The following is a 72,089-nucleotide window of genomic DNA, read 5'->3' on the forward strand; positions in this document are numbered from 1 at the left end:
TTCAGACCAGAAGGTGCATCCTTGCGCCTTCTACTCGCGTCGCTTCCTCCCCGCCGAGAGGAACTACGACACCGGCAATCGGGAGCTGCTGGCGGTCGTGGCTGCGCTGGAAGAGTGGCGTCATTGGCTAGAGGGTGCCGAGGAGCCTTTTACCATCTGGACGGACCACAAGAACCTGACGTTCATCCGCGCTTCCAGGCGCCTCAACGGTCGGCAGGCGAGATGGGCCAGTTTCCTCAGTCGGTTCGACTTCTCGCTGACCTTCCGCCCCGGTTCCCGCAACACGAAGGCCGACTCCCTGTCCCGGATGCACTCCAAGGGGGCTCCACCCTCTGAGGACCCTTCTCCCATCCTCCCGGAGGCCCGAGTGGTTGGAGCCATCACCTTGGGCATCGAGGGTGTGGTGAGGCGTGCCCTGCGCTTCCATCGTGCTCCAAGCAACGTCCCTAGGAATCGTCTCTTTGTCCCCGACTCTGTCCGGTCCCAGGTACTGCTGTGGGGCCATACCAGCCGGTTCGCCTGCCACACAGGCGTCCATCGCACGTTCTCCTTCCTGGCTCGTCGTTTCTGGTGGCCCACCATGCGGAACGACGTCAAGGAGTTCGTATTGGCCTGCACGGTCTGTGCCCGCAGCAAGGCCTCTCACCAGGCACCCTCCGGGCTCTTGCAGCCACTTCCCATTCCGAGCCGTCCATGGTCACATGTGGCGCTCGACTTCGTCACTGGTCTACCCTCCTCCCAGGGGAACACCTGCCTTCTGACCGTGGTGGATCGATTCAGCAAGGGGGTCCACCTCGTGGCCCTCTCCAAGCTTCCCTCAGCGGCCGAGACGGCGGACCTCCTGACGCACCATGTGTTCCGCCTTCATGGCTTTCCCCAGGACATCGTCTCTGACCGGGGGCCCCAGTTCACCTCCCAGGTATGGCGGGCTTTTTGCAAAGGGTTGGGGGCAACGGTCAGTCTCTCCTCTGGCTATCATCCCCAGACAAACGGGCAGACGGAGAGGATGAACCAGAGCGTAGAGTCAGCTCTTCGGTGTGTGGCAGCCGAGAGACCGGCATCCTGGAGCCGTTTCCTTCCCTGGGTTGAATACTCCATCAATTCAATGGTCAGTTCCGCCACCGGCCTCTCCCCTTTTGAGGTCTCCCTGGGCTACCAGCCCCCTCTTTTCCCCGCACAGGAGACGGAAGTGGCAGTTCCCTCCGTGCAGGTCCACCTCGACCGCTGCCGACGAGTTTGGGAGATCACCAGGACCGCGCTGCTCCGAACATCTGAGCGCGCCTGTCGTGGTGCCGACCGGCGCCGGGTTCCTGCGCCGACTTACCGCCCTGGGCAGAGGGTGTGGCTCTCCGCGAAGGACCTCCCGTTATGGTCCTCGGCCAAGAAGCTCAACCCCCGCTTCGTCGGGCCTTTCGAGGTCCTAAAGGCACTCAGTCCGGCGGCCCTGCGCCTGAAGCTTCCTGCATCCATGCACATCCACCCCGTGTTCCATGTCTCCCGGGTTAAGCCCGTCTCCCTCAGTCCCCTTATGCCTCCAGCTCCTGATCCGCCGCCTCCCGTGTTGGTGGATGGTCACCCCCAGTGGCAGGTCCGCCGGTTGATGGGCGTTCGTCGGCGGGGCCGGGGGTTCCAATACCTGGTGGACTGGGAGGGTTACGGCCCTGAGGAGCGTAGCTGGGTCTCCCGGCAGCTCATCGTGGATCCCGGCTTGATCACCGACTTCCATCGAGCCCATCCTGACGAACCGGGTCGGCCTGGTCGCCGGGTGGCTCCCGTGGAGGGGGGGGTACTGTGAGGTTCCTGTCCTTGCTCTCTCACTCGTTCTGTTCCTTTAACCACCCTCGCTCTGTTTTCATTTGTTTTTCTGTTAATTATTTCAATTCCCTCATTCACACGCTTCTCCCCAGTGACGTCTTCAGAGACGTCGCTGATTGGTTCTCTCAGGACCGCACGCTTTTCAATCACATTCCCCAGCTGTCACTGCTTTTCAATCAATCGATCCCTTATTATTTATACCCCGTTTCTCCACTCTAAGTTTGTTGGATCGTCTTGATTTTTCTCTGGTTGCATTTCCCCGTGTTGCTGCTGCTGCTGCTTTTGCTCCTTGTGCTATCTCCAGGAATTTCCAAGAGGCCTTCCCTTGGACACCTGTTCCCGTGGCGCGCCCTCGCTCCGCTGTTTGTTCCAGCACCATTACGCATTACGTCTGGGTGAGTTTTTATTGACTGTCTTGATCTATTCCGTTTTTCGTGTGTAACTATTACACTGAAGACTACCACCTTTTGTCAGACAGTCACTCACCCAGCTTTTCTATTTTTGCTTGTTCCCTTATGGGATAATATTTTTGGGACCTTCCATCTCCCTCTGCTCGGTTGCTCACACCGAAGATATTATTTCACTATTGGATTGTTTTGGACTTCACAAACTGTGTGTATATTACACGAAGAGATTCACTGGGACTGTGTTTGGATTTTTGCTAACGGTGTGTACATTACACGAAGATATTCACTGGGACTGTGTTTGGAGTTTTGCTCACTGTGTGTATTACACGAAGAGATTCACTTGGGCTGTTTTGGAATTGTGCTCACTGTGTTTAAATTACACGAAGAATTGTTCACCCTGTTCTCCTGCTCGTTCAAACTGCACTGTGTTGACTCGTTCCCTCTCTCCCTCTCTCGGTCTCGCAACACATCTGAGATTCTGCCGAGAGAATTCTGCAGAGCGGTTCAGACGTCAACACCTGCTATCCCCAAGACTACCATCACGGGAGAAGCTGCAGAGCAGCAGAACTTTGCCCCTTGTCCTATGTACCTGTCTTGTTGACTTGCCTTTCCTGTTCTCTTTATATTTAGTATCAAATAAACAAGCCCTCGTATTTGGCAACTCTGAATTCCTACTCTCTTGTGTCGTGCGTTTGGGGTCGGTATCAAACCATAACAGTGTGGCAGTGAAAGGGTTAAATACACAAGAATCTGTCCCGCGGCGTGAGTGGACCCACTGTCTGTGAGTGACTCTGCTTTGGTCCAATCACATTCCCCATCCACAGTCTGCGAATCAGAGGCAGAGTAGGGCGGGTCTTCACAGCACGTCATGTGACATATGCGCCAATCGTGTGACAGCGGTGCTCCGTCATTACAGCCTCGTCTGCACAGAGAATTCCACCCCAAAACGCTCGTCTAAACGCAAAATTAAAAGTGAAACCGCAAGACGACTTTTGCGGTTTCTGTTCACAAAACGCTCGTCTAAACGTAGCCTAAATTGTAACCCCCCTCTCTATAACAGAATTTTTGGATGTTACCCGGGAGTGAATTCTTTCGTGCTTTAAACATGATTTGTGCAGTCTTAAATTCAGCCATGGTCCCCGAGTTTCATGGCATGTGATTTAAAAAGTAGTGTGTTTGTGTGTTCCAGATATCCTACCTTATTGATAATCAAATCAAAATCAAATGTATTTGTAAGGCCCAACAACACACGTTAATGTCCCCATGGGCCAGGTAAAGGTATACTTTTGCTATACACTATACGGGGTTGGTTGATGTAATAAAGTTATTCAATAAAGTTATGTTTTTTGCCGTTTGATATTAGAGACAGTAGTCTACCCATATTATTATAAGTTAAAGTCTTGTTTTTGGCATTTTTTTGGGTTAATAGCGTTGATGTTATTTTTGGTTTAAGGATGATAATATTTTGAAGTCATTATGAAGTGATAATTAATTATCAAAGGGGGGAGTGTCGTGGAATATATTATCATGTCATTAGACAGCTTGACTGGTGCACTTTGACCAGCTATATAATGTGCTCAGATATGGCAGACACTACTGTCCCTTTTAATCTTCTTCTCTGCTAGCAAGACTGTTTAACATTCCAGTTAGGAACATCACCGCCTAGCCAAGGCTGGTTCTCCTTCGGGCAGACTTTGTTCTATCTATCTGGGTGTCTAGGGGACGTCATTTCAATTGTGTATTTAACATACGTGTGAACAGCGCTCTGGGTCAGTCTATGGCCAGACGCTACTGTATTAACATGTTGTCTCTGACTGTAAACTGTCCTTTCATTGTGACCACAGTGAAATAAACTTTCCTATATAATAATGACTCAGAATCATTAATGTAAACGGCTCATCGTTTGTCCCTTTAATATTTCCCATTACAATGACATACAGGTGCGGTTAGGTGGTGTAGCGGAGATTGCGTTCGTCACCAACCCCGGAGCCCAGCTCACAGCTCCGGGGTTGTCACCAGCTTGGCTGGCCGTTCACACTAATACAATTGGCTGTATTAGAGGGTGGGAGAAGCTGGCGGGGTGGGTCCGGGTCGTTGTAAACAGCGACTCCTACAGTTCGGTCGGGGCGCCTGCTAAGCACGGATAGGACCTGAGTGGGATAGTGTGATCCTTCCACACGCTACGCCCTCTCGGGGAGGATCCGCGCTGCCAGGTGAAAAGAAGCGGTTGATTGGCTGGACGTGTGTCGGAGGAAGCACGTGATAGCCTCCACTCTCCAAGATGATCTGACTGTGGGGGGTAAGTGCGCAGCGACCAGGAAGGGGATTGGGAATTGGCATACGACTAACATTGGGATGGGAGAAAAATCAGAGGAAAATGGAGAAAAAAAAAGAAAAAAAACAATGACATACTGTGGGCTACAGGTATTTAGTACTGTTACATTTGTGACATATTCAAATATACAGTACTGTTACCCAACAATTCTCTCAGAAGATCTCATTGTGCATCTTTGAACAGTACTGAACAGTACTGAACAGATAGACTAAACAACATAGACTGAAGCCTGCATTTCTCAACCAAGGTGCCTTGCCTACCGTTTTGCTGTGAAAAGAGACAATACAGACCCTCTCCCGTTGGAATGAATGAATGAATGAAAACTTTATTTAACAGATTGCAGAATGGGTACAATACAGTACGGCTCAATACATACAATTGTTAAGGGGATGCAGACCTGAGAAAGACGTTTGTCTTGTTTCCATCAGGGTCCCCCATTTTCAATTCATATAGACATTTATGACATACACAACATACATGACATTTATGGCATAGGGACATATAGGTATTTAGTACTGATACATTTGTGACATAACGGTATTCAAATATACAGTACTGTTACCCCTAGATCCTGACAGAGTATATACATATGATGGGGAGGGGACTGTACATTAGGAGGGGGTGGGTGGGTGGGAGGGAAATATACATACGGCGGGGAGGGAATATATACATGCGGTGGTGAGGAGACTGTCTATTAGGAGGTGGTGGGGGTTTTGGGCATTTACGGTGGCCAGTTTCGAATTGCAGCCTCCCGTAGGTGCTCTTTAAGAGCGGTTTTGAATGTGGGCAGGGATTCACATTCCTTTACAGCTTTGGGTAGGGCGTTCCACATTGTTGTGGCATAATTGCGAAACGTGTTTAGTCCCTTGTTTGAGCCGAATCTGGGTTTAACATGATTTGTTGCGCTTCCTCTGGTGTAGTGGTTGTGGTATTCACTGACCTTTGGGAAGTATTTTGACATGTACATGGGCACCCCGGTCGTATAGTGTATCTTGTAGACCAGGCCCATTGCAAGTTGCTGTACTCTGTCGTCTACTCTAAAGGCGCTCCCATAGTCCAGCAGACTGTACACAGAGCAGACTCCGCGGACGTTGAGCTTTGATCTCAGCGGACAGCAGACCCACAGGTGCGACGCTCCTATTTTCTGAGGCGCGGACATCCGCGCCGCTGACTTGGTGTCACACAAAACGCTGCTTGGCGTTTTGGTTGACATCGAACTGCATTTAATGTGACGCCGCGCGAGCGATTGGTGGCGCGAGGAGAGAGATGAGCCCGTGAAGCGTGCTCTCTCTCTCTCTCTCTCTCTCTCTCTCTCTCTCTCTCTCTCTGTCTCTCTCTCTCTCTCTCTCTCCCTCTCCCTCTCTCTCTCTCCCGCTGATAATGTTCCCTCTGATCTGCCAGTACAGTAGAACAGACAGAATTGTGGGAAATGTAGTAAAACTGGAGCGAGAAATGTAGGAAATAGACCGCGGACGTCCGCTGAGATCTGCTGGACTATGAAAGCTCAAAGAGCCGCGCGGACATCCGCGGAGTCTGCTCTGTGTACAGTCTGCTGGACTATGGGAGCGCCTTAAGCCATCCTAGGTTGGCAAAGTGGGCAGGGGTGAGGTGGGTTCTGGGGTTCAGGTCAAGTAGTAGTCTGACCAGTTTGTTTTGTGATGTTTGTAATTTTGTTTTAAGCGCCTTTGAGGTGCTTTGGTACCATGAGGTGCACGCATAGTCATAGTACCCTTGAATGAGTGCTCCTGCCAGAGTCTTCAGGGTATTCTTGTTTACCAGAGAGGAGATCCGGTACAAGAATCTAGTTCGTTGGTTGACTTTTTTTTATTACATTGGATGCCATTTTGTCACAGGAAAGATTTGCCTCTAGGATGGAACCCAGGTAGGTAATTTCGTCTTTCCTTGTGACAATATTGTCACCCACTGTAACTGAGAATCCGTCGGTCTTGCTGAGTTTGTTATTTGAACCGAAGAGAATGGACTCTGTTTTGCCCATGTGTAATGATAGTTTGTTATCAGCGAGCCATATGCAGATTTTGCCTAGTTCCGTGCTGAGGGTTTTTTCAACCTGCAATTTGTTCTTGTCAGAGACCAGCAGGGCTGAGTCGTCCGCAAACAGGAACAAGTTGCAGTCACAGGCTGACGACATGTCATTTGCATAAATTAGGAAGAGTAGCGGTCCTAGTATGCTTCCTTGTGGAACACCACAGCTCACTGTGAGGGGGGGGGATAGAGTACCGTTTACCTCTACCATCTGTTCTCTCCCCTCCAGGTAGGATTGCATCCAGCTCACTGATAAGCTATCAAAACCAATTGCTTTTAGCTTGTCCATTAGAATGGAGTGATTGACAGTGTCGAAGGCCTTTTGTAGGTCCAGCATGACCATGCCGCAGTATTTGCCCGCGTCCACCTCTTGTTTGATGTGGTCGTTCAAATAGAGGAGGCATGTGTCAGTGGAGTGGGACGTTCTGAAGCCAGATTGGAATTCGTAGATTAGATTTTTTTCCGCCAAGTACTTTTCGACCTGTTCATAGACTATTTTCTCCATGACTTTCGAGATGGAGGTAAGAATAGAAACAGGGCGGTAGTTGCCTGGGTCTAATTTGCTGCCCTTTTTGTGTAGAGGGGTCACTCTCGCAATTTTGAAGTCCTTGGGGACGTGCCCCTGTTTTATAGAGAGGTTTATTATGTGTGTGATGACTGGGGTGATGGCGGCTGCTGCGTCTCTGAGGGTGATGCCTGGACACAGGCATCACCCACACTTTCACAATTTCCCCGCACGGAATTGTCTAGTTTTTTAGTATTCTTTTTTTCAATTTATGTTCGAAATAAATAAACGCATTCATTCAAGATATCTGGCCTCGCACGGATCTCACAGCTGTGTCCGCACAGTGCAATACTCCAATTCACCATTGGCAATTCAGCTAAATACCTGTATGTCATGTATGTCCCCATGCCATAAATGTCATGTATGTTGTGTATGTCATAAATGTCACTATGAATTGAAAATGGGGGACCCTGATGTAAACAAGACAAACGTCTTTCTCTGGTCTGCTATCCTTAACAATTGTGTGTATTGAGCCGTACTGTATTGTACCCATTCTGCAATCTGTCAAATAAAGTTTTCATTCATCCATCCATCCATTCATTCATTCATCCATCCATTCATTCATTCATTCATTCATTCATTCATTCATTCATTCATTCATTCATTCATTCATTCATGGCTGGGTGGGTGGCGCCGCTGGCTCTGCGGCTCTGCAGCTGCATACTATTGGGCTTTGAGGCCAGCAGCAGCGATCACACAGCATGTAAACAACAAAAAGCCCGTACACTCCGAATTATTGTCATAGTCAATCGACCCCCCCCCCCCCCCCGTGGAGGAACATGAGGTTAAAATATTAGACGTGTGGTCAACAACTCGGTTAGCAACATGTCTATGGAAGATCCATTTTTCGTCGTCAAAGGGTAAGGAATGGGAATCCCGTACTACTAGGCTAACGTTTGCGTGCAACATGATAGCCGCTTGTTAGCTCGTTAGCTGGCAAGATAACGAACGTAGCGTTGCCAGAGCAGTTTAAAGAACAAAAGGGATTTAGTGTAAGCCTATGTGGTCCTAGTTGGACAACCTAGCATAGCCGTGTCCCCCACAATAATGTGTGTTATGCCTGCCTCACACTGTTGACATTGATTGAAGCCTTGGCTTAGCTTACTGACTGTAACGTTACCATTTAGAGTTGGTATACATTACACATCAACTGAAACTCACCACAGTCCCAGGAATTATATTTTTAAATGTTTACATTTTAAATAAATAATGTATGTTAAGTACTCATTTAGATTGATATTTCCTATAACCTAACGTGATCTGGTATGTCATAAATGTATAGATGTAGCAGTACTGTCTGTATGTCATGTATGTCATATTTACGATGAATTGAAAATGGGGGACCCTGATGTAAACAAGACGAAAGTCTTTCTCTGGTCTGCATCCCCTTAACAATTGTATGTATTGAGCTGTACTGTACTGTACCCATTCTGCAATCTGTTAATAAAGTTTTCAATCAATCAATTCAAAACGTCACACCCACAGATCTGATAAGGAATATCAGTGTAGTAACGTGAACCTTAGAAGAGTTGTCTAGCTTGTTATACAGTATTTACCATTCTAGTAAGCATTCCTAGATTTGGTATATATTCCTTTGAAACCAGTCGTCTGACCCGAGTGCCCAATGTGTGATTGTGTATAATGTCCACAGAGAGGTCCAGAAGGCTGTGAACACAGCCCAGGGTCTGCACCAGAGATGGAGCGAGCTGCTGCAAGACCCCAGCGGTGCTTCCAAGGAGGAGGTCGACTGGACCACTAATGAACTGAGGAACAGTTTGCGCTCCATAGAATGGGACTTGGAAGACCTCGATGAAACCATCAATATCCTTTCCCACAACTTATACCAACCTATTTTTAATAAAAAAAAATTGGAATGAAGCACACATGTTTAAAGTGCAGGGATTCACTGATACAGAGCAGGGCTCTTATATATAGTGTTGTTGTTTTTTCCATTTGTTTTTATTTTTTGTTTTCAATTCAGTTTTCTAGTTGCAGTTAGTTTCCAGAGTGTGGTTTGCTTGTTTTAGTTTAGTTTGTATTGTTTACAAATAGTGCGTTTATATTAGTTTCGGTATTCATTTTCTTGGTGGTATTTGTCAGGAGCAAGATGTAAGAAGTTCAGAATAGGTATTGTGTAACACAAACACATCACTCTGTGAAGGCAATTGACTCACAGTCATTAGACATCTCAGTCTCAATTAACATTATGCACCAATGACTCCTCATGCTTGCTGTGTTGACAAATTTGACCAAATTGACAAAGACAAAAACTAGACTAAAACATTTAGTTTTTTTTACATACCTAGGTTCAGTTTTATAAAAAAAATTGTTAAATATAATACGCTTGATACAGAGTACTGATGCATTACTTTGAGCCATTTATTTTAATGAATAATACACTTGGTCTTAGTTTGGGGTCATTTTTGTATAAGGGTGATTTAACAGAATACTATATAGATATAACATCCTGTGTTTGTAAAGAAAACATTTAAGAAAATCAATTAATTATGTTATACTACCGGATTATCATATTTGGGGAAATTATCTGACACTATTGAAGTGCACCTTAAACTACAATGTGTGCATCATTGTGAATCATGGTGAAGAATATTTCTTAACCCTCATGCTCAAGTATTGTTGAGTCGAACCCAAAGAAGTTCAACCTGGATCCTGTGGAGTTGTCCAAAAGGAAAGCCTTTATCACGAGCACCAGGCAAACTGTTAAGGTAGGTTGAAGAATGTAGCCTATATATAAATGTTATGAAGAGAGAGATTCAAGATTCAAGAGGTTTAATCGTCATACATAACATACACAAGACATATAGTGAAATGAAGGTGGCCATGCCCTATATTGTGCAAAAATACAATATAATAATAGAATAAAATAGAATACATTTACATACATTTAGTCGTTTAGCTGACGCTTTTATCCAAAGCGACTTACAAGTTCTGTACGACAAGTCATCAGGAAGGGCACAACTCTATCAGCTGAGTAACAATGTTCATCAAAGTGTTGAGTGCTACAGTGTAGGTTAGTTTATTAGGATAAGTGCATGACAGTAAGGTTAGTTAGGGTTAGATATGTAAACAAATTTCTTTAAAAAAAAAGAAAATCAGATAATGGTTGAAGAAGTGCGTCTTTAGTCGACTGCGAAAGATTGGACGGGTTTCGGCTGTCCTAACTGGGGTGGGTAGTTCATTCCACCATTGTGGGGCAAGGACTGAGAATAGGCGACTTCTCTTTGATGACCCTCCCGGAGCTTAGATAGGAGTAGGTCTGAGGCGGCCAGAAGATGCAGAGCTGCGTAGGGGTCTTGAGGGTGTGTACTAGAGACCATTGACCGGAGGTAGGCGGGAGCGGTTCCCTTTGCCGCATGCCCGGTATGCTAGGTCGAGGGCCTTGAAGCGGATTCGTGCAGCAATGGGGAGCCAGTGCAGGTCCCTAAGAAGTGGGGTAACATGGGCCGACTTCGGTAGGTTTGAGATCAGGCGGGCCGCTGCGTTCTGAAGGAGTTGAAGAGGCTTGGTGGCAGTGGCCGGGAGGCCAGCGAGCAGTCCGTTGCAGTAGTCGAGGCGGGAGATGACTGTTGATTGGACGAGGAGTTTGGTGGCTTCTTTTGTCAGGAAGGGGCGGATCCTTCTGACGTTGCTCAAGAGGAATCTGCATGTTCTGGTTGTCGCTGCGATGTGAGCAGAGAAGTTCAACTGGTTGTCGAGGACAACACCAAGGTTCTTGACGGTCGGGGACGCGGTCACAGCTGTATTCTCGACTGTGATGGAAAGGTCGGTCAGGGGGGAGGATTTGGCCGGCAGGTGGAGCAATTCTGTTTTGCTTAGGTTCAGTGGTTGGTCGTCATCCAGGCGGAGATGTCGGACAGACAGGCCGAGATCCGCTCAGAGACGTGGATTTCTGAGGGAGGGAAGGAGAGGAAGAGTTGAGTATCGTCGGCATAACAATGATACGAGAAGCCATGAGAATAGATAATAAAATAGACATGATAAAAAGTAAAGATACAATACAATGCTAAGCTTACGAATTAAAAGGTAATGGGTCCTATGTACACTACTATACAATATCCTATACAATATACAGTTATACTATGTATACTAAACTATCATAGCTATACTAACTATACTATACAGAACATACAGTTGTGTTTTTTTTAGGGATGCTCGATATTGGCTTTTTTACCGATACCGATATTGTCCAACTCTTAATTTCCGATACCGATATCAACCGATACCGATATATGCAGGGTTTCCCCCCCCCAAAAAACGGAATAATTTCAGGTAATTAACATTACATATCTCTTGTTGTGCAATTAACACAACATTATGCATACTTTTTAAATAAAATCAGAATTTGTTCTTGCTTGCCTGGGTAAATAAAGGTTATAGAAATGTTAAGAAATCTTCTTTTAAACCGATACCGATATTTTCCGATATCACATTTATCGGACATCCCTAGTTTTCTTTCCCTTTAAAGTGACCTTTTCGTTTGTGTTTAAAGTGACCTGTAGTGTGTTTGTGTGTAGGAGAGTGCAGGATGTGTGTGTGTAATAATAATAATGCAGGACCTGTCGCAGAGGTCTTTATTTGGCATGCAATTATCCTCAATGTTAGCGGTTAGAACACACGGTTAGCACACACACACACGCATGCATTGTTTTTGTAGGATCGCCGATGCGATTCTCCTCTGCGCTTAACCCATCCCGTCGTCCTTCCCCCCCATGTGTTCATGTGTGCCTGTGTGTGGAGGGATCAGTGTTCAGTGTTCTGATGCCTTGGGGGAAGAAGCTGAGTCTGAGTCTCTCTGTTCTTGCTGCATGTATGAGGGGGGGGTCATTGTAACCCCATGTTCATCGATATTTCAGAAGTTCAGATGCTTACATTCTCTAAATTGTAGCTATTTTATTTGTAAACAAAGGTATTAAGATAGCTAACAACTTTAGTAATATTCTGTGAATAGTGTTACTCTTACTATTTGTGATAATTACATTTAGCAGAAGTACGTGTCACAGTTTGTCACATGGTCCATATCTGATTTTTTAATGGGACTCTTCAATTACATTTGTCCTAGTAATTAGCCATACTTAGCAGGTAGATCCCATAGACCATGTTTATTCTTTGTGTTTAGATTTGTTGTCGTCGTAGAAAAAGCGATGCCATACCGATGCGATGCAATAAACAAAGGGGCGGGTCATACATTTCAGTCAGCAGTGACTCAGTGAAAGGTCACGCGTTCATGTGTCACCATGAGTTGTGTCCATGATGTCATTGTTGTGTTCTACCTTCTCTTGTCTTCCTCTTAAGGAAATGAAAGAGCAGATGTCCAGTCCAATGGCCATGGCCATGTCAGACAGGAAAAACAGACAGGTACGCTACCTTGTGATGCGTTGAAACAGAACATTTTCTGCAAATGCCTTCAGTCTGAAGTATGATCAAAAGCAGTGGTTGCCATTCCTTCCTCCCCAGAGCCATCCTAAGTTAACACACTTAATATAATGTATGCTCTTACCCTGCTTATACCATGGCCATGTGGTGTTTAAATCTTTCAAACACACCCTGTTTGTCATTTCGGCCCACAGAAGTCAGTGAAAGCAATATTTAATGATTCACGCTTTATTTATTCTATTAGAGATGATGTCCAAAAAGATAATACGCTATTTATTTGGTCACATCTTCTTATTTTTTAACCCTGTTAAAAACCCTGTTTTTTAATCTTATTTTACACCCCCTCCCCCATGTGATAGTTGTTACCAGCCTGAACAAGATATGGGACATTCGAATCAGCTGTTCAACCAACAAAATTTGCTTAACATTTGAACATAGACACCACCTAGAATCGGTTCTGAAAATTAAACTGTGTCAAGAACTAATAATGGAATTTCCTCAACAAATGTGTGCTGTAACCCTGGATCATTGAACCTATGGAAAAAGTGAATGCTGTCTCCACCTTCTTATTTGCTCCAGGCCCTTTTGGGGGACGGCGGGTCTCAAGGTCCGATCTGGCAACCCGGGCCCGATAAATACATGCGGCTGGACCGCGAACTACAGACCGCCAACTCCCAGTTCCTCGAGGAGCAGCAAACTCAACAGCAGGTAGCTGACTTCATGACAACCATGTTTTCTTTTAGACAGTATATGAGCCAGATGGGTTGAATACAGCCAACGGGCGAGGTTTAACACTTTTTTCTGTAGTAATACTACGCTTTCACACTCTGGGTGGTTTCCGCTTCCATCAAACTCTGTACCATTCTACCTTCCTGTGAAAACCATGGGACTGATACTCTAGGCTGTGGTCAGATTAGAAATACCTCAGATTCGTAATCCCTCCCCTCGTTTGATTTGATTGGTCCTTCGACAAGAAGGTGACATTGGCGTAGGTGCGCTCCGTGGCTAAAGTTTAAACCTGTTTTTTGAATAGGTTAAAAAAGTGAAAACGTGATCAAAGCCTTAGTCATTTTGTTTACTTGGTGCACATGGTTTCTTGTTTGGGTTATCTTTTTGAGTCACGGAAACACCCAGAAACCATTAGTAATAGCTGGGTGTCGACCTGAAAGCAAGTCTGTTATTTCTAATCCTTTGACGTTTTGGAGACACAAACGTTTTCTTTAAACACTTGACATATTCAGTTTGATAAATATGAGAGTTTCAGTGGATGGTATTGACGTGTGTGTGTGTGTGTGTGTGTGTGTGTGTGTGTGTGTGTGTGTGTGTGTGTGTGTGTGTGTGTGTGTGTGTGTGTGTGTGTGTGTGTGTGTGTGTGTGTGTGTGTGTGTGTGTGTGTGTGTGTGTGTGTGTGTGTGTGTGTGTGTGTGTGTGTGTGTGTGTGTGTGTGTGTGTGTGTGTGTGTGTGTGTGTGTGTGTGTGTGTGTGTGTGTTAGCTGATAGTGGGGCAGCAGGACGACCAGCTGGAGCTGGTGTCGGGCTCTATCGGGGTGCTGAAGAACATGTCTGAGAGGATCGGCATGGAGCTGGATGAGCAGTCTGTGTAGGTTCCTCTCCACACCTCCATTTAAATGCTAGCGTTTTTAATAACTATCGTAATGTTTCAGAATTAAATTATTCTTCTTTTTTGCAAAGTTATCATTTTATTTAATTTCAAACCTTTATTTAAACTCGAAAGGCAACTGAGGTTTCCCTCATTTACAGTTACGTCCAGTGTACATACAGAAATAAGCAAAAATCACACAGCATATAAAATCATAACAATAAGACAACAAGACGAGGCAAAAAGCAAGGATAACAAATCAATTAAAACACATACAACTTGACAAAGGTTGGGGATCAAGGTTGTAAACTCTGCAACAGAGCAGAGAATCTCAAGCTTTAAGAACTGTTAAGGACATTCCATGAGCTAGAGGGGCAAAATGCAGATTTACCCTGTTCCAAGCAAACATGGGGGACCATAAGGACCAGCTAGTCACTAGAACAGGTTTCATAGGTTCCAAAATTCCATTCCAATAATGATGTAGTATAAGGAGGTAGCTTACCAATAAGGGCCTTAAAAATGAACAAATACCAATGCATTTAAAATAAATGTGGGTACATTCTAGCCTTGACTAAGAGAGAGTAACATGTTTTGTAAGGAGCTACCAATTTGTTAGCACGACCAGGAGATTTGGGTAGGTTTCTTTAGATGAGATCAAATGTATTGTCATTATACAGCACAAGAAGTTTGGCATCCAACCAGATTGCAATAGTAATATACAATGTACAGGTGATTAAACTGGGTATACAATATATACATTTTTACTACTATGGTGTAGTGCTAATCAGATGTATGTACAGAGTTGTAATATTAATATGTACAGTGATGTGATATAGGTATAAAGACAGTATGGTAGTAGTCCTACTGGCCAGCAGCGTAACTAGTAAGGGTAGGTAAGGGATATGGGTAATGTACAGATATAGTATCTACAGATTTGTAAAAGGATTATGTGCAGGTATGTACAGACACAGATGTGGATATATATATATATATACACACTGTAAGAATAAATATATATACATGCGTTATATACAGCATTATTGTACATTATTGTACATTGTACATTATTGTACATACACACTGTAAGAATAAATATATATCCATACTGTATATATATGCAGTAAATATATAAATGTATATATGCTGTATGTACAGCACTGTTGTACATGCTATCATACAGAGTATATGGGTAGACTATAGTATGAGGTGTGTAGTTATTATGATTACTATGATTACAGTGTAGGCCAGTTGTAGACAGTGAAAGCTGTAGGTAGGTATAAATTGAGTATAGGCTCAGAGTCGTACAATATGGGTAACTGAGCCGAGGGTGATGACCATTCTTTCTTTTAGAGTTTCCTTGGAACACGTCACACATGGTTTCACAGAGTGCAGTCATTGGCTGGTCTTACTTGACTTCAATCAGACGCTTCTCCTGTCTTTCAGGATGCTGGATGACTTCACCCACGAGATAGACAACACTCACTCCAGACTGGACAACGTGATGAAGAAGCTAGCTAAGGTCTCCCACATGACCAGTGGTGAGTTCTCTGAGCGTGGTTTTATTTATTCGTTTTAAAGCAAAGTCCTCTATCCACTTCCCTTTCCCTGAATTGATTAGATTCCGATTCAATATCGATTTGGTGGGGATTCTTCAGTTACGATACCAATTCTGCTCGGATATGAAAGAGATTCTCAGAGACTTTTTATTATAGCTGTAACTGAGGGGTTACAAAACCCTGACTGTATTAAAGATTGTGATAGATTAAACCACTGCTAGTTATGTACTTTAATTACTGGCCAGACAGTACATCAAATATAGATGGTGAACACTCACAAGAACACGGCATTGACAATGAAATAGTATTTGAGGGTATTTTATTATTATGCAACATTAGGTTACAGAATGAGAATTAGGGTCGCGCTTGTATGGCGAAGAATATGCGTAAAGTCAGTCAGTAGCATGAGTCACTGGGAATAGCAAGAATCCTACGATGGGTCTAAGCTGACGCCACCTGGTGTCTAATAGCAACTATAGAAGGCAACGCTGGTACCGCCTGGAGACACTGGGTTCCCTCCGGGTGTAAGGCCTAGAGGGTAGAGGAATGTTCGGATACTCAGTCTGATTCAATGAAGAATAAAGAGACTCCACGTACAGGAGTCGGTCCTTGTAAATCCCACGATCAGCAGCAAAGCAATAGTTGTAATCCAAATGCTCGATAGCACTGATGACAGCTAGCCAGCCTCTGTCCACGAGGCCAGCCCGAGTTGTAATCCTCACGAGGTTGAATCCCAAACGATAGTGGAAATCAACGAGGCTCTTCTCAGGGTAACACGTTCCAAATCAATATAATCCAACCAGTAATGGTTCTGCAATCGCCGACGCTGGTGCTCCTGTGCACATACAATAAATGAACGACTATTTACTTCACATTAAATTAGGTCGAACTTGACGTTACTGCATTAAGCTCTGACACTTGACTATTCTATTCGCACATGGCTCTCAACGCTCTGTTAGACGCACTGCTGCTCATTTCACTGTTACCGAACTTGTCACACTGCTGCTATGCGCACCTGCGCCGATATATATACTTAAGTGGCTTTCTAGTTCCAAAACCTAACCACTTGCCCGGAATCAATACACTGCCAAGGGCATGTCCTGACTTGCCCCAAACTCGCCTCTTGCACCTGTCTGAGTGCGAGACTGCCTGGCGCCGCCGTCAGGGGGCATTATCCTTAGGGAAAGTGAATATTACTATGATTTACACGCAGGTAAAGGGATATTCCGTGTATATATAAATAATATACAATGTATATAAAACAATAAAGGTAGATTCTCAGTTTTAATCTGGCCCTTCACAACAATAGCGTAATAGTTTGTTATAGTGTAATAGTTTGTAATCGTGTAATAGTGTCATAGTGTAATAGTTTCTAATAGTGTTATAGTGTAATAGCTTGTTATAGTGTAATAGTTTGTTATAGTGTAATAGTGTTATTTTGTAATAGTTTGTTATAGTGTAATAGTTTGGTATAGTGTAATACTTTGTAATAGTGTTATAGTCTAATAGTTTGTTATAGTGTAATAGTGTTATAGTGTAATAGTGTTATAGTGTAATAGTTTGTAATAGGGTTATATTGTAATAGTTTAGTTTGTTATAGTGTAATACTTTGTAATAGTGTAAGTTTGTTATGGTGTAATAGTATTATAGTGTAATAGTGTTATAGTTTGTAATATTATAGTGTAATAGTGTTATAGTTTGTAATAGTGTTATAGTATAGTGTAATAGTTTGTAATAGATATCGGCCAATAATATCGGACATCCCTAATTATTATCATTCTCAAGCATACACGTCGCGCGTCTACTGTGCCAAAGTCAAGAGAGCACATTCATCTGGGCACTAGAAAGGTGCGCTCAGTAGAGCACAGATGTCCGCCATGGCCGCAGCCACACATGTCTTCTCTCTCTCTATCTATCTATCTATCTACCTCTCTCTCTCTCTCTCTTTCTCTCTCTCTTTCTCTCTCTCTCTCTCTCTCTCTCTCTCTCTCTCTGATTGATTGATTGAAAACTTTATTAACAGATTGCAGAATGGGTACAATACAGTACAGCTCAATACACACGATTGTTAAGGGGATGCAGACCAGAGAAAGACTTTCGTCTTGTTTACATCAGGGTCCCCCATTTTCAATTCATCAGGACATATATGACATACATGACATACAGATAGACAGTACTGCTACATCTATACATTTATGACATACCAGATTTGCAAATACAGTACTGTTTGTGATACAAAAAGAGTCCAGAAAAGGGAGTATATACATTTGACGTAGAAACTGTACATTGGAGGAGGTGGGGGGGGGGGGGGGGGGGGGGGGGGGTTGGGTAGGAGGGGTTGGGGGGGGGGGGGAAACAATGTACAACTGTACAAGCAAAGCTGTACATTGGAATATTGACAACCATACTAGGTAATTTACTGTACATTGGAGGGGGTACTTTTATATAAAATGCTTACTGTAGCCACTACAGTAACATCATTAAGTCTGCTATAAGCTATTCTCCCTCATGTGTGCAGATCTTTATGCAGTTTTAAAGCACATTGGCTTTGTTCTGAATGCACTTTGTAGTTATCCTACAGAGAAAAGAAAATGCACTTGACTTGGAATTAATGTACTGTATGCATTCAGAAGTGCTGAATAAATGTTTTATGGACTCATAATAGTGATTCTTTATTATTTAAGTTAAGTTTAGCCATAATCATATATTTTTCCATAATCATAATGTTCCACAACATTGGTAAAAAAAAATCTATTCTATGAATCATTTTCGGCCTTTCGGCATTCGGTTTTCGGCCAACTGTTTCTTATTTTCGGTATCGGTTTCGGCCAAGAATTTCCCATTCGGTGCATCCCTAGTTCGCAGGTGTTTGCCTGACCGCAGCAGCTTGAACAGGCTGTTGTTGGGGTGGTGAGGGTCTTTCATTATTCTGCAGGCTCTGGATTTGCACCTCTTGTTATATAGGACCTGCAGGGGTGGTAGTGCAATACCCGTAGTACGCTCGGCTGAGCGTACCACTCTCTGTAGGGCCTTCTTGTCCTGTGCCGTGCTGTTTCCATACCAGGCAGTGATGTTTCCAGTCAGGATGCTCTCTACAGCTCCGGAGTAGAAGGACTGGAGTATCGTCCCCGATACTCTGAACTTCCTTAATTGTCTCAGGTGGTAGAAGCGCTGCTTCGCCTTTTTTACGACTGAGTCTATGTGTGTTGTCCATGTCAGATCCATTGAGATGTGGACCCCCAGGTACTTGAAGCTGCTCACCCTGTCCACGGTAGCCCCGTTTATCCTCAGTGGTGTGTGTGTCCCCTGCTGTTTTCTCCTAAAATCCACGATCAGCTCCTTGGTTTTACCAATGTTCAGGAGCAGGCTGTTGTCCTGGCACCAGCGTTCCAGTACCTCAACCTCCTCCCGGTAGGCCTTCTCGTCGTTGTTAGAGATCAGCCCCACCACCACTGTGTCGTCCGCAAACTTCACTATGGAGTTGGAGCTGAACTTGGCCACACAGTCATGTGTGTATAGTGAGTACAGCAGGGGGCTCAGGACACAGCCCTGGGGGGACCCGATACTCAGGGTGATGGTGTTGGAGGTCTGACCCCCCACCCTGGTTGATTCTGGACATGAATCACACGAATGCCAGGCTGCTCAGCCAATAGACAATTATTTGTATTAGTGTGAACGTATACTTTTATCCAGTGCTTTAGTAAGGTGCACGTAAAGGGCGCAGTGATAAGCCATGAATATATATAGCTGTCACATCTCTCCTGTCCGTCATGCAGCGTGTTCAGACACACTCGAGAGGGAGACAGCCGGGGCTGTTAATAATAATAATTATTATTATTGGAAAGAAATCGCACTTCGAATATACATTTTTACAATCGAATGTATGTTTTTATTTTTTACAATTCGATTATTAATTTGAATATAGAATATTCGTTGACAGCCTTAGTTCAGACCAAGCGTGGCTGCAGCTACACTGAAGCTGAGGCGCCTGTGAAGTGTTGAGTGCCGTTGTCATTAATTAGTACGATTGTTATGAGATTACTAGTAGAAGAGAAATCCTACTAAATGTTATGCGATTACAATCATAAAATATTCGCCATAACATGAATCATGTTTAACATAAAATCTAACCAGGTAATTTTTTTTTCTTGCGATGAAATTATTTTACAATCAAAAGCTCCATCAATGCAACCTGCTCGCTTAATTCGTTGGCAATAATATGATATTTGAACAGAATTTTTGTTGAAAGGTGCAGGGATCCGTCTGTTTCTCTTTCGACAGAAACATTATTTTCTGTGTCGTGAGTTGTTAGCGCCTCACCGCGTCATTAGAGCATGAGGTGAGCGCAGTTCAGCTTACATCTGAAGCCGCTGTCGCCCGTCTGCTGTCCGTCACGCCGCAATCTGCTGTCCGTCACGCCGCAATCTGCTGTCCGTCACGCCGCAATCTGCTGTCCGTCACGCGCTACAAGGAGCCGACTCCCATTGAAAATGAATGAATTCCTGTTGCTTTGTCGCCTGTAGTGTGAACACACAGTGATAGTGTTGTGGAATTTTCTTTCAAGGCCGTTTGTTGACACCTCCCCATCCCCCCTGTATCCCCTTTGTCCTCTCCCCTCACCTGGTCGCGTCAATACTTTTACCAACAGATTTCCAGTTCTGCGATCTGATTGGCCACTGACGTTTCTGGTCGTGTGACATGTGCGGCCAATCGTGTGACGCCTGTTTCTTTCACCGGTTAAGGTTAGGCACTCTTTCGAAGTTGGTTAAGGTTAGAGTTTGTCTTAGAGCAGGGCGATAGAACACCAGCCCTGATTCCAAACTCTAACCTTAACCAACTTCGAAAGAGTCGCCTAAGCTTAACCAGTGATAAACTAGGCGTTAGGTAGTTTGCATGCCGTTCGAGGCAGAAATGGGCAAAGACACAGGCGTCACGCGATTGGGCGCACATGTCACATGACCAGAAACGTCAGTGGCCAATCGGATCACACCAGAAACGTCAGTGGCCAATCAGATCGCAGAACGCGAATGCAGAACTGGAAATCCGTTGGTAAAAAAATAGACGCCACCTGGTCACCCCTCCCCCGCCCCCTTTTCTCCCAGATAGCTTGAAAGACAAACCCACAGAATGAGGGGGGTGCCAGAGGAAGTAAAATCCTCTACTGAACTCCTAACCTACATTGTTGTGAAGGGCCAGATTAAACCGAATATATATATTTATTTATATATATATATTTAATTGTATTTGTATATTCTCTAATATTCCCTGATATCCCTTGTATATTCCTTGTACAATATGCATTGAATATCCATTCTAGCCTACTGAACATCCCATAATAGTCTCCATTCTACTATTGGTCGAGACCTTGGTGCCAGGCTGCCATACCCCTCAGACCCAGTTCAAACGTACCGCTCGACATGTACGAACAAGTCCTAGTTCCGCGTAGGAATTTGGCTACCGCACCACTAATGGGACTATTTGTTCATAGTGCGTATATATACTGCGCTACTAAAGTAGGACTTTCTTTTCAGTCCAGTTTCTTACCCTCCAATAGAGTCACAGACGTAAAGCCTCCCCGCGACGCCACGTGTGGGAGTAAGGCCAAGTTCGCCTACCATCGGTATTGAGACATCGTGTATATTAATATTTGAATAGTCATATTTGGCACTATATCGTCGAGTTGGACGTAGTCTATTAAGCTAATAATAGTCTGTTAATATATAGTGCTTCGTGCGGTGAGAATACTACCGTAGTCAGTACCCCATCGTTTCGGGCAGAGAACTGGCTGCTTACCCAGGGTGGTTGACCCTATGTGAAGCTGCACCCGAGGAGCCCCAGAGCCGACGAGCGAGTGGACCTGTATACCGGATTATTCTACCGACGACAGCCCGCCTTCCCAGGCACGGATTATGCTTTGGATACTTTGATTATTCCATGGATAAAGACCCCCGACACTGCCGTGTGTTGGAACCCCCCCCCCTGGAGAGGACGCAAGGTGAGGAGACGCTCTGCAAGACGAGGTCTCTTCACGTCTCTCCCCCGTGGACCGGAGAGAGCCGGCCCACAAAGAGTCCACCTGCTTTCATCTGTGGTCCAAGGATCGCCGGCGCATTGAACGGCACTACAGTGGGTTCACCTGGGATACCCTTGGCCGGACGAGGCAGCTGGATTCTACCCCCCCCCCCCTCCTACTCCTGTCGGCTTACAAGCGACCGGATTAACCCCCCTCTAGTGTATCCAGCCTATAATCATTAAAGTATCATTGCTGTTATTCCTTAACTATTCCAGGTCGTATATTTACCACCTGCGCTTTCAGAGATTGGACATTCTCTATTGATATACCGACGAATACTCCTTGCCATAAAAGTGCATACTATTTCAATTCATAAATGTAATTAAGTGATTAAGTGCTTATTCTACACACCATCGCTGTGTAGGAAATAAAGACCTGTTTCTAATTCGTACATTTGTGTTGGATCCGTTTCATCTACGTGAGAGTGTTCATGATAATATATTTATGCCGTGTACTGGGTGGCCGAATATTAAGTACAAAGGTAGTGGTAGTAAGTATCATATCTAGTAATACAGTCAGGGAATTGTACCCCTCAGTTACAATTGGTCCTTCGAACCGGATGGTAATTAGTGTAATATTAATATAGTGTTATTAATATTGAAATGGCCTATGATGAACACTCCACGAAACGATCCTCCTAACCAACGCCCGCAGCGCGAACGACGGCTCCCTCAGTACTTAGAGGCTTACGCTGTCAGTCAACAACCTAGTCTTCTACTAACAGTAAACGCGGTAAAACTAGAAAGTAAAAGTATGTCTAACCCCAACGCCCAGACTACCCCGACCATAGAGGCCCCTACGGGCTCTAATGTAACTGACCAAGTTCACGGTGGGGACCAGTGGGAACCAGACATGACTTCACACCCCGCCAGTACTGAAGAAGTAGTCCCCGATGAGTCCCGGGAGGAATACAACGCTACCGAGAGAGAACTCGGCACGGAAGAAGACGGGGAGAGCACCGTGGAGATAGAGCTCCAAGGCTCCGCAAGGAGTACCCCGAGGGAAGGCTCCCCTATACAACCGCCTTCTCCCAGCGAGGCAGAGAGGACCCTACAGCAGGCCTTCCTCATCAGCCTGAACGCCGCTGCTGAACGCGACCGACTGCAGATCCAGCAGCGGAGCGAAGAAGAGCATATACGTCTAGAAATAAGACGCATTCAGATGGAAGAGAATGTGGCCCGAGACCGAGCAGACAGCCAGCGAGCAGCTGCTGGTGCTCTACGGGACGCAGAGCGCGACAGACAGCAAGCGCAACTAATAGAACAGCTGATCAGACGGACAACACCCTCTCCCTCCGCCAGAGGCTCCAGGAACTCGTCTAGACACACCTCCAGGGCGGCATCCCCTAGCCGAGTAAACAACCCTGAACTTGACCAACAGACGAGGTCTATACCCCCCACAGACCACCTCCCCCCACGGTCCAAGCGAGACCTAGCAACCGGGAAGGAGCAGCATATCCTGTGGAGAGGCTAAACCAGAGACTACAAGCACTGGATGACCTAACTGAAGACGAAGAGGAAGAGGAGGAGAACCACGCCCGAAGACAGCACAGTACTCTACCGGACCAGGAGGTCCGGTACAGCCCAGGCTATACTCCCGCGGAGCTGCGCTACAGACCCCCGACTCTATACACGGGTGAGCACGACGCACGACCCGCACCGAGGAACAGCACCTGGACAAGCGGGCCATGGTACACTGCCGGTACCAGCCCATACCAAGGAGCGGGAGGAGACTCGCCTAGGAGGCCTCTCCCCCAACGCTCGCCGATGTATCCACAGTCAGCGTCATACATTGGCACGCCTATGGTACCCGACTTCACCCAAGAGAACCGGGCCCAGTATACAGAACTCCGCATGTGTCTGGAGACCATGTTGGTGGATGTATTGGATGAACGCCACAAATACGCCATCCTACTGCAGCACTTAAAGGTGCCCCGCGCACATAATATAGCGCTCGCCTACGCGACTTCCACCACCCCATACACAGCAGCGCTGGTAGCATTGGACCAGAGGTATGGGCGCATATGGGATTACGTGATCCAGGAGATCCGACACATCGACCGCTTACCCCCAGCAATAGACAATCGAGCACTGGACGACCTGTCCATCAGAGTGCAGTCCCTGGTAGGGATGTTGGGAGCGCAAAGAGAGAAGGGGAAGTATGAACTTTACGCCAACTCAAATGTGGAAAGGATTCTGGAGAAGCTGCCGCCCGCTCGTCAGGAGCGCTTTAGGCGGCAGAGGGACCACAGAGACCCGAATGGCCCCGAACCGAACCTCCTCGATCTAGCAGACTTCCTGGCGAGAGAAGTCAGCAGCCTACGGCTAGATACATTCGGACGGAGCACCCCTGGCTCCAGAGAAGGAACCAGACGACTAAATGATGGAAGAAGATCGGTGACTGTGATGCACCAATCGGAGTCAGTACCGAGCAGCAGGAGCCACAGTACCCCCTCCAGAACGGAGAAGTGGAAGATAGTGTGCCCCTACTGTGAGAAAGAACACTGGATAGCGCAATGTGACTCCTTCCCCAAGCTGAACGCGGAGGAAGCAGGTCAATGGATAAAGTCCAACAAGCGCTGTTTTCGCTGTGCGCGCTCACACATGGCAGCCGAATGCCGCTTAAAGAAAAGGTGCACCAAGTGCGATGGAGCCCATCTGGACATACTTCACGACAGTAACAGACGGCGCCCTTCACCTGCACCATCCAGCCGCAAAGCGAGCGTCATGTACATCGATCCCGCCAGCAGCAGTGGAGCCCGAGTACTCCTAAAAGTAGTGCGTGTGACACTAAGCTACCAGAATAAAGTCCTGGACACTTACGCCGTCCTCGATGACGGGTCAGAGAAGACCCTGCTGCTCGCCTCCGCTGCGGCCCAGCTAGGGCTGCGGGGAAGCGAAACCCAAATGACAATTCGGACAATAAGACGAGATTTGAAGACGATAAAGGGCGAGAATGTCTCATTCTCTATCGCAGCAAGCGGCCAGCCTGAGCGACGGTACCAGATTGCAGACGCTTTCACCAGCCAAGAGATAGGACTGTCGCGGTACACATACCCCGTCGCCAAGCTGATGGAGAAATATGCACATCTGCGCAAGTTACCGATCCCGCTCATAGACAATGCTATGCCGACCCTGTTGATAGGCTCCGACCATGCAGACCTCATTGTCCCGATAGACCGGGTTCATACCGGACCCCGAGGCTGTCCTGCAGCAGTCGAGACCCGTTTGGGATGGACTCTCCAAGGCCCGCTCGCCAAATCTCTCAACCGAAGTACAGCCACTAGATGTCTCCACTCCCGAGTCAAAGAGGGAGAAACCGCACTCCTGCAACACGTAGAGCGGCTATGGAGCTTGGAACAAATGCCCTTTAAGAACGGAAAGAAAGACATTCGCTCTAAAGATGACATTTACGCAATTCACCTCCTCGAGACAGGGACCAAGAGAGTCCCGGTCAACGGCGTGTTGAGATACGCCACGCCACTCCTGCGGCGAGAAGGAATGCCCACTTTCCACGCCAAGACAGACGCCACAGAACGGTACCTGCTGAACACGGAGCGGCGCTTAGCCAAGAACCCCGCCCAAGAGAGTGTATACCGCGCTGAGATTGAGAAGCTCATCACAGCGGGACACGTCACAAAGATGGACATTAAAGAGGCTGACCAGACCACTGAATCGTGGTACGTGCCCCACCACAAGGTCCATCACAACGGTAAAGACCGCATAGTATTTAACTGCAGCTACCAGATCGGATCCCAAAATCTGAATAAAGAGTTACTGCCCGGTCCCACACTCGGCCCCTCCCTACTCGGCGTTCTACTCCGCTTCCGCCAGGAAAAGGTGGCCATCAGCGGGGACATTAAAGGAATGTTCCTGCAGGTGAGATTAGTAGAGGCGGACAAGCCCCTGTTACGGTTCCTATGGAGAGAGAAGCCAGGAGATGAGCACCCAGCCATCTACCAATGGGAAGTCCTCCCCTTCGGAACGACGTGCAGCCCCTGCTGTGCGACATTTGCACTACAGAAACATGTAGCAGAGGACCCAGCAGCGGACGAAGAGGTCCGACACAGCGTAAAGAACAGCTTCTACGTAGACAACTGTCTACAAAGCCTTTCAACCCAGGAAGAAGCCGAGGCTCTCCTGATTAAACTCCGCGCCTCATTGATCAAAGGCGGCTTTGATCTCAGGCAGTGGGCCAGCAGCGATCCGCAAGTACTGCGCAGCCTCTCCTCCGAGGACAAGGCAGCCAGCAGCGAGACCTGGATGGCTACAATCCCGGGAGAAGCCCAGGAGATGACCCTGGGATTGGTGTGGCGATTCAAAACAGATTCGCTTCACTACAGACACAAGCCCCTGACTACGGAGCAGGGAAGGCCGGCGGCGGCGCCGACCACCAGACGGAGTGTGTACACAACACTCGCCCGACAATATGACCCGCTAGGATGTATTCTACCGTACACCACCAGGGCAAAAATGATTGTACGAGCATTGTGGGACAAGGACCAGGGCTGGGACGACCCCATTCCCGCACACCTTGCATCCACCTGGAGAGAGTGGGAGATGGAGCTCCACTCACTCCCAGGCGTTAATATGCGCCGAAGCTACTTCCCACCCACGGTGAGGCCAGAGACATGTAAAATGGACTTACACGTCTTCAGTGACGCCTCAGAGGTCGCATACGGATCAGTAGCCTACTTGCGGGCCCAAGACCAGGGGGGAGAGATCTACACAGCATTTGTCCTCGTCCGCTCGAGAATAGCCCCACGCAAGCAACAATCTATCCCACGTCTAGAGCTCTGCGCAGCCCTAGCCGGAGCGCACCTAGCCACGCTCATCCAACGTGAGCTCACCATACCGGTGTCTAGAACAATCCTGTGGTCAGATTCCACGACGGTACTCGCCTGGATCAAATCGGACTCATGCAAGTACAAAGTCTTCGTGGGAGTCAGAGTCACCGAGATTCAAGACTTAACCGAAGAGTTAACCGGAGAAACAGAGTGGTGCTACGTTGATACAAAACAGAACCCAGCTGACGTCATCACCCGGGGGATGCCCCTGGATGACCTCACCCGTCGCAATGTCTACAGTGACGGCCCCGCATTCCTAAGACTCCCGGAAGGACAGTGGCCCATGCCTATCCCGAGGGAAGCAAGTCCAGAGGAGGTGGAAATTAAGAAGTCTGTGTTCTGTGGATTGAGCACCGTAGCCTCCACCGACCCTAACATAAACGATTGCACGTCCATAGAGAGTGCACAACAAAGAACATTCCTGCGGTACCACCCGGAGTGCAAGTCCCCCGCTGATATGTCAGCAGCTAACTACGAGGAAGCAGAATTGCTTCTACTGCAGCGAGCCCAGAGAGACTCGTTCCCCGATGAATTGGCCTGTCTACAGGGAGGAAAGCCCGTCCCATCCGACAGCAGATTAATTCACCTGGCCCCCGAGAGCGACGCTCATACCCTCATCAGAGTGGGTGGTCGCCTACGCAGAGCCCCCAATCTACCGGATGACATTAAATACCCGATCGTATTGAACAGCCGACACAAGGTCACAGAGCTGATTATAAAGAAATACGATGAGGATGTACATCACGCAGGAGCAGAGACAGTCCTCACGGAGATTGAGGGAGTACTTAACTCGAAGCCCCTCGGATATGTCTCCAGTGATGTGGCGGATATCGACCCAGTTACCCCCAACACACTCCTGATGGGGCGGCTAGATCCTGCATTACCACAGACAATGTACCGGCCTGAAGAAGCGAACGGCCGACGAATGTGGAGGTACAGCCAAGTATTAGCCGACAAGTTTTGGAACAGTTTCCTACTGCACTACCTACCGTCTCTACAGACCCGCCAGAAGTGGGTAAAGGAGTGAGACAATTTGACAGAAGGAACAGTCGTCATGATTATTGATCAATCACTGCCCAGAGCTATGTGGCCGGCCGGCCGCGTAAGCAAAGTGATCACCGGTGCCGATGGCAAGGTCCGAGCAGCTGAAGTGCTCGTCCAGGGTCGCACTTACACCCGTCCCGTGGCAAGGCTCATAGAACTGCCTCGACTCCCAGACACAATCGATGATGACCATGACCCTACAACCCTATGACTTTGTGAAGTTGACTGACCCCTACAGCAAACCCTTATGTGTAAATAGACAACGCGATTAATCTGTCTCTGTTTAACTGATTAGGTCTGGGACCTATTCAGGGGGTGGCTGTTGTGAAGGGCCAGATTAAACCGAATATATATATTTATTTATATATATATATTTAATTGTATTTGTATATTCTCTAATATTCCCTGATATCCCTTGTATATTCCTTGTACAATATGCATTGAATATCCATTCTAGCCTACTGAACATCCCATAATAGTCTCCATTCTACTATTGGTCGAGACCTTGGTGCCAGGCTGCCATACCCCTCAGACCCAGTTCAAACGTACCGCTCGACATGTACGAACAAGTCCTAGTTCCGCGTAGGAATTTGGCTACCGCACCACTAATGGGACTATTTGTTCATAGTGCGTATATATACTGCGCTACTAAAGTAGGACTTTCTTTTCAGTCCAGTTTCTTACCCTCCAATAGAGTCACAGACGTAAAGCCTCCCCGCAACGCCACGTGTGGGAGTAAGGCCAAGTTCGCCTACCATCGGTATTGAGACATCGTGTATATTAATATTTGAATAGTCATATTTGGCACTATATCGTCGAGTTGGACGTAGTCTATTAAGCTAATAATAGTCTGTTAATATATAGTGCTTCGTGCGGTGAGAATACTACCGTAGTCAGTACCCCATCGTTTCGGGCAGAGAACTGGCTGCTTACCCAGGGTGGTTGACCCTATGTGAAGCTGCACCCGAGGAGCCCCAGAGCCGACGAGCGAGTGGACCTGTATACCGGATTATTCTACCGACGACAGCCCGCCTTCCCAGGCACGGATTATGCTTTGGATACTTTGATTATTCCATGGATAAAGACCCCCGACACTGCCGTGTGTTGGAACCCCCCCCCCTGGAGAGGACGCAAGGTGAGGAGACGCTCTGCAAGACGAGGTCTCTTCACGTCTCTCCCCCGTGGACCGGAGAGAGCCGGCCCACAAAGAGTCCACCTGCTTTCATCTGTGGTCCAAGGATCGCCGGCGCATTGAACGGCACTACAGTGGGTTCACCTGGGATACCCTTGGCCGGACGAGGCAGCTGGATTCTACCCCCCCCCCCCTCCTACTCCTGTCGGCTTACAAGCGACCGGATTAACCCCCCTCTAGTGTATCCAGCCTATAATCATTAAAGTATCATTGCTGTTATTCCTTAACTATTCCAGGTCGTATATTTACCACCTGCGCTTTCAGAGATTGGACATTCTCTATTGATATACCGACGAATACTCCTTGCCATAAAAGTGCATACTATTTCAATTCATAAATGTAATTAAGTGATTAAGTGCTTATTCTACACACCATCGCTGTGTAGGAAATAAAGACCTGTTTCTAATTCGTACATTTGTGTTGGATCCGTTTCATCTACGTGAGAGTGTTCATGATAATATATTTATGCCGTGTACTGGGTGGCCGAATATTAAGTACAAAGGTAGTGGTAGTAAGTATCATATCTAGTAATACAGTCAGGGAATTGTACCCCTCAGTTACAATTGGTCCTTCGAACCGGATGGTAATTAGTGTAATATTAATATAGTGTTATTAATATTGAAATGGCCTATGATGAACACTCCACGAAACGATCCTCCTAACCAACGCCCGCAGCGCGAACGACGGCTCCCTCAGTACTTAGAGGCTTACGCTGTCAGTCAACAACCTAGTCTTCTACTAACAGTAAACGCGGTAAAACTAGAAAGTAAAAGTATGTCTAACCCCAACGCCCAGACTACCCCGACCATAGAGGCCCCTACGGGCTCTAATGTAACTGACCAAGTTCACGGTGGGGACCAGTGGGAACCAGACATGACTTCACACCCCGCCAGTACTGAAGAAGTAGTCCCCGATGAGTCCCGGGAGGAATACAACGCTACCGAGAGAGAACTCGGCACGGAAGAAGACGGGGAGAGCACCGTGGAGATAGAGCTCCAAGGCTCCGCAAGGAGTACCCCGAGGGAAGGCTCCCCTATACAACCGCCTTCTCCCAGCGAGGCAGAGAGGACCCTACAGCAGGCCTTCCTCATCAGCCTGAACGCCGCTGCTGAACGCGACCGACTGCAGATCCAGCAGCGGAGCGAAGAAGAGCATATACGTCTAGAAATAAGACTCATTCAGATGGAAGAGAATGTGGCCCGAGACCGAGCAGACAGCCAGCGAGCAGCTGCTGGTGCTCTACGGGACGCAGAGCGCGACAGACAGCAAGCGCAACTAATAGAACAGCTGATCAGACGGACAACACCCTCTCCCTCCGCCAGAGGCTCCAGGAACTCGTCTAGACACACCTCCAGGGCGGCATCCCCTAGCCGAGTAAACAACCCTGAACTTGACCAACAGACGAGGTCTATACCCCCCACAGACCACCTCCCCCCACGGTCCAAGCGAGACCTAGCAACCGGGAAGGAGCAGCATATCCTGTGGAGAGGCTAAACCAGAGACTACAAGCACTGGATGACCTAACTGAAGACGAAGAGGAAGAGGAGGAGAACCACGCCCGAAGACAGCACAGTACTCTACCGGACCAGGAGGTCCGGTACAGCCCAGGCTATACTCCCGCGGAGCTGCGCTACAGACCCCCGACTCTATACACGGGTGAGCACGACGCACGACCCGCACCGAGGAACAGCACCTGGACAAGCGGGCCATGGTACACTGCCGGTACCAGCCCATACCAAGGAGCGGGAGGAGACTCGCCTAGGAGGCCTCTCCCCCAACGCTCGCCGATGTATCCACAGTCAGCGTCATACATTGGCACGCCTATGGTACCCGACTTCACCCAAGAGAACCGGGCCCAGTATACAGAACTCCGCATGTGTCTGGAGACCATGTTGGTGGATGTATTGGATGAACGCCACAAATACGCCATCCTACTGCAGCACTTAAAGGTGCCCCGCGCACATAATATAGCGCTCGCCTACGCGACTTCCACCACCCCATACACAGCAGCGCTGGTAGCATTGGACCAGAGGTATGGGCGCATATGGGATTACGTGATCCAGGAGATCCGACACATCGACCGCTTACCCCCAGCAATAGACAATCGAGCACTGGACGACCTGTCCATCAGAGTGCAGTCCCTGGTAGGGATGTTGGGAGCGCAAAGAGAGAAGGGGAAGTATGAACTTTACGCCAACTCAAATGTGGAAAGGATTCTGGAGAAGCTGCCGCCCGCTCGTCAGGAGCGCTTTAGGCGGCAGAGGGACCACAGAGACCCGAATGGCCCCGAACCGAACCTCCTCGATCTAGCAGACTTCCTGGCGAGAGAAGTCAGCAGCCTACGGCTAGATACATTCGGACGGAGCACCCCTGGCTCCAGAGAAGGAACCAGACGACTAAATGATGGAAGAAGATCGGTGACTGTGATGCACCAATCGGAGTCAGTACCGAGCAGCAGGAGCCACAGTACCCCCTCCAGAACGGAGAAGTGGAAGATAGTGTGCCCCTACTGTGAGAAAGAACACTGGATAGCGCAATGTGACTCCTTCCCCAAGCTGAACGCGGAGGAAGCAGGTCAATGGATAAAGTCCAACAAGCGCTGTTTTCGCTGTGCGCGCTCACACATGGCAGCCGAATGCCGCTTAAAGAAAAGGTGCACCAAGTGCGATGGAGCCCATCTGGACATACTTCACGACAGTAACAGACGGCGCCCTTCACCTGCACCATCCAGCCGCAAAGCGAGCGTCATGTACATCGATCCCGCCAGCAGCAGTGGAGCCCGAGTACTCCTAAAAGTAGTGCGTGTGACACTAAGCTACCAGAATAAAGTCCTGGACACTTACGCCGTCCTCGATGACGGGTCAGAGAAGACCCTGCTGCTCGCCTCCGCTGCGGCCCAGCTAGGGCTGCGGGGAAGCGAAACCCAAATGACAATTCGGACAATAAGACGAGATTTGAAGACGATAAAGGGCGAGAATGTCTCATTCTCTATCGCAGCAAGCGGCCAGCCTGAGCGACGGTACCAGATTGCAGACGCTTTCACCAGCCAAGAGATAGGACTGTCGCGGTACACATACCCCGTCGCCAAGCTGATGGAGAAATATGCACATCTGCGCAAGTTACCGATCCCGCTCATAGACAATGCTATGCCGACCCTGTTGATAGGCTCCGACCATGCAGACCTCATTGTCCCGATAGACCGGGTTCATACCGGACCCCGAGGCTGTCCTGCAGCAGTCGAGACCCGTTTGGGATGGACTCTCCAAGGCCCGCTCGCCAAATCTCTCAACCGAAGTACAGCCACTAGATGTCTCCACTCCCGAGTCAAAGAGGGAGAAACCGCACTCCTGCAACACGTAGAGCGGCTATGGAGCTTGGAACAAATGCCCTTTAAGAACGGAAAGAAAGACATTCGCTCTAAAGATGACATTTACGCAATTCACCTCCTCGAGACAGGGACCAAGAGAGTCCCGGTCAACGGCGTGTTGAGATACGCCACGCCACTCCTGCGGCGAGAAGGAATGCCCACTTTCCACGCCAAGACAGACGCCACAGAACGGTACCTGCTGAACACGGAGCGGCGCTTAGCCAAGAACCCCGCCCAAGAGAGTGTATACCGCGCTGAGATTGAGAAGCTCATCACAGCGGGACACGTCACAAAGATGGACATTAAAGAGGCTGACCAGACCACTGAATCGTGGTACGTGCCCCACCACAAGGTCCATCACAACGGTAAAGACCGCATAGTATTTAACTGCAGCTACCAGATCGGATCCCAAAATCTGAATAAAGAGTTACTGCCCGGTCCCACACTCGGCCCCTCCCTACTCGGCGTTCTACTCCGCTTCCGCCAGGAAAAGGTGGCCATCAGCGGGGACATTAAAGGAATGTTCCTGCAGGTGAGATTAGTAGAGGCGGACAAGCCCCTGTTACGGTTCCTATGGAGAGAGAAGCCAGGAGATGAGCACCCAGCCATCTACCAATGGGAAGTCCTCCCCTTCGGAACGACGTGCAGCCCCTGCTGTGCGACATTTGCACTACAGAAACATGTAGCAGAGGACCCAGCAGCGGACGAAGAGGTCCGACACAGCGTAAAGAACAGCTTCTACGTAGACAACTGTCTACAAAGCCTTTCAACCCAGGAAGAAGCCGAGGCTCTCCTGATTAAACTCCGCGCCTCATTGATCAAAGGCGGCTTTGATCTCAGGCAGTGGGCCAGCAGCGATCCGCAAGTACTGTGCAGCCTCTCCTCCGAGGACAAGGCAGCCAGCAGCGAGACCTGGATGGCTACAATCCCGGGAGAAGCCCAGGAGATGACCCTGGGATTGGTGTGGCGATTCAAAACAGATTCGCTTCACTACAGACACAAGCCCCTGACTACGGAGCAGGGAAGGCCGGCGGCGGCGCCGACCACCAGACGGAGTGTGTACACAACACTCGCCCGACAATATGACCCGCTAGGATGTATTCTACCGTACACCACCAGGGCAAAAATGATTGTACGAGCATTGTGGGACAAGGACCAGGGCTGGGACGACCCCATTCCCGCACACCTTGCATCCACCTGGAGAGAGTGGGAGATGGAGCTCCACTCACTCCCAGGCGTTAATATGCGCCGAAGCTACTTCCCACCCACGGTGAGGCCAGAGACATGTAAAATGGACTTACACGTCTTCAGTGACGCCTCAGAGGTCGCATACGGATCAGTAGCCTACTTGCGGGCCCAAGACCAGGGGGGAGAGATCTACACAGCATTTGTCCTCGCCCGCTCGAGAATAGCCCCACGCAAGCAACAATCTATCCCACATCTAGAGCTCTGCGCAGCCCTAGCCGGAGCGCACCTAGCCACGCTCATCCAACGTGATCTCACCATACCGGTGTCTAGAACAATCCTGTGGTCAGATTCCACGACGGTACTCGCCTGGATCAAATCGGACTCATGCAAGTACAAAGTCTTCGTGGGAGTCAGAGTCACCGAGATTCAAGACTTAACCGAAGAGTTAACCGGAGAAACAGAGTGGCGCTACGTTGATACAAAACAGAACCCAGCTGACGTCATCACCCGGGGGATGCCCCTGGATGACCTCACCCGTCGCAATGTCTACAGTGACGGCCCCGCATTCCTAAGACTCCCGGAAGGACAGTGGCCCATGCCTATCCCGAGGGAAGCAAGTCCAGAGGAGGTGGAAATTAAGAAGTCTGTGTTCTGTGGATTGAGCACCGTAGCCTCCACCGACCCTAACATAAACGATTGCACGTCCATAGAGAGTGCACAACAAAGAACATTCCTGCGGTACCACCCGGAGTGCAAGTCCCCCGCTGATATGTCAGCAGCTAACTACGAGGAAGCAGAATTGCTTCTACTGCAGCGAGCCCAGAGAGACTCGTTCCCCGATGAATTGGCCTGTCTACAGGGAGGAAAGCCCGTCCCATCCGACAGCAGATTAATTCACCTGGCCCCCGAGAGCGACGCTCATACCCTCATCAGAGTGGGTGGTCGCCTACGCAGAGCCCCCAATCTACCGGATGACATTAAATACCCGATCGTATTGAACAGCCGACACAAGGTCACAGAGCTGATTATAAAGAAATACGATGAGGATGTACATCACGCAGGAGCAGAGACAGTCCTCACGGAGATTGAGGGAGTACTTAACTCGAAGCCCCTCGGATATGTCTCCAGTGATGTGGCGGATATCGACCCAGTTACCCCCAACACACTCCTGATGGGGCGGCTAGATCCTGCATTACCACAGACAATGTACCGGCCTGAAGAAGCGAACGGCCGACGAATGTGGAGGTACAGCCAAGTATTAGCCGACAAGTTTTGGAACAGTTTCCTACTGCACTACCTACCGTCTCTACAGACCCGCCAGAAGTGGGTAAAGGAGTGAGACAATTTGACAGAAGGAACAGTCGTCATGATTATTGATCAATCACTGCCCAGAGCTATGTGGCCGGCCGGCCGCGTAAGCAAAGTGATCACCGGTGCCGATGGCAAGGTCCGAGCAGCTGAAGTGCTCGTCCAGGGTCGCACTTACACCCGTCCCGTGGCAAGGCTCATAGAACTGCCTCGACTCCCAGACACAATCGATGATGACCATGACCCTACAACCCTATGACTTTGTGAAGTTGACTGACCCCTACAGCAAACCCTTATGTGTAAATAGACAACGCGATTAATCTGTCTCTGTTTAACTGATTAGGTCTGGGACCTATTCAGGGGGTGGCTGTTGTGAAGGGCCAGATTAAACCGAATATATATATTTATTTATATATATATATTTAATTGTATTTGTATATTCTCTAATATTCCCTGATATCCCTTGTATATTCCTTGTACAATATGCATTGAATATCCATTCTAGCCTACTGAACATCCCATAATAGTCTCCATTCTACTATTGGTCGAGACCTTGGTGCCAGGCTGCCATACCCCTCAGACCCAGTTCAAACGTACCGCTCGACATGTACGAACAAGTCCTAGTTCCGCGTAGGAATTTGGCTACCGCACCACTAATGGGACTATTTGTTCATAGTGCGTATATATACTGCGCTACTAAAGTAGGACTTTCTTTTCAGTCCAGTTTCTTACCCTCCAATAGAGTCACAGACGTAAAGCCTCCCCGCGACGCCACGTGTGGGAGTAAGGCCAAGTTCGCCTACCATCGGTATTGAGACATCGTGTATATTAATATTTGAATAGTCATATTTGGCACTATATCGTCGAGTTGGACGTAGTCTATTAAGCTAATAATAGTCTGTTAATATATAGTGCTTCGTGCGGTGAGAATACTACCGTAGTCAGTACCCCATCGTTTCGGGCAGAGAACTGGCTGCTTACCCAGGGTGGTTGACCCTATGTGAAGCTGCACCCGAGGAGCCCCAGAGCCGACGAGCGAGTGGACCTGTATACCGGATTATTCTACCGACGACAGCCCGCCTTCCCAGGCACGGATTATGCTTTGGATACTTTGATTATTCCATGGATAAAGACCCCCGACACTGCCGTGTGTTGGAACCCCCCCCCCTGGAGAGGACGCAAGGTGAGGAGACGCTCTGCAAGACGAGGTCTCTTCACGTCTCTCCCCCGTGGACCGGAGAGAGCCGGCCCACAAAGAGTCCACCTGCTTTCATCTGTGGTCCAAGGATCGCCGGCGCATTGAACGGCACTACAGTGGGTTCACCTGGGATACCCTTGGCCGGACGAGGCAGCTGGATTCTACCCCCCCCCCCCCCCCTCCTACTCCTGTCGGCTTACAAGCGACCGGATTAACCCCCCTCTAGTGTATCCAGCCTATAATCATTAAAGTATCATTGCTGTTATTCCTTAACTATTCCAGGTCGTATATTTACCACCTGCGCTTTCAGAGATTGGACATTCTCTATTGATATACCGACGAATACTCCTTGCCATAAAAGTGCATACTATTTCAATTCATAAATGTAATTAAGTGATTAAGTGCTTATTCTACACACCATCGCTGTGTAGGAAATAAAGACCTGTTTCTAATTCGTACATTTGTGTTGGATCCGTTTCATCTACGTGAGAGTGTTCATGATAATATATTTATGCCGTGTACTGGGTGGCCGAATATTAAGTACAAAGGTAGTGGTAGTAAGTATCATATCTAGTAATACAGTCAGGGAATTGTACCCCTCAGTTACATACATTGTATTTGATCAGCCATGTCTTCACAATAAATTTGTATCAACCATGAACATTTTATCACGTGCATGATTAACCTATCTGATTCCACCACAGTGTGATAGTTTAACACTTTGAGTGCCAGCCACGAGAAATCTTGTTAGTTCATGCCATGCGTTGAGTGCCAAGGATGAGAAATCTCATTATTTAATCGCTATTTCTTTTATTAGCGATTGCCATTAATTTCTCATCAATCTAGCCTCACATTACCATTGGGACTGTATCTGGCCTCGAACAGGGAAAATACCACCCCCTATCGTCTCCCGGATGGTAATGCACGCATTGGATTGGACTCAATGAAAATGGATGAGAAAAGAAAAATCCGGAATCCACATTTTACTTCTCAGGCATGTAACCCGAGCCGATCGGACTCATTGTGGTCCTTCAGAACAGCGTGGATTATGTGTTTCGAGTACCCAGCGTTGGATCAATAAACGTGATCGATATTTGGAATGGCGATCAGGAATTGGAATAATCTTTTTGGAGAACATCTGATGTGAGTTAAGGAATCTATTTGACCAGTCTTGGGGTAATCAGAGTTTTTTTCACATTTATCTCAACGTGTCCCCTATGTGTATGTGTGTGTGTGTGCTGATCAGGAAATAGATAATCGTTTTTTCAGCCCGCTTCTCTAGTGTGCATACCGTAATTCCTCTAATAGTAACCGGGTCTCAAATACAAGCCGGGTCTCTATTAATGGCTGGGTGCGCTCTTGAGCTAAGCAATTATAAGCCGGCCTCCTAATACAAGCCGGGTTACTAATATACTGAGCTGCATACTGAGCTAGTTACTTGATTTCACTTTGAAAACGTTGAAATGACCAGTGACCACCTGTAATTGCACTGTTTACTATTTCATACAGTACTTGGTTTCAATAAATTAACCCAGTACATTTTACTGGGTTCAAACTGACACAAAATGTTGATTTATTCATTATGATCCGTTTGAAAATTTGAAATATAGGCCTCCCTCTTATACAGGCCTCCTCCTAATACAAGCCTGGTACCCGCTACAGTTGAAACAAATACAAGCCGGGGTTACTATTAGAGGAATTACGGTAAGTACACATATACTATCGATAGTCTAGCGTTTATTTGAAAACGATTCATAAAAAGGCTGAAAAATGACAACGTGTATTGTGTATTCCACTAAAGGGCGATTCCTGCAGAATCTCTTTTTTTCTGGAAATTTTTTAAAACGAGTGTTTTTCAAAATGGTATAAAATGGAAATGTACAGATGAAAAAACAATCCGTTTCATACATGTTGACTGCAAGCAAGTCATTGATAAGCGACGGGCGTATTAGACACATAGCCATAATTTAAGATATAGTTTATGCGTTTGCAAATGTGCTCGCCCTCTCATTGACTTAAGCGCTGGCACTCAAGCGATACATCGTGCGCCCCCTGCTGGCACTCAAAGTGTTAATAGTGTGATAGTGTAATAGTGTGATAGTTAATACTTCGTAATAGGAACAGTGCAGGGGAGATCTGCCTTCATTGGTCTATGTTTGCCCCGCCCCATACACTTAAGCCCTGCCTAACAGTAACCCAACGGTAATTATAATTAATGGTACTAATAGATGGTATCTGCATTTGTTAAATATTGTTTGTTTGCTAGTTAGTTAGGAGACATCTGGCTGATAGTAATAATAACTTGGTTTTATATAGCGCCTTTCATAAAACCCAAGGTCGCTTTACATAGGGTGAAAAACAACAATAACAAACATGGTGGACAGACACAACATTCAATGAGGTAATTACTGGTCAAAGGCCATGTTGAAGAGGTGGGCTTTGAGGAGTTTTTTAAGGAGTCCAGAGTTGGGGCGTTGCGGAGTTCTGCAGGGAGGGAGTTCCGGAGAGTGGGAGCTGCCACGCTGAAAGCTCTGTCCCCAAAGGTCCGCAGTCTGGTTCGAGGAATGGAGAGCTGACCAGTGTCTGAGGATCGCAGAGACTGAGGCTGCGGTTACATTATAGCCAAAACTATTTCGTTTCATTTAGCTTTTCAGAACGCTGTGTATTGGCAGGCAAGTTAGACGTCGTTTTGTCTCGTGAGCACCGAGTGATGTATATACATGTAGTACAATGCCAAAGCAGTAGGTGGCGATGTAGTTCAAATATGAAGGCCATTTTCAACTAATCAGAAGGGGTTGAACGCGTCACTACACTGCCTGCTCAAAATCAGAAATCCACCATCTTTAAATACCTTGCGTGAGCCATTTAGCAACATAGCATTTATTTTTCAGCAAGAAACAACGTGCAATAAAAGTGCAATAAACAAAAACGGATACATTCACTGTGTGTTCTGCCTCATTTGTTGATGAAACAAAACCAACATCAACACAATTTACCACCAAGAGCGGAAAGTTTAGTCTCACAAAAAGATCTCTGATGTTGTTAGCTACATGCTAATGTGATTGGCGTTTTTCCATGTATATAGTTAGCATTGATGCTATCGTACATTAACGTAGTAACGTTAACACTAGTAGAAATGGATGAAAATGTTATTTAACAGATTGCAGAATGGGTACAATACAATACGGCTCAATACAAACAATTGTTAAGGGGATGCAGACTGTTGTAGTTTGGATTGGGCTCCTTATAACAATAACTTGACAACACATGAAATAACTGCGTGTGGACAGCATCACACCCTTACATTAGAGTTAGCCCTACCACTGTGGATATAATTCACCTCTTGGTTTTGGGTTTAAACGGGGAAGATCAATGGAAAACAGTTGTAATGATCTAATTAATTATGGCGAAATTAAAAGCAAGTACAAAATCAATCTCTGACAGTGTCTGGGAGGATGGAGTCAAATGGTTATCCATCTGCTCCGTTATAAAGCACATGAATAAGCAATCTGAGGAGAATGCAGCTGATATCCTGTATAGCCTCCCCATATGGCCGGTTGGTGTTGGGAGACAGCAAATTATATTAATTATCGCGCGATATTGCAAGTGACTCCCAGAAATAGTTCTGATGTTTGGACTAATGGACGGAGTCGAGGTCCAGCCAGGGGAGAATTTAGCGTTGGTGTCTACTACTGTGCATGGGCGTTGGACATGAACGGCTCCGTATCTGGCTCACGCAAATTACATGCCACTGTTGTCGGGGAGTTTTCAAAACGAAAACACCCTTTGAGCGTTGCTGCTAGGAAACCGCGTTTTTCCTGCCAAAACGGCGTTGCCCTTTAACTTGGACATGCAAACGAAATAATTCGAAAATGAAACGTTGTAAGCGGAACCATGGCCTGAGTGTGGGGGTGGAGGAGGTCAGTGAGGTACTGAGGTGCCAGAGCATGGAGGGACTTGTAAGTGAGCAGGAGGGTTTTGTAGGTGATGCGGGATTTGATGGGGAGACAGTGGAGGTGGATGAGGGTGGGGTGCTGCCAGGGTTTGGTGCGGGTGAGAAACCCCGGACAGGACCCCGTTGCAGTAGTCCAGGCGGGAGGTGACGAAGGCATGGATGAGGGTCTCAGCTGTGGAGTCGGAAAGTGATGGTCAGAGTCTGGAGATGTTTCTGAGGTGATAGAAGGCGGATTTGGTGACAACTGTCCCCGGATGGGTCCAGGAGTCCAGGATGACGCCCAGGTTGCGGACCTTTGGGGAAGGGCAGATGGAGCAGCCATCTATGTCCAGGGTGAGATCTCCAACCTTCCGGAGCAGGGCCTTGGGTGCCACAACCATGAGCTCAGTTTGATTGTTGTTCAGTTTGAGGAGGTTAGATGACATCCAGGTTTTTATATTTTGGAGGCAGTTGACAAGGGAGCGTGGGGGGAGCTGGGTGGATGGTTTGGTGGAGAGGTATAGTTGTGTGTCGTCTCGTCTGCGTAGGAGTGGAAACGGGCCATGGCGGCGGATGATCTGACCAAGGGGGAGCATGTAGATGGTGAACAGAATTGGGCCAAGTACAGAACCTTGGGGGGCGCCTTGGTTTGACTGGGGCCGGGGTGGAACTGGAATCACTGATAGTGATGAACTGTGTTGGGGTAGTGAGGTAGGTTTGAAACCAGGAGAGTGCTGAGCCAGTGATGCCAAGGTGGTCCGATAGGCGGTTGAGGAGGATGGAATGGGAAACTGTATCGAAGGCTGCAGAAAGGTCCAGGAGGATGAGGATGCTGATGTGGCCAGAGTCAGCTGCAAGGAGGAGGTCGTTAGTAATTTTGATGAGGGCGGTCTCTGTGCTGTGGTGAGTTCTGAAGCCGGATTGTAAAGGCTCATAGAGCTCATGGTTGGACATATATTGATGGAGTTGGGCGGGCACTGCTCTTTCCAAGATTTTACTAAGGAAAGGAAGGTTGGAGATCAGGCGGTAGTTGTTGAGCTTGTCTGGGTCGAGACCGGGCTTCTTGAGGATGGGAGTGACGGAGGCTGTTTGGAAGCAGGAGGGGACGAGACAAGATGGTAGGGCTGTTCAGGAACCCATGTGGAGATACACATTATAACAACGCTACCTGTGCATGCAACCAAACGTCCCTCCAGATCATCCTTTACTGACTGCTAGAACGTCCTTTACTGACTGCTAGAATGTCCTTTACTGATTGCTAGAACATCCTTTACTGACTGCTAGAACATCCTTTACTGACTGCTAGAACATCCCTTACTGTCTGCTAGAACATCCTTTACTGATTGCTAGAACATCCTTTACTGACTGCTAGAACATCCTTTACTGACTGCTAGAACATCCTTTACTGACTGCTAGAACATCCTTTACTGTCTGCTAGAACATCCTTTACTGACTGCTAGAACATCCTTTACTGACTGCTAGAACATCCTTTACTGACTGCTAGAACGTCCTTTACTGACTGCTAGAACATCCTTTACTGACTGCTAGAACATCCTTTACTGACTGCTAGAATGGCCTTTACTGACTGTCAGATCATCCTTTACTGACTGCTAGAACGTCCTTTACTGACTGCTAGAACATCCTTTACTGACTGCTAGAACATCCTTTACTGACTGCTAGAATGGCCTTTACTGACTGTCAGATCATCCTTTACTGGCTGCTAGAACATCCTTTACTGACTGCTAAAACATCCTTTACTGACTGCTAGAACATCCTTTACTGACTGCTAGAACATCCTTTACTGACTGCTAGAATGGCCTTTACTGACTGTCAGATCATCCTTTACTGACTGCTAAAACATCCTTTACTGACTGCTAGACAGGCCTTTACTGACGGTCAGTGTCAGAACACCCTTTACTGCCTGCTAGAACGTCCATTACTGACTGCTAGAACTTCCTTTACTGACTCCCAGAACTTCCTTTACTGACTCCCAGAACTTCCTTTACTGCCTGCTAGAACGTCCTTTACTGACTGCTAGAACGTCCTTTACTGACTGCTAGAACGTCCTTTACTGACTGCTAGAACGCCTGTGATTACATGAGTGCATGCTTACCAACTGTCCGTCTGCAACACTACTATCACCAACATCTAAGAAGGGAGATCCCCCCTTGAATGGCCCTTCTAAGGTTTCTCTCCTCCACACTGCCTGTGGAGCTTTTTTCCCTATTGTTAGGTTTTTCCTTACCTTCGCGTGGGGTATGTCTGGGAGTGCTTGCATTCTTTCATTTATTTGCATTCATCTAAAAATGTTTGGACCTTATGGTGTTCTTGTTCTGTTCTTGACTTATTGTTATGTTTTCTTCTTGACTTGTTTAAAGAAGACCTGTACGGCCCATGGGGACATTAACGTGTGTTGTCGGGCCCTATAAATAAATTTGATTTGAAATTTGATTTGAGTGAGTGAGTGAGTGAGTGAGTGAATGGATGAGTGACCACAATTTGAGTGCTAGTACTCTATCAGACCAGACCACACATGTTCAGTTTACAAAGTACTAGTACTCTTATCAGACCAGACCACACATGTTGATACCATCATATTTCTGTAGTATTGGCCCGGTATCGATAATGAGCGTGGGAAAGGTGCCTCCCTAGTCCTCAAGTCAGCTATTTTCAGGGCAGAAAATACACCGTGCATGACGGTTGTTTCTACACATTCAGATAGCTGTAAAATGTGCTCTATTGCAGAGTTGTTTACACACACCTGCAACTGTCACCCAGCCTTTTAACTGTAATTTGTCTGCTCTGCTTCATGTTCCTTTAATTATTTCCTTATCCCCTTTTCCTGTTACCCTTCGAGAGGCCCTTTGTCCTCTCGCTGGGCCGTCATTGTAAATACGAATAAAAATATGAATAAAAAATAAAATAAACTATTAGTTTTCCTTATTTATGAATCCGATACCTTTATGTGTTTTGACTTGGATCTCTTTCTCGTTCCACAGACCGGCGGCAGTGGTGCGCCATCGGGATCCTCGTGGCCATCCTCTTAGTCGTCCTCATGCTCTTCTTCATCCTGTGACGGAAAAGCACCACCCTCCACCGAACACCATTCTCCTCCACCTCCACCTCCTCCGGACCCTTCGCCACTCCGACCTCCTGTCAGAAGATACGACTGGGGTGCACGCGGTCGAAAAAACACCAACCAACTCCACCTACTTCCCCCTGTCTTTCCTTACCTGTCCTCTACTACTATACAATACTGTACCATAATAATCCCGTAGATGCTTTTTTTCACCGCCGACGCACACGACAAACTCAAGTCTTGGCTTTAAGAGCTTGGGTGAGACCCTCGTTAGTATACTTCCTCGGAGTCTTTGTGAAAGGAAAGGGCCGGCCTCCGAGCGCTTCCTGCGGAGCGTGTGGTCGAGGTCCAGGTGAGACAGGGTTGCAACCAGGGTCGTTGCGAACGTTCCTTGTGGCATTTTTCTTTTCTTTTTTTTAAGTCTTTTTGTTTTTTAGAAAAATAACATAAGACTACTCGACAGCTATTATTATCTAATAATTTATATTTTATTTTATTTAAAGGGCCTTGTCCATAACCGCTTCATTACTGTATTACTTCTCTCTCTCTCTCTCTCTCTCTCTCTCTCTCTCTCTCTCTCTCTCTCTCTCTCTCTCTCTCATGCACTGAACGGCTGAATAACAGTTAAACTACAAACTAAAGCATACTGTAAGTTTTATAAACTTTTAATTATATTCTACTACTTATATTAATTCTATTGATTTGGATTACTGGAATTCCATTTTCCCCCGGACGCGGTGAAGAACATATGAGTGGGTATATCACTAACACTAACATGTTTATTTTATTTAGTTTTACGTTTACTTTCATACTTTTTGTGTGTTTTTGTCTCGTTTGCTTCTACGTTATTTGACTGAAACGAAGCCTACGAAGACGGTTGTAAACAAAAGAAGAGCCCAGAATCTCCCCGAGGGGATCAATAAAGGAACATCTCATCTTAAGAAGTGCAGTGACAGACTTTAGAAAAATCTGTAACCTTTAACCCTTGCGGAACCAATCCAACCGAAATAGACGCCCGACCAACACACAGTATCTGGTGAAATGGGGTGCTGTTGTGTAATTTCGGATGAGGTAACGTGCCCTGGCAAGTTTCTAGGTTTGCAACGTGGTATTTTTTTGCAAATGTAAACCTCTGAAAACCTAATGAAGCGCTTCAGCCTGTTCATGACCGATGACCGAGCAGCCCCCCCCCCCCCTACGACTCTATTTTAAAAGTGCACACGCTGTTCACTTATCGTTCACAACTGGATGATTCAGTTACATCAGTGATGTTATGAGCATGATCTCTGTACACCATGATCTCTCTGTGTGAACATGAGCTGGGTCTGTGTTTATGGAACGGACACAAACAATGGATTCCATTTGTCATTAAAAAAAGGTTGTTGCTTTCAACAACGGTTTATAGTTGCTTTGTTGCTATTCAGGTCGCACCTTTTTACGTTTGCGCAAATTGTCTGCTGTAGTTGCATAGATCTCAATGTAATGGAGTGACATCGTAGACTTTTACAGGGCTCTGGTGCATGGTTCCCGTGCAAGATCTGTTGCAGGGCTCTGGTGCAGGGTTCCCGTACAAGATCTGTTGTCTGGGCTTAGACTTGAAGTTTGTAATAAGGCCAGTGTAATTATTATTATTTCTTTCTATCATAGCCTATGAAAAGACCAACACCTACAATGCATTTCTTCTATGCTGTTGTGCTGAAACTAAACAAGAACGACATAATAAACAACTGTTGATGTCACCTGACAAGATTATGATGGTGATGGAGGAGGTTCCGGATCAGATCAAATGGATGCCGGTCCCAATCTGGGACGTCCCGAATCCTGTTCCTGCCCTGAAGCTCGATCATTCTCTCGGTAATAAACAGAACTCACAGTGGTCCCCAAGCATGAGCATTACGCTCCAGTCCAGGAAATAGTACCAATGTTCATCGCAACAATGAATTATGCTGCTGACCAAAGCAACGGCTCTGTGGCTTGTTTTAACACTTTCTTGGACAACAGTGGAGTTCTATGACTTCTAGATATGAACTATAATCTGGCGTTGGCTAGATGGACCATACTTATAAATAAGCTAAATGCATTGTAGTCTTTGGTCTTTTCGTAGGCTGTTGACAATAAGAAAATGATTAATTACAGTCTTATCCTTTAAGTACTTATCTTGTGTAGGCCGTCATGGTAATCAAGGTGTCCGTCTTGAGTGTGTGAGCGTGTGCCCATACGCGTACGCCTACATGGGTGATGTGTGTGTTGGTCATGTTACGATTTGTCTGAGAACAAAGCAACACTAAACAAGAAACCAAATCTTTATATCAAGTTTCAAAGCGATGTAATTTCCCAACGTTCCCAAATCGAGCGGTTCCAAGTCTGTACGTGATGTCACAGAGTGGGAAGTGGTTTATGCTGATTGTTTTTAGGTCCTCTTGTCATCTCTGTGCCGTCCTGTTGCTCTGTCGTCTCCGTGGTAACAGCTGAACACCTGAGGGGTATTCCTTAGAAGTGGCCAGATAATTATCTTTGCTGGTCTGGCTAATTGGGGAAATACCGTTTCTTGAAATCCTGAGTGTTTTTCTGAGTATTAACTGTTATGTGAGCAGACTGGAGCTTGCTTGCTGCTTTACTAAGGGAATAGGGGATGGAAGTTGACTTGCTGGGTGTGTGAGAGAGTTGATAGAATGAGCCCAGCAGTGCCTTTAGCTGTTGTATAAGAGACAGTTATTTCTCATTCTGACTACTGAAAGCAGGATTACGTAGTAAACTAGATAACTTAAAGATAAAGAAATAATAATGGTTGAATAACTTTCTGATATTTGTTCATAATTAATGAACAATTATCAATATGCATGACTGAATCACATTACTGAACCTGATACTCAAGTTTAGATTTAATTTAATTTAAATTTTTTACAGATTCAAATACAAAACCTAATGATATAGTTAGATATTTTTAAACCTGGAGCAGCATCTACTCATTCAACCAGTCATTCACTCACTCAACGTTTAGTGGCAGCACGCAGGAAATATGCTTTGCATCTATGACAATGTCCTTTTTACAAATTAAAATCCAAACCTTGATGATATATCATTAGATATTTGTGAAATACTCCCCAGAAGACTGCAAGGAACCCAGAAGACTGCTGCTAAACCCTTTTTTTTCTTTTTAAGAAAGCCTTAAAACTATTCTTACTGGATTATTTTCTATGTGTAACAAAGGGCTTGGTTTGTAGACTACACTTCAGTTGCTTGGGTGATCAACTTGTCAGTATACCCTGGCAGTATGAATTATACAACTATTCAGTGATGTTTTAATCTTGGTTGTTGGGAGGGTCTGACACAAGTCTGTGGAAGCCCACAATCGGAGCATTCTATTCTTGTCCTGTGAAAAACGTGAGTGAGAGGCACGTGTTCACGCTAAATAGGATACTATTAAATGTAGCAGCGCTCGCTGTGAACATTTGTCACGCCCTGACAATTTGGACCGAGAAGAGATGCATTTCTCTAGGCTTTTCACAGATTTTGAATGAGGCCCTTTGCCCCATTTTACCTTGCCTGTTGCAGCATAGCAGCGTTGCTACCAGAGAAGATTAAACCCAGAGGCTTTTTATATTACATCAGAATCGCAGTGAAAAGTGATGCGTCCTGACAGAACTGTGGACGAATTCCATTCAGTTTGACCTTGTATTTGAAAGTTGTTCAGAAGATGTTTAAAGATGATTAAAAAGAGCTGTTTTATTGTCCACACTTGAGTGGTTGAGTTTGATGATGTGTAAACACTACAATTTACTGTGAGGCATAACAGTATTGCATTTACAATGTGACACTACTAGAAGATGGTGTTTACACATTTCAGGTGTAAAACTATGATTAACTGATGAGTGTTTATCATGTTGAAACGATTGATGAGAACAGTGTTTATACCATGTTGAGACGACTGATGAGAACAGTGTTTATACCATGTTGAGACGACTGATGAGAACAGTGTTTATACCATGTTGAGACGACTGATGAGCGTGGTGTTTACCATGTTCAGACGACTGATGAGCGTGGTGTTCACCATGTTGAGACGACTGATGAGCACAGTGTTTACCATGTTGAGACGACTGATGAGCGTGGTGTTTACCATGTTGAGACGACTGATGAGCGTGGTGTTTACCATGTTGAGACGACTGATGAGAACAGTGTTTATACCATGTTGAGACGACTGATGAGCGTGGTGTTTACCATGTTCAGACGACTGATGAGCGTGGTGTTTACCATGTTCAGACGACTGATGAGAACAGTGTTTATACCATGTTGAGACGACTGATGAGTGTGGTGTTCACCATGTTGAGACGACTGATGAGCGTGGTGTTCACCATGTTCAGACGACTGATGAGCACAGTGTTTACCATGTTGAGACGACTGAGCGTGGTGTTTACCATGTTGAGACGACTGATGAGTGGTGTTCACCATGTTGAGACGACTGATGAGCACAGTGTTTACCATGTTGAGACGACTGAGCGTGGTGTTTACCATGTTGAGACGACTGATGAGTGGTGTTCACCATGTTGAGACGACTGATGAGCGTGGTGTTTACCATGTTGAGACGACTGATGAGCGTGGTGTTTACCATGTTGAGACGACTGAGCGTGGTGTTTACCATGTTCAGACGACTGATGAGCGTGGTGTTTACCATGTTGAGACGACTGATGAGCGTGGTGTTTACCATGTTCAGACGACTGATGAGCGTGGTGTTTACCATGTTGAGACGACTGATGAGCGTGGTGTTTACCATGTTCAGACGACTGATGAGCGTGGTGTTTACCATGTTGAGACGACTGATGAGCGTGGTGTTTACCATGTTCAGACGACTGATGAGCACAGTGTTGAAATAACTGAAATGGGATGCGTGACAATGACTGGGGGGGGGGGGAAGAGAGCCACACTCCTAGACAGACCGTTTTGTCATGTCATTGTGACTAATGCGACATTACCATTCAAATTGCACAATCAAGTAAACAAAGGAAGCGGGAACAGAGGTCAGGAATGAGTAACCGGGTTCAGTACATGATAGTCATGTAAAGCGTGTGTACGTGTGTATTTGGCTGAAGTGTGTCTGTGTTTTAAATAACCGCTATCATTTTTGAAGTGTCTGCTCCCTCCCCCGGATTGTGAACGATTTATCCCAATTGTGTTCTCTTCAATGGCCCGTTTGACCTTTCACCCCTGTGTGTGTCCATATATGATTGGTTGTAGCTGATGATGTGTCCTGACGCTGGAAGAAAAAAATACTAAAACAGTATGAGACTCTTGTGTTTCAGCTCATTTCAATAAAATCTGAATGATCCAAATGTTTTTGTTCCTTGTGTTAGTAGGCTTTTTGCTTTGGGTTTGAGGTTGCTACTAAGGTTTTAACTTTTCAAACATGAGTATGTACATTAAAGAGAACTTTCAAAATTTCCGAGCAGAAGAAATCTGGGTGCGGAAGTGAAGTTGGCACTTGACCCCCAACTGCTCCAGCTGCTCGGTGGTCAACAGTGTCAGACTGTGGTTGTACTGGGCAGCTCCTAGTGGTCAACAGTGTCAGACTGGTTGTACTGGGCAGCTCCTAGTGGTCAACAGTGTCAGACTGGGGGGGGCAGGTGGCGCACGGAGATTACGTTCGTCACCAACACCGGGAGACACTAGGATTTGCCTGTTCGAATCCAGCTCCCGGCGTTGCTATCAGCTTGGCTGTCCTCTCACGCTGATACAATTGGCTGTATCAGGGGGTGGGAAGCTGAAGGGTGGGTCCTGGGCGTTGTGGACAGCGACCCCTACAGTTCGGTCGGGGCGCCTGCTCAGCGAGGGTTGGATCTGAGGAGAGATAGTGTGGCCTCCCACACGCTACACTCTCCCCGGTGAGAACCTGCGCGGCCAGGTTGGCCTGCCCCAGGCTGCACATGCGTCGGAGGAAAGCATGTGACAGTCTCCGGTCTCCCGGACCAACAGTAGGGGAAAGTACGCAACAACCAGGAAGGGTGGGATGGGAGAAAAATCGGGAAAAAGGAGGGGAAGAAAGATTAAAAAAAAAAAACAGTGTCAGACTGGTTGTACTGGGCAGCTCCTAGTGGTCAACAGTGTCAGACTGGTTGTACTGGGCAGCTCCTAGTGGTCAACAGTTTCAGACTGTGGTTGTACTGGGCAGCTCCTAGTGGTCAACAGTGTCACACTGTGGTTGTACTGGGCAGCTCCTAGTGGTCAACAGTGTCACACTGTGGTTGTACTGGTAGCTCCTAGTGGTCGTCAGTGTCAGACTGTGGTTTTACTGGGCAGCTCCTAGTGGTCAACAGTGTTGGTGATAACAATATTTCAAGGTATTAGTGCAATTACCTTGGGTTAACACTTGTGTGTGCATGTGTATGTGTGTATTGAGGGAGCCTTTCGTTCTTTGTCCTGGTAGGAAGTGATTAGTCAACAAACATGTGGCTGTCCTGCACGCTGTGACAATATAATTATATGCCCATAACACAGATGTGGCAGTAAGAAAATAAATATATATATAAGATAAGATACTCCTTCAGTGATTCCCTTGGGGAAATTCAGGCATCATAGCAGCATGGGGGAGGTACATGGTACATGGTAATAGTAGAAGGCATGATACAGGTCAGAAAATTATAGTACAGTAGAAAACCAATGAAAATAGGCAGTGTAAACAATATAATTAACAGTTTATTAATATATACATCATTATTGTACATGCTATCAGAGTTATGGGTTATATGCACGTGTATAAGTAGGTATATTCAGACATGAATATATATAGTATATACAGCACTAAACAGGAGGGAGGCTTTGGACTTCAAATATATATATAAAAAAAAACATACCATAAATTATGTGGTTGAATGTTTTTGATGGAAGTGATATGGACCAACCTCTTTGTTATTATTGCACATGCTGCTTCAGTTCAGGGGGGGGCGGGGGGGGCTGGGTGGCGTGATGTGGGGTCTGTGTGTGAGGGGGGTGGGGACTGGGCAGGAAAGGTTAGCTAGACGGGAGGCTCGACTCAGGTGTATCCTGTTTTGGAAATGATTTGCGTACATGTGTATTTATATTTTGTGTACGTGTATCACACGTCTATTGTGACTGCTGTTATTCATTAATATTATATTGTGTGTTTGTGGAGTGGACTGGGAGGGGGTTGGTCGGGGAGCAGGTGCACGTCGCAGGTCCCCAGCCTGACTCCCTTGTTCCAAAAAGATGGTGAGGGGGAGGATTTGGGTGGGGGGGAGGGGGCTGGCCAGCTGAGCCCCACCCACCCACCCCCATGGAGAGCAGAGGAAGAGGGGGGTCTCCAAAACACTCTTCATTGTAACAGATGAGATTATTAGCATATCAATGATGGTGTGTGTGGGGAGGGGAGGGTCACATTGGAAATCTGCTTCCTATTGTAACTCTGAAGATGGCAGCAGACATCCTAGATGAGATGTGTCTCCGATACTAGAACATAAAAAACCTATGGAACACCAGTCATGCCAATATATTTCCTCTTATCATGCAGGAAATGTATTTGTTTTGTACACATGGCACGACAAGGACTGCTTGGGAAAAATGCAAATAACAGACATCCAGAATTGCTGTGTACAGATGTCTTGACAGGCACTGGAGCTGGTGTGTCTAGAGCTAACAGTGATTGTGCTGTGTGGTATTATTGTACTACTAGTAGTTATAGCAGTAATGTTGCTAACTACTAGTAGCCTACTGCTTTTACTATCATCATCATCACCACCACCACCTATTATTACTACTACTACTATTACTACTACTACTACGTATTTTACTATCACCACTACAACCACCACTGCTACTATTACTACTACTATTACTATTACTACTGATTTTACTATCACCACTACAACCACAACCACTATTACTACAACTGATTTTACTATCACCATTATTACTATTATTACTCCTCCTACTACTGATTTTACTATCACCACTACAACCACTACTACTACTGATTTTACTATCATCACCACTACTACTACTGATTTGATTATCACCACTACAACCACTATGACTACTACTACTCCTACTACTGATTTTACTACTACTTCTGCTACTGATTTCACTATCACCACTACAACCTCCACTACTACTACTCAGGGGCGGACCTAGCACATTTGGCGCTCTAGGCGAGATGCACCACTGCGCCGCCCCCCCCCCCCCCCCCCCATTTTTTTTTTTTTTTTTGTAATTTTTTTGTAATTTTTTGTAATTTATTTTTTTTTTTTTATGGCTTTTGCCTCTTCATAGTTCTCTAACGTTAGTCTTTCTTTCCTCAACGCTCAATTCTATAAACACTTGACCGATACCCATCAATGCACAGCGCTCTAGCATGTTCTGACTGTGAACACCTAAAGCTGAGGCTCAGACCGATCGACCGTTTTAGATTTTTGGCTCATTTTCCCTTATGTTAGAATTTTTTTTATGTAAAAATAATGGTTGCCGATATAGAGGGGTGCGCCAAAACTGCACAGAGAAAAAAAATAATTTTTTTATTTTTATTTTTTTTTTTGGCGCCCCCCTCTGGGTGGCGCTCTAGGCGACCGCCTATATGATTGATTGATTGAAAAGTTTATTAACAGATTGCAGAATGGGTACAGTACAGTACAGCTCAATACATACAATTGTTAAGGGGATGCAGACCAGAGAAAGACTTTCGACTTGTTTACATCAGGGTCCCCCATTTTCAATTCATCATAACATATATGACATACATGACATACAGATAGACAGTACTGCTACATCTATACATTTATGACATATCAGATTTGCAAATACAGTACTGTTTGTGATACAAAAGTGTCCAGAAAAGGAGTGTATATACATTTGGCATAGAAACTGTACATTGGAGGAGGTTGGTTGGGTGGGGTGGGGTTGGGTGGGTTGGGTGAGGGCTGTACATTGGAGGTGGGGGGGGGGGGGGGGGGGGGGGTTGGGAAGGGGACACACATACATTTTACACTGTACATTGGAATATTGACAAAGCCTTACTTGGTCATTTACTGTACAACTAGGTTAGGACATTTGTAGGGGCCAGTTTCGAATTGCAGTCTCACGTAGGTGTTTTTTGAGAGTGTTTTTGAAGGTGGGTAGTGATTCACATTCCTTTACAGCTTTAGGCAGGGCGTTCCACATTGATGTGGCATAATTGCGAAACGTGTTTAGTCCCTTGTTTGATCCGAATCTGGGTTTTACATGATTTGTGGAGCTCCCTCTGGTGTTGTGATCGTGGTATTCACTGACCTTTGGGAAGTATTTTGACATGTACATGGGTACCTTGGTCGCGTAGTGTATCTTGTAGACCAGGCCCATTGCAAGTTGCTGTACTCTGTCGTCTACTCTAAGCCATCCTAGGTTGTCAAAGTGGGCAGGGGTGAGGTGGGTTCTAGGAGTCAGGTCAAGTAGTAGTCTGACTAGCTTGTTTTGAGATGTTTGTAATTTGTTTTTTAGTGCCTTTGAGGTGCTTTGGTACCATGAGGTGCAAGCATAGTCGTAGTACCCTTGAATGAGTGCTCCTGCTAGAGTCCTCAGGGTATTCTTGTTTACCAGAGCGGAGATCCGGTACAAGAATCGCGTTCGTTGGTTGACTTTTTTTATTACATTGGATGCCATTTTGTCACAGGAAAGATTAGCCTCTAGGATGGAACCCAGGTAGGTAATTTCATCTTTCCTTGTGATAATATTGTCACCCACTGTAACCGAGAAGCCGTCGGTCTTGCTGAGTTTGTTATTTGAACCGAAGAGAATGGACTCTGTTTTGCCCATGTGTAATGATAGTTTGTTGTCGGCGAGCCATATGCAGATTTTGCCTAGTTCCGAGCTGAGGGCTTTTTCAACCTGTAACTTGTTCTTGTCAGAGACCAGCAGGGCTGAGTCGTCCGCAAACAGGAACAAGTTGCAGTCACAAGCTGACGACATGTCATTTGCATAAATTAGGAATAGTAGCGGTCCTAGTATGCTTCCTTGTGGAACACCACAGCTCACTGTGAGGGGGGGGGATAGTGTACCGTTTACTTCCACCATCTGTTCCCTCCCCTCCAGGTAGGATTGTATCCAGCTCACTGATAAACTATCAAAACCAATTGCTTTTAGCTTGTCAATCAGAATGGTGTGATTGACAGTGTCGAAGGCCTTCTGTAGGTCCAGCATGACCATGCCGCAGTATTTGCCCGCGTCCACCTCTTGTTTGATGTGGTCGTTCAAGTAGAGAAGGCATGTGTCAGTGGAGTGGGATGTTCTGAAGCCAGATTGGAATTCGTAGATTAGATTTTTTTCCGCAAGGTACTTTTCGATCTGTTCGTATACTATTTTTTCCATGACTTTCGAGATGGATGTAAGGATAGAAACAGGGCGGTAGTTACCCGGGTCTAATTTGCTGCCCTTTTTGTGCAGGGGTGTTACTCTCGCAATTTTGAAGTCCTTGGGGACGTGTCCCTGTTTTATGGAGAGGTTTATTATGTGTGTGATGACTGGGGTGATGGCTGCTGCTGAGTCTCTGAGGAATTTGGAGGGGATGTTGTCATGGCCAGTGGCCTTGTTTGGTTGGAGGGCGCTCAGTTTTTTGAGTACCTCATCTGTAGTTACTATTTCCAGTTTGAAGTCGTCTTTGTGGACGCCTAGGTTCTTGTAGTATGCTACTATGTGTTCTACCCCATACTGCCCTGAGTGGGAGGGTAGTTTGTTTACCAGTGTTGTGGCTATGTTTGTGAAGAAAGTGTTTAAGTAATTGGCTACATCCAGCTTGTCTGTGATGAGCGTGTTGTCCGTCTTTATGTTTATGTTTGAGAACCTGGTTTTGAAGTCGCCTGTAGGAAGGTCCGCCCCTGCTACTACTACTACTACTACTACTACTACTACTACTACTACTACTACTACTATAGACATCCATAATTGCTGTGTACAGATGTCTAGACAGGCACATATGAAGCTGGTGTGTCATGGGGATTAGGCACATCATTGTAATGTCTTAGTGGTGATTGGTCATAGCATCAGTACAGGGGTATATTTATTAAAAGGTGGTTGAGTGAACATGTCAACTGCAGTGGAGTGAGAAATCCCTTGAGCTGGACATTGAAATGGATGCTGAAGATTTTATTTAATTTGACAATAATAAATAGATAAACAACTAAATGGACCCAAGTGTGTGTCTATGTTCCCACAACCCTATGTTCCCCCAGTCCTATGTTCCCCCAGCCCTATGTTCCCACAACCCTATGTTCCCACATCCCTATGTTCCCACAACCCTACTGTATGTTCCCACAGCCCTATGCTTCCTCAGTTTAAAATAGCTGCTATTCATGGAAGCTTGATCCCTGGAAACCGTGGAGGAAAGGTTTTACTTGTTCAGAACTTCCGGTTCCACCCACACCAAGCAAGGGGCGAAAACATACATTGGCGTTGCTGGTGTAAGAACTGCAGAGCAAGAGTGAGTACAAATGTGTTCAATGATGAGGATGAGGATCCAGGTATTCAAGTGTTTGGGTTCACTAGCAACACAATTCCAGCTGCTCAGGACCGAGTCTGAAGGACCTTAGGACCTTGAAGGACACATCAGACCCATGGAACGTACTGTACACAAACTAGCTCCTGAAAGCGGCACATTGAGAAATAAACAAATAGCTTTTTGTATTTTATTTTTTAATTATTTTTTAAACATAACATAAAATTAGACATACAAGCATTAACAGTAAACATCCAATGAAATCACCATTTAAATAAATGTAGTATACGAGATATACACCTAATACTTGCTATCTAATACCCTACATACATATGCTCTCGCTCGCCCACCTCCCCCGGACCCCCACTTGGATAATCCATCCATTATCATTCGTTCCTAACCAGGCACTACAATTCATATGCTAGCTTTTATTCTCTCCACCACTTCTAACCAGATTGCAATTTTGGCTTCACTGACACCTAAAATTCTTGCTGTAGATATTTCTAGATAGATCACATCGAGATATGTAAGAACCCATACCTTCCGACACATTTTTTTCCGGTTGAAACCATCGTGATGCTATCAGCTTTTTAGCCGCTGTGAGACCAGATAAAACGAATCTCTTTAGCTGTATAGGTGCTCCAAACTGAAAAACATCATTCAACAGCAATACAGAGGGGTGTACAGGTATGTTCAGAAATAATAGAAAAAGAAAGCAATACGCTTGGACCAGCACTCACAGATTTTGGTATATTTAATGGCAGCCTGAAACAAACATGTTTCGGAACTATTATGTTCCTTCCTCAGTGTTGATGGCTAGCCCAAGCGTATTGCTTTCTTTTTCTATTATACTCGACGGGATTTCAGCACCCAGTGTTATAATTTGTGAGCGCAGTCTATCTTGACTTTATGTTCAGAAATAAGAAATTTGATAATTGCTGGGCCACTTCTTTCCAGAATATCTTAACTGGTGGGCAGTCCCAATACATGTGCATAAATGTACCCTCATCCCCATTTGTACATAAGGAACATCTGGAGTCTTGTAAGTCCCATTCTGTTCAATCTTATAGGAGTCAGGTATGTCCTATGAATATAATTAAGATTAATTTGTTGATGGTCCGGGTTACATGACGCAATTCGAACATTTGCCCACTTCTTGCCAATCAAAATTTATTTCCAAGTCTGGTATATCCCTCCTCCAGACTGAGTCTAGGGGGAGGATTCCATACGAGGACGTTAGTAAGTGATGATACAAATCTGATACGAAACCTCTCGATGTCTCTCTTTCATAGAAGAATTTGTGATATCTGTGGTGCTCAATTGGTATCCTTAATGGGACTCCATGAGCCTTCAAACAAACCAATAACTGTGCGTAAAAATAATATGTGGAACTGATGAGATAAATTTTTTTATGTATGTCTTTATAGCTACAAAAACCCTGTTTGTTGAAAACATCTCCTAATGTGTGTATGCCCTGCTTTTCCCATTTAGGGTATCTTATAGGTTGTTTTCCAATCAGGAGTGCATTGTTATTGAATAGGGGAGTATGACTATGCCATTTATGTTGGTTAGAATATTTTCTTTGTGTTTCACGCCATATTCGGATCACATGAGTAATAAGGGGGCCAAATTTCAATTCGCATTGCTTAATTGATAATATGGTGTATACGATGTCCTGCAGTCTATGTGGTGCTACTATATTTACTTCTAAGTTTCTCCAGGATACAGATGCTTGGGAATCAAACCAGGTTGTCAGTGGTCTTAAAGAGTACGCTTTAAAATAGTGGTAAAAATCTGTCGGCTTTGTTTCTCTGTGCGGTGGATCTTTTTTTTTGGAGGTTTGTTATTCCAAATAAATTTGTATGCGGTGGAGTGTAATTTTTTCCAGTAACCATCAGGAGGGGGTAACGGTAACATTGAGCTAATGAAGTTGATTCTAGGTAAAACATCCATCTTAACTATTGATACCCGTGCCTGTACTGAGTTTTTGAGTTTGGACCACCTGTCAAAGTCGTATTTGATCTTATCTTGGAATTTTATGTAATTGTACTTCACTGTTTGGCTTATAGTAGGGAATACTTCAACTCCTAAACATCTGAAGTGTTTAACCATTGGTATTTTTTAAACAAATAGCTTGCAGACAAAAATGGTCACCAATAAAGTCAATTTGACTTACAGTGGTGATGTGTTGGTGTCTTGTCTCTCATGCCGCAATGAATTCCTGGCACTGTGATTAGTTTCTTCATTTATCTGTGTTACCAAGGGAACGGGATCAGTGTGCAATCAGTTTTTGTATTAGTTAGACACAGTATAAGTGTAGCCTTCATGTGTAAGCTATGCCTTGCAGCTGTTGTTAGTACAGAGAGGGGCACAAAATAGTATTTTTCCACACTTTAATGTGGTTACAACGCCAGGAATCCCCCTGGCATGGAAGACACCAACACATCACCATGGTAAGTTAAATTGACTTTATTGATGACCCTTTTCACTGGCAAGCTATTTGTTTATTTCTCAGTGTGCTATTTTCAGACATAATGGAGCTAACTTGCGTATGTTCCATGGGTCTGACATCAGTCTAGAAAGACCCAGCTTGAACTGGCAAGTCACTCAAGGAAGAAAAGCAGGTGTGAGAAGGACACTGTAGAATCCTCAGAGCTTTTTCCATCATCTCTTTAATATGTTGATGTCTATTGATACCAGAAAGTTGACTGGGGAGGACAACTTGGACCAGTAATCACAGAGCAAATAGCATATCTTTTTAATCTCTCTACATCAACAGAAACAGTTCCCAGTATTTGGAAAACGGCCCATTATCGTCCAATTTCCAAGTTGTCCTGCTTAGCTAAAATCCTGGAATCACTAGTGAATAACCAACTCAAAATGTTTCTCTCTAACCACTCTGTTCTAAGCCCCCATCAATCGGGTTTCAGAGCCAACCACAGTACAATCTCAGCAGCTACCACTTTAGTTATAAATTATATAGTTTCTGCATTAGACAAAAAGAAACATTGTGCTGCCCTATATTTATAGATCTGTCCAAAGCATTCGATATGGTTGATCATTCTCTTCTGTTGAATGTACAATATTGGTTTCGATGTAATTGTTTGCGTTGGTTTCAGAGCTATTTATCAGGCAGAAACCAATGCGTCAAAGTGGGCAAAATCCAGTCAGAATTATTACCCATTACAAAAGGTGTTCCACAAGGATCGATCCTAGGCCCCGTTTTATTTACTATATTTATATTAATGATATTATTTTGTCCTTGAAGTGCTGTCAAGCCCATTTATATGTGGATGACACAATTATCTACTGTACCGCGGATTCTGTACAAATACCTTCTGACAATCTACAATATTAATTTAATGCTCTGCTAGATGAGTTTATAGGCCTTACGCTTGTACTGAATGCAAGCAAAACTAAATTCATGGTGTTCTCTCAGGCCAGAAATATTGATCAACAGTTTGCATATACGTATTGACTAGAAATGGGTCTGACATAGAAAGGGTAACTGAATATAAATATCTTGGAATCTGGCTCGATGATAATTTTTTTTTTAAATACCATATAGACAGCCTTGCCAGTAAATTGAGGCAATTAATGTTTTTTCTGTACAGGAATAGATCTAGTGTCCCAATGATGTATAAAGAGGGTTATTGAGGCAGTCTATCTATCTATCTTGGATTATGGAGACGTCATTTACAGAAATGCTGCCCCTTCGACTCTTAAACCACTAGATTCTGTTTATGATTCTGCTCTTCGATTTATCACTGGTGACAGAAATGATACACACCACTGCATCTTTTTTTTTTGATCAAATTTTTTTATTGACATTCTCACGAAACAAGACAACACATTAACCACAATCACAATACATAGAACTTCACAAGAAAATAACAAAAACAATAATAATAATGACTAACAATTATACAGACAAAAGAAAAGAAACCAGAGTTCAACCTACTAAATTAATTCCAAGGGGTACTATCTAATAAATGGTCTTTCCCAGTGTTCAGTCCCGATTCCCGGCCGTGTGACCCCATATTAATAAAACGTACATCTCCAACCCACCACAAGGACCATTTTTTGGGGGAACACGACCTGAAACCAGAGCAATGAACCTTCATGAAAAAACAAAAACCTGTAGGTGTTCCATAGACTCACAGAGACCGTGTAAAAGTGGCCAAACAGTGAAGAACTAGTTAAATAGCTGCCCCCCCATAATATCCCCAGCTAAACTCAAGATGACAAGACAAGGGACAAGACAGACAAAAACACTTCCTCCTCCCCCTCCCAAGAGACCGCCGGACTCACCCGAACACGCACCCCAACCCCGCTCAGCCGCACACTGCGGTCTTTACCTTCTCAGCTGCTGCGAACCACAGGTCAATTCCAGCCTGCCCCACCCCAATCACCCGGGCTGTGGATATCTCAAGATAAATCACATCCAATAGAGTTAGGGACCAGTTAATCATTGTAAGCTTCTCAGGCTCCTTCCATCTCATTGCTATTAGCTTCTTCGCTGCTGTGACGCCCGCTAGGACAACCCTTTTCAGTTGTACGGACGCGGGTAGTGTCGTTATATCGTTCAGGAGTAGCGTAACAGCTGAGAATGGGATAGTTAAGCCACACAGATCTGAAAGTTTGTCCGTTATTGACCTCCAGAAGCGGGCCACTGGTGGGCAATCCCAATACATATGCATATAAGTGCCAGTGGCCTTTTGAGAGCACAAAGTGCACCGAGAGTCGGTTATCAGTCCCATAGCAAATAGCTTCCTAGGTGTAAGATAGGTCCTATGAATATAATTAAAATTAATTTGCTGGTGATTGGGGTTGCGGGAAGATAATGCCACATTTGCCCAAACATCATCCCAGTCAAACTCGGGGTCCAACTCCGGGATATCCACACGCCAGATTGTATCCAATGATACATTTTTATACGTGGATTGAATTAAGAGCGTATAAAAGTCGGAGACAAACCCTCTGGATGTCGTCCTGTCCACTATGAGCCTGAGGAAGGGGTGTGGGTGCAAGGCTTGAGCCCACGGTACGCCATGCGCCCTCAGTGCTGACCTTAGTTGAAGGTAAAGAAAGAAGGACTCGCCGGGAAGATCATAAAATTCTCTTAAGTCCTGAAACGCACGGAGGCCGTTCTTATCATAAATATCCTCCAGAGTATGCACTCCCCTCCTTTGCCATTGAGGAATATTAACCGGCTTGTGTCCAACAAGTAATTGCTGGTTATTAAAAATTGGAGAGTCCAGGTGCCAAGGGCATTTAACCCCACACGACCTCTGTACATTACGCCACGTTTGGATCACGTGAGTTATGATCGGTCCATACCTCAGCCGGCATTTCGCAATAGAGACAGTGGAGTACACTACATCCTGCAATCTTAGCGGAGACACCGCCGCCGCTTCTAAGGAGCGCCACGATACAGCCTCTACAGGGTCTAGCCAGCACATCAGAGGTCTCAGTGAAAAGGACCAGAAATAAAGTTTAAAATCAGGGATTGCGAGGCCCCCATCTTGTTTCCTACGTTGAGTAGTAGCCCTTTTGATTCTCGGGCGTTTGTTATTCCAGACAAACTTAGATACCATCGATTGTACCTTGCGCCAGTGGTCTATTGGAGGGGGCAGGGGGAGCATTGAGCTAATAAAATTTATCCTAGGCAGGATGTTCATTTTGATTATGGAAGCCCGGGCTTGTAAGGAGTTAGGAAGGGACGACCACCTGTCTAGATCCTGGCGTATTTTATCATAAGTACCCGTGAAGTTGTACTTAGTAGTTTGGTTCAGCGTGGGGAATATCTCTATGCCCAGGTATTTAAAATGTTCTACTATGGGGATATCAGCTGGTAGTCGTACCGCCTTGGCCAGTTCATTAAGAGGTAGGCAGGCTGATTTGTTCCAGTTAATCTTAAAACCTGACAATTTACCAAAGTCGTCGATTATCCTCAATAATTTTGTGGCCGACCGGGAGGGGTCGTCCATGAAAATCAGCAGGTCATCCGCATAGAGAGCAATTTTGTGTGGAGTATTGTTGACCATTATGGGGACGATGTCCTCCGATTGCCTAATAAATTGGGCCAAAGGTTCGAGGGAAAGCGCGAACAGTCCCGGGCTCAGAGGGCAACCCTGTCTAGAAGATCTGGAGACTGGAAAGAGTGTGGAACAGTTTTTGCCTGTCAGTATCATCGCAGACGGCGAGGCATACAGGACTTTAATCATATGAATAAAACTCTTTCCAAGACCCATGACCTCAAGTACCTTCCACAGGTATGACCACTCAAGTCTGTCAAACGCCTTCATGGCATCCAAAGACAGAACTGTGGATGGAGTTGTATTGTCTTTACTGTTATCGATTACATGCAACAGCCTCCTAAGATTATCTGCAGCCAGACGCCCCGGGATAAAACCAGTTTGATCGCAGTGTACCAATACAGGCATAAATCTCTGCAGGCGACGGGCCAGCACCTTGGCAAACACCTTTAAATCGGCCCCGAGAAGACTCAAGGGTCTATAGCTACCACAATCATTGGGATCTTTGTCCTTTTTGAGAAGTAAAGAAATCAACGCCATATTGACATCTCTTGAGAACTCCCCTTGTTCGATAGCGTAATTGATCATATCGAGCATCAATGGACCCAGTTGGTCCCAGAAAGCTAAATACACTTCGGGTGGAATACCATCCCAGCCTGGCGCCTTACCCCTCTGCATTTCAACAATAGTCTCCCTCAATTCTACGAGAGTAATCGGTCTCCCCAGTTCCTTGGCCTCTTCCTCAGAAATGTGGGGTATCTCAAGCCCGCCGATGAACGATTCAAATCTAGAGTCATCCAGATTACCCTCTGAGCTATATAACTGTGAGTAAAACTCTTTAAAAGTGTCATTGATCTTTTTCGAATCAGTAGTGACTGCACCCTGGCTCGTCCTAATCGAGGGGATATCTGAGAAATGATCATTTGAGCGTATTTTCATTGCCAATAGATGGCTAGGTCTGGAGCCGTGAAAATAGTAATTTTGTCTTGTCCTATGTATCAAAAACTCAGACTGTTGTTTAAGTATGGAGTTTATTTCTTTTTTGACTATCTTACGTTGTGTGTTTAGTCGTTCATTATAGTCAGTTTGCAAGGATGCGTATAGGTCCGCATATAATGATTCCAGTCCTTCTAGCTTTTTTGACCGGGATTTTCGCAAATTGGAGGCAAATAGTGTGACATGACCCCTGATGAATCCTTTCAATGCGTTCCACAGGACCCTAGGGTCTTCTACTGTGCCAACGTTGATCTGCAAAAATTCTGCTAGTTTACTCCTGAACTCAGAACAGAAGTCATCGTTCTTTAGCAAGGTCGAATTAAAACGCCATCTGGGAGCTCTTGCGGAGAGCCTGCCAAAGGTTGCCGTAAGGAAAATCCCCTTGTGGTCTGAGAGAGCCAAGGGAACCAATGAGACATCGAAACTATCAAACATATTAGGGGACGCGAATGCATAGTCAATTCGAGAGAAGCTTTTGTGTCTGGCTGACAGGTGAGAGTAATCTCTGAGGGTGGGGTTGCATAAGCGCCAGAGGTCTGAGAGCCCCGTGTCTTTGGCCCACATCCTGAGGGCCTTAGAGGCCCGTTTCTGGTCGCTCGTTTCAGAGGGCCCAGACCTATCCATCTCCGCATCCCAGCACGCATTAAAATCGCCACCCACAATGAGAGCGTATCCATTAAGTTCCAACATATTCTTCGTGATTGTATTATAGAACGCTGAATCAAATGTGTTAGGAGCATACAATGCTATTATAGCCATCTTCCTATGCAAGAATTCAACTTTTGCTATAGTAATCCTTCCCTCCGTGTCCGACCATACATCCAAGATTTTGATATCAAGGTTACGTCTTGTAACTATGACTACTCCTTTCGTCTTATCATCGGCTGAGGATGCGGAGATAACGTGATATTGCCGATTTGCCAGTCTTGACACGTCACCTACCATTAAATGCGTCTCACTAAGGAGAGCAAGGTCAATATTTCTCCTCTTCAATAGCCAAAGGACACTGGCACGCTTGTGTGGGGCGTTAAGCCCTCCTGCGTTCCAAATTAAAATATTCAATTTAGCCATGGTCGAGCTTGTATAAGTGCGTAGAGAACATACCCGTGCAGCCAGGCTGAGTACAGAGGTGCCGATCCCGGCGGGCCCGGACGGTCAATCCCAGGAGTTCAGAGGAGGAACACTTACACATATATAAGACAACAGTACATAGAACACATAAAAATACCACCCCAGCTACAGCCCCCCCCCCTTCTACTCTAAACCCTAACCCACCCGTCCTACTATAAGTTCCTCTATACCCACTCTCCAATCCCCACCCTATGCCCCACCCACTGAGGATGGTCATCTTCCTATCACTTCCCACTAGAGACATGGATCAATAAGACGCTTCCCACTCCCACCCCCCTCTAGTTAAACCCCTGAGTAAACCCCCACTAGTCCAATAAACACAAATAATAATAAAAATTAAATTCAATAAAGATATCGGTCGAAAACCACCTGAGCACTGGCCCTAACATAAGACAACCATAATGGTAAAAATAGCCATTATTAAATAATAACTCCACATCAACCTGCAACCATCTATTTCCGAATCTGCGCTTCAACGTCGCAATGTTATGGCCCAAATGGGTACAGGAAAATTCAAAACAAAATTAAATTAAAGCATCCCAGCCGATAGTCTAAGGCAGGATCGGGTCACAGGTTAATTGTGCAAAATTGTGTGAACAATGTCAATTAAACAATGACAAAAATAAGAAAGGGAAAAAAGGGGTTATGGTTAAAGTGCACCCCTGAAGCAGTCCCTCTGATCAGGCACAACGGCTGACATGACATAACCTATGTAAGAATCGACAATAATAGGAAAAGGAAAACGAGGGTTATGGCTAAAGTGCAAGCAAAGTTAAACTTGACCCAGCCTGTTATCACATATTTATGTATATTCGTTCGAGAGCCAACATGAACCTTGGCCCTAACATGACAGCTATAATGGAAAAATTAGCCATTATTATATAATTACTCAGCATCAACCCTGTGACCAACTACCTCGTAGTCTGCATATTAATGTTGCAACATTATAGTATAAATGGAAAAAGGAAAATTCAAAACAAAATCAAAGCATATCAGCAGTTAGTCTAAGGTAGGATCGAATCACAGTTAAATTGCTCATTCAAATGCCATTAAAACAGCGACAATAATAGAAAAAGGAAAAAGAGGGTTATGGCTAAAGTGCAAGCAAAGCTAAACCTAAGCCAGCCTGTTATCACATATTTTATGTATATTCGGTCGAGAGCCAACGTGAGCCTTGGCCCTAACATGACAGCTATAATGGAAAAATTAGCCATTAATATATAATTACTCAGCATCAACCTGTAACCATCTACCCTGGAGTCTGCATATTAATGTATCAACGTTATAGCATAAGTGCCTCACGGAAAATTCAAAACAAAATTAAGGCGAGTCAGTAGTTAGTCCAAGGTAGAACCGGATCACATTTAAATTGCTCATTCAAATGCCATTAAAACATATAGGAAAATTCAATACAAAATTAAATTAAAGCATCCCAGCCGATAGTCCAAGGCAGGTTCGGGTCACAGGTTAATTGCTCATTCAATTGCCCTTAAAACAGCGACACTAATTATTATATAATTACTCAGCATCAACCTGTAACCATCTACCCTGGAGTCTGCATATTAATGTATCAACGTTATAGCATAAGTGCCTCACGGAAAATTCAAAACAAAATTAAGGCGAGTCAGTAGTTAGTCCAAGGTAGAACCGGATCACATTTAAATCGCGCATATAGATGACATAAAAACAGCGACAATAGGAAAGAAAAAAAAAAAAAAGGAAGAGAGGGTAATGGCTAGAGTGCAAGCCATATAACCATATAGCCATTAAGTGCAAGCCATACCCGACCCAACCTGTTATCAAATATTGTTTATGCATATTCAACCGACCTTGGCATCTACTTTGGATCACCAAAGCTCAAAACAACCTGGATATAAAAATAAAAAGCATACCAGAAGTTAGTTAGGGACTCGGTCACTCTTGAACTGTGCAAACCAATGTCCCTTTGAACAGCAACAGCAACCAAAATACGTAACCATTAACGAATGTCTCAGCGCAGACCATAGTCGAAGCCCGCTGGCTAGCCCGAGGCTAGCGCGTAAGCTAGTGACGAATCCGGATAGCACGTTAGCCTACTATGTACATTGTTCAGCTAGCTCGTTAGCTTCCAAAGAGGCGATACACAAGTACGACCATGAGGTCAGCTTTAGCAAGTAACAGAAGTCATTGGGAAGCCCCGCTAGTTGGATGGGCAGAGGACAGTTAGCATGTCTGGGCATGACAGCAAGTGTTTGTGAATAGTCGACCTAATCAATGTATATAGGCCCAAACCGCCAAGTCACTCACCCTCCATAGATATCAAGCAACAGACTCGGGTGTCTTCGCGAGATATTCCTTCGCTTTAGCCAACGACCAAAACAAACGCTGACCACCGACCTTCTCCAACACAGATAGTTTCGCGGGAGCGAATAACGTGGGCCTCAGGCCTAGTCTCCATAGCTTAGTCAGGACCACCTTGTACTCGGCTCTCTGAGCTTGAACCTCCGGTGTAAAGTCCTCGAAAATGGCCACTTTGTGATCGCCAAACCTCAGAGTACCCCTTCTGGTACGAGCCGACCGCATGATGATTTCTCTCTGTTGGAGTCTGTTCAGCTTGACTATGATGGGCCTCGGTTCTTTGTTCACGCCGGGAGAAAACCTGCCCGCTCTATAGGCCGACTCACAGATAGGAGGCGAGGGGAGGACGTCCGTCCCTAGTATCTTCTGCAGCAGTTCGGGCATGGTCTCAGAGAGACGGCCTTCACCGCTGGTCTCCGGTACTCCAACAATCCTGACGTTGTGGCGTCTATCCCGGGACTGCATCTCCTCCATCGCCGACTGTAGTTTGTTGACTTCAGCCTGCCTAGCCAGCAGGGCGGATTCAAGACCCGCCATCTTCTCACACTGTGATGATACCTCCGTCGTTAGCATGGCTAGTTCGTTAGCATTAGCCGATGAGGCAGCGTGAATCGTCTCCATCTTGTCTGTCAGCGGGACTACCGCCAGCCGTATTTCTTCTGATATCTCACGACGGAGGCTGATACAGAAATCCGCCAGCACTTGCTTCTGTGCTTCAGCGATGCGTGCCTCAGAGTCTGCGTGTACTTTCTTCTGTGCTTCAGCGATGCGTGTCTCAGAGTCTGCGTGTAGCTTGGTCATGACCAAGAGCACAGCTTCGCTTAACTCCCCGACAGCGGGAGACGGTACGGCCATGCTCGGCGGTGTCGGTGTCGTGCCTAATTCTTTCATGGCTCTGGTTTCCACCCCCGCCATCGTAGAAAGTCGAAAAAAGTTGATGAATGTATACTAAACACGACGACCTAGCAAACAGATAAAAAACAAATAAAAATAAAATAAAGACTAATGGGGAGAAACGTATATTCAGCACGGTAGAAGGGAGCTCATGTGAAAACACGTCTACTCCATGATCGCTCAGCTCCGCCCCCCACACACCACTGCATCTTATGAGAAAGTGGGTTGGTCTTCTCTGGCAGATAGGCGAAATCAACACTGGTATTTATTTATCCTTAACTCATTCTACGCCATCGCTTAATGCGCGAGAGGATGCTAGAACGCCACCGCTTTAATCAATGGGAGGACTGCGAGATTTGCGAGTGCTTAAAATATATCTTAAATTATAGCTATGGGTCTAATACACCCCCCCCCACCTCCTGCACCCAACGGCACACAGCCACACACACACACAGAGACAGCGTCGATCAGGGTAGAAATAAATATCAGATCAACAATCAAATTTATATATAGTGTTCTACCTTTGTGACATCCCCATCCCTCTCCTACAGGTTAACTCAGGGATATACCTGGAACAGACCTGTACTAACCTGTCTGTCGTTCACAGCATGGCACCTTGGCAATCAGACACACCTACTCAGGTGTGTCAGGAGGAGGAGGAGGCACACCTGTGCAAAAGGACTGGCTTCTCCAGTGTGGCTGTCTCTCTCCTCCAAGCTGGTCATGGGATTTTGGTTCTGTTTGTTTGTTTGTTTCTCATCTTATCACTTACACACACCACACACTGACTCATCCATGCACTCACTACATTACTGATAATACTGATCCACTCGTTCTTTAATTCCTTTTGTAAATAGTTTAAGAGCATAATTAAATTACTTTTCTTTAAAAACCTTAAGTACTTGTGTGGTCTCCCTTGTTTTTGTCTGTACCTTGATTTTGGTTCTTGACAAAATGGGGGCTTGTTTCATTTTGGTGGACCTTTGGTTTAATTGATTCGTTTGTTGGTGTTTGGCTTAGTTTGTAGTGGTGGAATCTGATTTTGGACTTTCTTGGTAAGTAACACTCCGGAAAGTTTATTCCATACCACATTTTGATTGTGAATTTATTCACTAGTTAGTAATTGCATGTTTGTTTTTACATGTAAATTGTGTGGGAGATGCATACAAGTAATTGGTTTGTTTGATTGGTTTGGAGGAGAACAGCTTGGTCAGTAATTAGGCCCTAAGTGGGAGTGTGGTGAATCCTCTCCTCTGTGGACATACAGCACATGGTGAGTATGGCTTTCTGAGTGCTATTTAATTTGTTTGGAAGTGTTAGTGAGAAGCCCTGGTTTAGTTAGGCACCGAGTGGGCCAGCTGTATTGAATCATCAGTACTTCCAACAGTCCACTACTTTATTATTTTGCCTTTTTTGTTTTGAGGTAATCCTGGGTGGAGACTTTGGTCTCTGTCAAGGGTACGCTTCCAAACCTTATGGTTGTGGAGTTCAGCATTTAAAGTGGCCTTGAGCCCGGCACGCCTCAAAGAAGACGGGTAGGTTTAAGGTAGTTATATTGGTAGGGAGGGAACCAGGGTTGCTCAAATACAAATATCATTATATATGGTTAGGGATTGGCACTCAGGAAGTTTCGCTGACCATGTTTTCTGCTTGTATTCTGTGTAATAGTATGCTACTTGTTTGGTAGTATTGCTAATATTCTTTTTTCTCTTGAGTGGAAATGGTCTTGGTGCTATAGTTTGTTAACTATGCACTATAGACCAGTTTGCCATTTGCAGTGCTTCAGCGGTGCTTCAGTGGTTCTTTGATGGTTCTGAGTGGTTATTTGATGGTTCTTTGATGGTTCTTAGTGGTTCTTTGATGGTTCTTTGATGGTTAGTAGTGGTTCTTTGATGGTTCTTAGCAGTGACTAGTGCAGTAAAAATGGCTACCATAGAAGAGTTTATTGATCACTCTTCTCATGAGCTATTAGAGAGGTTTACCAGAGATCAGATTCTGGAGCTTGCTGTGCATTATAATGTTGAGTTTTATAGCAGTGAGAAACGTGTAAAACAGTTTGTCTTAGATATTTTGAGCGCTGTACTCATTTGTAACGGGGTGCTTGTGGCTAAGGTAGAGGAACCTCATTTGTCTTCGTTGTCTCCACAACTCTCAGAAGCTGAAGATGAGTTGAGGATTAAAGAGTTGGCATTTATAGATCGTAGGCTTCAAGAAAAACTGTTGTTGCTGGAACATGAATGGGAGCTAGAAGATGAACGTAGGCTGAAAGAGCTGGACTTTAAACTGGCTGCCTTGCAGGCAATGTCATGTTCAACGTTTGATGTCGGTGTTCTATCTAGGAGATAAGGCTCAGATCAGTGGCGGTTGGAATGCCCCACGGGCCCCGAGGCGAGATTGACAGCTCGGGCCCCCCCCCCGATATTTATTGTATTATTATTAAAAAAAAAAAAAAAAAAAAAAAAAAATCCAACATGAAACAAAACATATCACAATACAATAATAATACGTCAAATGTATATACTCTCTTTTCTGGACTCTTTTCGTATCACAAACAGTACTGTATTTGCAAATCTGGTATGTCATGTATAGATGTAGCACTACTGTCTATCTGTATGTCATTATGTTATAATGAATTGAAAATGGGGGACCCTGATGTAAACAAGACGAAAGTGTTTCTCTGGTCTGCATCCCCTTAACAATTGTATGTATTGAGCTGTACTGTATTGTACCCATTCTGCAATCTGTTAAATAAAGTTTTCATTCATTCACCATGACATGTTTAGGTATTTGGCCAGATCCAGCTTGTCTGTGATGAGTGTTTTCTGTCTTTATGATTGACTATCATCATTAGATATTTCAGTTTCGTTATTACAGTAGCTGGCTAACAGTACGTTAGTTGACTAATACCAGAGTCAGAATTGGGTAATATGCCGACTACTGGCAGTGATGCGACCTATGTTACCACATAACTTTTGTCATCTCTGGTACTATGCAGTGCACTATGCAAAACGGCAAAGAGATAGGTAACGTTCGTTAAGTGCCAAATTACCATCATCATGATACACCCTCACATAATTCACAAAGTGTTCACATGCGCCACCCATGTGGTAACCTAGAAATACCATAGATTGTGGCTAGGTGGTAACGTATATGTTTTCTATGATCACTATGAATTGAAAATGGGGGACCCTGATGTAAACAAGACAAACGTCTTTCTCTGGTCTGCATCCCCTTAACGAGCCGTACTGTATTGTACCCATTCTGCAATCTGTTAAATAAAGTTTTCATTCATTCATTCACATTACGTTAGTTAGCATCCAAGCTAGCGTGATAACGTTAGTAGTACTAGGTAGCTTACCTGCAATAATGTTGTCATCGTCCTGGACAGATAAGACTTGTTAAATCATAATATATCCACACTTTGTGCTGGTAAATGTCCCCTTTAGCTGCTCGGCGACGTCGGATTTTAATACACCATGGTAGCGGTGGTGATGTGGGGGACCCTGATGTAAACAAGACGAAAGTCTTTCTCTGGTCTGCATCCCCTTAACAATTGTATGTATTGAGCTGTACTGTACTGTACCCATTCTGCAATCTGTTAATAAACTTTTCATTCATTCATGTTTCAGGTGACTTATTATGTTGTGTTTCTCTGATGTCGCGTTCACGTTACGTGGGAAGAAGCGGAAGAACCAGAGGACATCTCGTTGCTACAACTAGGAAGCCTTCACGCATTGACTCGATCAAAACGCCCACATCCATACTTCCGCAATTCGTGACGCGAAGTGGGAGATATCGGGGTCTATAAAAAATCCCATATGTCCTAGTAGGAATTACAACTAGGAGGCTGACGTGAATGGTTTTTCCCAGTCGGAAGCTGATTCTTCCGATTCTTCCCACGTAACGTGAACGCGACATCAGAGAAAACCATCACCTCCGCGCTGCTTGTGAGATTTACGTGGCTACGTCACAGCCAAGGAAAGGGAGCGCTGGATTTGTGCAAAACGCCCTGTTCCTAAACCACACGCTATCAGTCGTACTCGTACCACAGTACTGGCAAAACGGGAGGAGCCTAGAATCAAAACAAACGCACCAGTCCCAGTTGCCGTTACCACCAGTTGTGTTCGATCCAGTCCCACACGCGAACGGCAACTCCATTCAGTCCCCGGGGCCGGAGGGGGGGCCGGGGCCCGGGCCCCCCCTCCCGCCAGACGGTGGGCGGGCCCTAAGGCCGCTGCCTCCCCTGCCGCGCCTATAGCTCCGCCCCTGGCTCAGATTGAAATTAAGGATGGAGCTGATTTCAAAGGCCAATCTCCTACAGTTGTGGATACTGGCAGTCATATGAGAGACTCTGTTCTGCCATTCACCTCTGATACAGACACGGGAGATGTCATTCTGATGCAGGGTGTGGGTATGAATATTGTTCCAGTACCGGTGCATTTAATGGAGATGGTTGGTGGGTTTGTCACTGGGGAAGTGGTGATGGGAGTGTGCCCAGCTCTGCCTGTGGAAGGGGTGGACATCGTTCTGGGGAGTGACCTGGCAGGAGATAGAGTTTGGGCAGAGGCGCCACCACCTTATGTGGTCACCCAGGTGCCGACACCACTTACTTCAGAGTCAAAAGAGGAAGAAACCGAGTCTGAACCTGAAAAAGAGGGGTTCCCAGCATACGCAGTGACTCGAGCGGTGGGTCTGAAAGATGAGTCTGCTCAACAACTAAAAGCAGAGGGTAAGGGGGTAGTACCGGTGCCTTTTGAGTCAATATCTAGTAGTGACTTGGTTCATGAGCAAGAATCTGATCCTTCTCTGAGTAAGGGTTTTGAGTTCGTGTCTCCTGTGGGGGACATGGGAAATACAGCTCAAGGTTATTCTGTGGAAAATGGTGGCCTGTTGCGAACATGGTGTACACAGGGAGACAAGTTTGTGGGTGAACCAATTGTGCAGTTTGTGGTGCCTACTGAGTTCGGAGAGACTGTCATTAAAACGGCACATAATGATGTAGCTGGTCATATGGCCTGGGTCCGGCGCTGTTGTGTCCTGTTCCAGCTTTGGACCAGCCTTTGGAGTGTTTCGTTGTTGCTGTGTGGGTCCGCTGCCGCCCTCGAAGTCTGGTAGCCAATGTTTGTTGGCTCTGATATGTCAGGCTATCTGCTATCCAGCAGCCTACCTGTTGTGTGTTATTGCAACCAAGTCTGTGGGGAAGACACTGGGCGCAAACACAACAATGTCTTGTATCTGATGTAATGCAAAAGATATCAGAGAGCCGTCAGCTCATCAACGGTCTGGATATCAACCCTGCAGATCCTGTCCCTGATCTCAGTGTTATCCTACACTGTAAAATTTTTCACCCTAAAGTTACAATAAATTACTGGCAATATTTTGCATGACTTTTACAGTAAGATTCACAATAATTTACTGTGAATGGCTTCACAGCAATGTGTTGTACTTTCACAGTAATGGTAGTACAATACATTGTTGTAATTTCACAACTTCATACTGTAAGAAATTACTGTGATATTACAATAAATTACTGGCAATATTTTGCATGACTTTTACAGTAAGATTCACAATAATTTACTGTGAATGGCTTCACAGCAATGTGTTGTAATTTCACAGTAATGGTAGTACAATACATTGTTGTAATTTCACAACTTCATACTGTAAGAAATTACTGTGATATTACAATAAATTACTGGCAATATTTTGCATGACTTTTACAGTAAGATTCACAATAATTTACTGTGAATGGCTTCACAGCAATGTGTTGTAATTTCACAGTAATGGTAGTACAATACATTGTTGTAATTTCACAACTTCTAACAGTAAGAAATTACTGTGATATCACATTATTCTGTTGTATATATATTACAACAATGTATTGTGACTTCACAACATCAAATTGTAAGAAATTACTGTAATATCACATTATTTTGTTGTATATATATTACAACAATGTATTGTGACTTCACAACATCAAATTGTAAGAAAGTACTGTAATATCACATTATTTTGTTGTATATATATTACAACAATGTATTGTGACTTCACAACATCAAATTGTAAGAAATTACTGTAATATCACATTATTTTGTTGTATATATATTACAACAATGTATTGTGACTTCACAACATCAAATTGTAAGAAATTACTGTAATATCACATTATTTTGTTGTATATATATTACAACAATGTATTGTGTATTTACAATAGCCTACATGTATTTTTGTAGTCCAGCTCCAGTACACTTCCTGAAGGTCACACTTTGGTTTCCTGTTGTGTTT

The 72,089-nt window shown here is 45.6% G+C and overlaps 1 protein-coding gene across 1 annotated transcript; it reads left to right on the forward strand.

Annotated features, from left to right (window-relative positions):
* The first annotated feature begins 7,929 nt into the window (after positions 1–7,929).
* On the forward strand, positions 7,930–48,262 carry stx6 (syntaxin 6). The gene is made up of 8 exons (XM_084310804.1): positions 7,930–8,025; positions 8,817–8,985; positions 9,796–9,891; positions 12,479–12,541; positions 13,139–13,267; positions 14,053–14,159; positions 15,603–15,697; positions 42,865–48,262. The coding sequence occupies exons 1-8, from the start codon at positions 7,991–7,993 to the stop codon at positions 42,939–42,941; spliced, it is 771 nt and encodes a 256-aa protein (XP_084166930.1). The 5' UTR covers positions 7,930–7,990; the 3' UTR covers positions 42,942–48,262.
* The last annotated feature ends 23,827 nt before the right edge of the window (positions 48,263–72,089 follow it).

This window comes from Notolepis coatsorum (assembly GCF_963971535.1).
Source record: "Notolepis coatsorum genome assembly, chromosome: 3".
Lineage (NCBI taxonomy): Eukaryota > Metazoa > Chordata > Actinopteri > Aulopiformes > Paralepididae > Notolepis > Notolepis coatsorum.

Bases quoted from the DNA above. Each gene is read 5' to 3' on its own strand.
- stx6 (XM_084310804.1), top strand. From the start codon at position 7,991: ATGTCTATGGAAGATCCATTTTTCGTCGTCAAAGG. The intron at 13,268-14,052 runs GTAGCTGACTTC...TGTGTGTGTTAG, and splicing joins AGCAGCAAACTCAACAGCAG to CTGATAGTGGGGCAGCAGGA. The intron at 14,160-15,602 runs GTAGGTTCCTCT...CCTGTCTTTCAG, and splicing joins GAGCTGGATGAGCAGTCTGT to GATGCTGGATGACTTCACCC.